Here is a 72,089-nt window from a genome sequence, read left to right as displayed (position 1 = left end):
AAAGTTCTCCAAACTTCTGGATCTTCTTCCAGATGTTCTTTTAAGGTCCTTTTGAGGTCCACAGCTCACCCCAAGGTTCCAGAAGCTCTGAGATGCTCATTGAGGGTGTGGACTACAACTCCCAGAATGCACCAGGTGCAAACTCCTTTTTGGCCACTGGACAGTGTTCAGCTGGTCAGTGTCTTCAGGAGTTGGTGCAGGGGACTCTGGTTAGCATGTTTTCACCTGTAGCAAACAACAGGGAGGAGTCCCTCCTTGAACCAGTTGAAGCCAGGCAAAGTCCTTCTTGTAGTGAAGCCTAAGTGTGCAGCTGGCACAGTCCTCCAGAGTGCAGTGTCCTATGCAGGTCAGGGGTCCAGCAGGGCAGTTCTTCTTCTCCTGTAGTTCTTCCTGGTAGGGATCTGAGGTGTGGGTGCAGGTCTGCCAGTTTTATCCTTGCTCCTGGGTGAAAAATAGGGGTGGTCCTGGTTCTCCAGTCAGGTGAAGGGTCCTTCCCCTTGTGATGACCACTTCCTGGGAGGTGTGGCAAAAATCAATCCCAGGGAGCAACATTCCTCAGAAATCCATCATGGCTGAAAATTATTTTTGGAGGTTACATCTGGCTGAGTCCACCCACTGGTGTGGCTAAAAATCCTAACCACACCACTCTCCTGCCCTCTCTTAATCTAATCAAGGGGGCACCTAATTGCCTATGTTTGCAGGATGTGAGGGAGGTGCTGGGTTGCTCCAAATGTCCTTCCCTGCCTTTGAAGACCAGTCAGGCAGCCCTCCCCCTTCCTGCTTCCCCATTTGCTGAGGGAAGATCTCCTCCCCCAGGCACATCTCTTTGTGTTGTCCAGGCCACTTCACACCTCACCAAGGCAGCCTGGACAGGCAGCCAGAGGCTGGCCAGTCAGAACAAGGCAGCAAAACACTGCAGGGCTGCAGGTGGCAACTTTTCAGGTAACGTTTAAAACTCTTTACCTGAACAAGTTATATTAAATCCAACCATTGTAAGTTGTGGGATTTAGTATAAGAATTAATTTGATACTAAACTTGAGGTATCTGTCACTTAAGGGGCATTTATAAATTAAAATAAAGTCTCCCCATTCTAGCCTATGGAGGCCATTCACTACAATGAGGGAAAAACAAATTTGGCTGTTTTACCTAACCAGGGCTTATTAAACTATGTTTATAAGGTCCCTGCTTAGAGTTACATGGAACCCTAGAAGCACATATGGCACACCTTAGGGGTGACTTATATGTAAAAATAAGGTAGTTTAAGACTTTGGAAGTACTTTTAATTCCACAGTCGAATTTGATTGTAACTTTAATTTAAAAGCAGCCAGCAAGGCCGGCCTGCCTTTAAAATGACACTGGGCACCTCAGTAGTGCATCTATGGGTGCACTACCTACGCTGGGGTCCCTAAACCTACATGCCCTACCATATACTAGGGACTTATAGATAGGTTAATATTGCCAATTATAATTAGTCTAATTTACGTATCCACTTTACACAGAGCACTGGCCATGGGATTGGTAAGCATTACCCAGGACACAGCCAAGAGTCAGTAACCACCAGTATCTGTCCAAAAAGTTTGGGGGTGACCAGGGAAAAAAGGAGGACTTTCCTACAGTTTACTTCTTCCTCAATTATTGTCACTGTAGTTGCTTCTTTTCTTTTTGCTTGCGACGTCGGCCACTTATCTCCTTTCAATAGACCTTTCAATAATGCTCTTTTCAGTGTCAGACTTGCAATTTCTCCTTGTTCTTCAGGATTTTCTCTTGACGGATCTGCAACTGATTCAAGAGGAGTCAGACCACATTGGCTTTGATCCGCCTCAACTCCTCGGGGTCTGTCATTTGCTCTGTTTATCTCTCAAGACCGCCTGCTTCTGGGAGAGCCCTCTGGCTAGACTCTCCTGTTGCCTCAGTTGAGGTGTTTCACTTTCACTTTCCTGTGGGTCTTCTCCTTCGTCTCTCACAGGAGTGGCTAAACCGCTCTCAGTTTGCTCAGACTCAGTCTCAGTTTCTCCTTCTCCCCTCTCCAGCTCTGGAGTGTTTCTGGTACTCTCAACAACTCCTCTTCGTTGTCTAATGGACACAGTACCCTCCTCGTATGGCTTGCGTGAATCCAGTACCGAATTCCAGCACACTTAACAGCTGTGGTAATGATCAGCACTACCTTGTAAGGACCCTTCCACAGAGGCTCCATACACATCTTTGTCACATGCTTTCTGATCACAACTCAATCACCTGCTCTCAGGTTGTGTCCTTGATCTTGAGATGGTTGTAGTGTGGTAGCTTCCATCTGATGAGAGAAAGAGCAAACCACATCAGCCAGACCTTTGCAGTAGTCCAACACCATATCATCTGTTATGTTCACAAGGGCATTTGCAGGAACCGCTGACAACCTCATTGCTCTGCCCATGAGGATCTCATGAGGTGACAAGCCTGTTTTCCTGTCTGGTGTGTTCCTTATTGTCATCAGAACTAACAGCAGTGCGTCAGGCCATTTCAGATTCGTGGATTCACACATTTTCGCCATTCTTGATTTCAAAGTACCATTCATCTGTTCCACAAGTCCTGAGGCATCAGGGCGGTAGCTACAATACAACTTCTGCTCATTGTTTAAAGCTGAACATAGTAATTTGATTATCTCATTGTTGAAGTGACTTCCCCTATCTGATTCTAAGGAGACCGGAAACCCAAACCGTGGTATCAGTTCCCTAAGCAGTAACTTCACTACTATAAGGCTGTCATTTGTTCGTGTAGGATAAGCTTCAATCCAATGACTAAAGATTCAGACAATCACCACACATATCTCAATCCTCCACATACAGGCATCTCAATAAAATCCATCTGCATTCTGCTGAATGGACCTCCTGCTTTTCCAATGTGGCTCAAATTGACCACTGTCCTTTTGCCCACGTTCATCTGTTGGCAAATTATGCAACAATGGCAAACTGCTTCGGCAACCTGTCTAAACTTTGTATTGAACCAATTCTGTTTGAACGTTTGAATCATAGCATCCCTCCCAATATGTGCTTGACCATGATAATATCTCGCCATCTGAGTCAACAAACTATTTGGCAACACCAACTGTCCCTCTTCTGAAACCCATAGTTCATAGTTCATGCGTTGGACACATTTCAATTTAATCCATGTCTTTTTTTCTTCCCTGTCAACATTATCCTGCAATGCTTTCAATTCTTCTAGGGTATCTACAACATGTACTGCGTAACTTGGACACCCCTCGTCTTCATCAGATAACAGTTCCCATTTATCTTTGAACTATATACAGTTCAGTGCGCGAAACCTTGCGACTTGATCCGCATATCCATTTCCCATAGACACAAAGGGGGTTATTACAACTTTGGAGGTGGTGTTAATCCGTCCCAAAAGTGACAGTAAAGTGACGGATATACCACCAGCCGTATTACGAGTCCATTATATCCTATGGAACTCATAATACGGCTGGTGGTATATCCGTCACTTTACCGTCACTTTTGGGACGGATTAACACCTCCTCCAAAGTTGTAATAACCCCCAAAATCTTGTGATTTCAGACGTGCACTGCATTTTACCACAGCAATCTTTTTCGGCATTTGAATAGCCTGTAACAATTCATGAATTCTCTCACCATTTCTGACTGGTGAACCCGAAGAGGTCAGGAAACCTCTTTGTGACCACAGCTGGCCAAAATTATGGACTATTCTAAATCCATACCAGCTGTCCATATAGATGGTAAGTTTGAGCTGTGCAGAAACATGGCATGCTCTAATAAGGGCTACCAGTTCCGCCACTTGCGCAGAATATATTCCTCAAACCCAAGATGCTTCAAGTATCCCAGAAATTTTGCACAAAGCATATCCTGCTCTCAGTATTCGTGTGTTATCTCTTAAACAGGAACCATCAACAAAAATAATTTGGTCATTTTCTTCCAATCGGGAATCTAGATCTAGAATCTTGTGCATAAATTAGTTACTTCAAGACAATCATGTTCAACTTCTTCCAATTTGTCAATTTCAACATGCTCTTTTGAGTGTAAGGTTGCTGGGTTAAGCACTGTACAGCTTTTCAGTGACACATTTAGAGACCCCAGAATTTGAGTCTTGTAACGAGTCAATCTAGCCCTTATGAGGTACTGCATTTTGGTTCTGCTGAGTAAAACTTCAATGGAGTGAGGAACCGTTATGGTTAGAGCATGTCCCATCACTATGCTCTCACTCTGAGTGAGGCTCAACCCAGCCACGGCTACTGTGCGCAAACAGCCTGGTAAAGCTGCTGCAACTGGGTCCAAAATAGCTGGAAAATATGCTACTGGGCGGTTTACACCACCATGTACTTGAGTCAAGACAGACAATGAACATGCATCACTTTCATGACATAACAACGTGAAGGGTTTTGTGTAATTAGGCATTCCCAAAGCCAGGGCTTTGCACAGACTCTCTCTCAATTCAGAAAATGCTTTCATACATGCTTGATCTAACACTAAGGGATCAGTAACCTCTTTGTGAGTCAGCTTCCGCAATGGCTTCAAAATGTCTAAAAAGTTGGGAATCCACTGGCGACAATAGCTCACCATTCCTAAAAACATTATGACGTCCCTCTGTGTGGCTAGGGGATTCATTTGCAACAGGCCAATACAGTGTGTGTACCTGGACCATTGCGGTATCCTTCAACCTGCATACAAATACATCCTAGTCGCTGTAGATTCTTGTTCTAGATTTTTGTGGGTATGGCCTCAGTGGTTGGCTGATGCTCGGACTGTTATAAAGGACTTGTTGATCTTTATCGGTACATAGAAGGTTGCAGCATTCCATTAGCACTAGGGCCCTGCCTTTGCCTCTAAGACATTCAGGGACACCATGGGGATGATGGGAGTTGAACTCCATTACTCCTCACCATACCAATCTGAGGGAAATTCGGTCGTGGAGAGGACGAATCGAGATCTAAAGCAGTCCTTAACAGCCAGAGTATTAGGTTCAGGCGGCAGTTGGCTTCATCACCTGCCAAGAAGGTCCTTGGTGGGACGCCCTCCCTACGAGGTTCTCTTTGGGATACCTATGTGTGTCCCAGATCTTGATGGCCCAGGTATGGTGGCAGTAGACACAGCATTTGACATAAATGAACATCTCACTGTCTTACAGGAGCTTCAGCAATTCCATGATGATAATTCATCCGCCAGTGCTGCCACTTTAGGAATAACGGATTTGCCAACAACTTTTATTGGCTGGATTTCTAAAGTTGGGGATCTGGTTTGTGAGAAGATTGCTGTGAAGAAGGAATGTGGCCCATCCTACAGAACACCGGTCCCAGTCCTGGGAATGCAAGGTACCAGAATTGTCATCTTACTACCGCTGCCAGGCTCCAAAGCTAACAGATTCATTTCCATTGACAACATCAAACTTCACCACGTGGCCGATCCTGCAAAGTAGAGCCAGGGGTCCCTTGGATAATTTCCAGTCCCCTCTCACTACCCAACAGGACATACCTCTTCAAAGAAGATACAACAACACTTCTGACTACACAAGCATGTCCAATGATGCTACAAATACCTCCCCGACCATGAGGAGGGCGTAAAATGAGTACTTGCCGATTCCTGTTACCACTTCAACAACATCACCTTTACAAGATGTTGCTGTCTTCTATTCCAACACAACACAGTCTGACGATATCATCTACTATGAGCCTCCACATGAAGTGGATCCATCCACCGGTAAGGTACCTGCTCCTGCTTTTGCAGATACTGCTTCTGGTTTCTTCATCAATGTTGATGACTTTTCTCCAACTTCATCCACTCCTGTGATTGAAAATGTTTCAAAAATGCGTAAGCTGTATATATGCCTTAAAAACAACTATTTGATCTATCCATGGAACTATCTGTGGTTATTTCTGAAATTGCTTGCATTTTTCCTATGGATGGGTTTTGTGACTGTTTTCTTCTTGCTTATGAATGGTCATTACCTTCCTGAACGCTCCTATGTTGAGCCTGTGGATGAAGTCTTAACTCCATATAATTCCTCACCTTAGGTCCGAAGAGACTTGTCCCTTGTGAACATTTCAGCTGTACCAATTCCTGATGGGATTGTGTGTAATAAAGTTCCATTCGATATATACGGGCCTACTGAGGCCATTCAGATTCCTTTTGTCCTCAAAATTTCTATGACTGATGTAATTACACCTGGTGTTTTATCTGATGATTGGGATGTCCATACAGTTGATTCTATGTTAACTGAAATGAAGGGCTATTCGGTATTTGAAAATGATGATGTGTACACCAACACAAAGAATTACGGGGAAATGTTCTGCTATAACAACTGGGGACATTACTACCTGCACTGTGCAACTAGACATAGATCGGTATTTAATTACACACAGTGGTAACACTGTTCAACTCCTCCTGTAGGGAGCCCAAAACATTATGTGGATAAATGTACTTATTTTTTCTGGGCATGACACAAAAAATGAAGAGTTATATTATTTCAAATTACCACCTTCAAAAATTAGGAAAATTTTGCTAACTCATAAAAAGTTACTTTACTCATATTCCTTTGTTTCCAGTCTTGCAGTTAAGGTTATGAATACTGGAAGAACACTATTGATGTAAAAAGTGTATGGAGAACACAAGATTGGCAAATACAGGGTGGGGAAGCTTTATTTAGAGCGTGCCTTATTCCTGTGCAAATGATCTTTTTAAATGACACTGTTTAACAGGCATCCTGTCTGGGGTTAGCAAAAATGAAGGAAATGAGTGCGCCCAGTATCCCCACACCAGCCATATTTAATAACTGGCAATCCTTCCTGAATGTCACTGAGGAAGAACTAGATACAAAGGTTCAGGCCGGTTCCTATAACTCTTCGCTTTCCAGTCCCGGCGGGTGGTTAGTATGGCCAATAAATACAAATGGATGTCTGGCATGTTTTGTGAATTCTTCAGGGGATTTCAAAATTAGCCGGCGAGACCCTCGCTTTGTCTCGCGTCAACACACAGGTATAGATACAACATACAGTGTGGGTAATCTGATAGAGAGTTCTAGTTGCAGATTCCTTACCTTAGAATTTCCCCTAGGCGTCAGACTGGATCCGGAGATTTTTCTTAGAGCAATACCCTTGCGCGTTGGTATGTAGCGTCGGTCGACTCCGCGGGCGTCGTAGTCGCTGTGATGTGGTCGGGAGTAGTACATAGATGCCGCATTTACGCAGTGACATCAGCTCTTTTCTTTCCGTGCCGCGCGCTGATCCAGAGAGAGCTACCCTGGTCTCTTTTTGACCGACTTTGACCTTTTTGTCGAGTTTTCGTGAGATATTTGGTGTATCGAAGATGTCCCTGAAGACCGGTTTCAAGCCGTGCGAGGACCGTTACCGCATGATGTCAGTGACGAATCCGCTTCGGATTTCTTTGTTGTATCTGGAGCGCAACATCGACCCGAAGTCGTGCTCCGAGTGCCGGGCCATGCAACCGAAGGCCTTGAGGGAGCGGTCCCTCAAGCTCATTGCTGCCTGGCACTCGACTCCGCGTAAGTCCCAGTCTCGATCGAGAGGAAGGTCTTGAGACCGTTTGCAGAGCCATCACCACTCGTCGTCTTTGAAATCTTCGGGTGCAGGTGAGAAAAAGAAGAAGTCCAAGAGGCCCCATCACTCTCTGACTTTGCCCCGACGCTCGGCTGACGCAACGCAGGAAGAGCGTTGACGCACAAGGCCTCCATCCTCGGAGCCTGCATCTGGGTCCGCTCCGCGCTTGCCTGAGTTTCCCGCGCTGGAGGCTTCGGCTCCAACCACTGAGGTCGCTCACGGATCCACACCGGCACCGGTCGCACCATTGGGACCTTCCCCGACACCCGGTTGATTGTCGATGCTTCCGACGTCGGTAGAGCCCACTATCGATGTTGATTCGATCCTTATCCCCGACGACTCAGAGTTGGAGTGGCATCCGCTGCCGCCGCCGCCACCTTTTTCTTCGATGGGGCCTATTCGCCCCAGGTCGAATTCAGACCTTTTTTCCCATGGGTACGAATTCGGGGAGGGATTGGAGGGGTCCCTGGACCCTTATGAATACCAGAATGACCCATCTTTGGACTGGGCTCAGGAATTGGGTGACACCAGTGGTCTGGATACTTCTCCAGATGCTGGCATGCTGTCTCCTCCTATGGCTATGGCGGAGGGAGCAATTTATGGTATGGTGGTCAGTAGGGCAGCTGAGGTCCTTGGCTTTGAGCTTCCTGATGCAGAGGTCAGGTCCAATCTCTTGACAGAGGTGCTTCAGCCAGGGGCTTCCATGTCCGAACCCCTTTTGCCATTCAATGAAGCCCTCACCGATGTCCTTTTGGGTACTTGGTCAAAACCCAACACAGGGGCTCCTGTGAATAGGACTATCGCACACCGCCACCGGCCCGCTCTGAACGACCCTAAATTCCTGTCCCAACACCCCACGCCTAAGAGTCTTGTCATCCAGGCTTCCTCTTCTTCAGGCGCATTCCCTTCCGCACCCCCGGATAGGGAATCAAAAACGCTGGAACAATTTGGTAAGAAGTTGTTTTCTTCCTCCAGTCTCGTGCTGCGATCTGTGAACACAGCATTCCTTTTGGGCTGCTATACCTGCTCTTTGTTGGATACATTTGCGCAAGTCCAGCGGCAGATACCGGAGGAGGCCTGTGCTATAGTCTCCCAAGTTGTGAACGATGGGAGAGATGCGGCAAAGTTCACAATCGGTTGTGGTCTGAACATGACCGACTCTCGGTTCCTATGATGGTGGCCTTGAGACGCCACGCCTGGTTGTGTACTTCTGGTTTTTCTGGGGATGTCCAACGGTCCCTCATGGACATGCCCTTTGATGGCTCCCATCTCTTTAGAGACAAAGCAGACTCTGCCTTGGAGAGATTAAAGGATTCCCGGGCTACGGCTCGGTCCCTTGGTCTTTCCTCTGCCCCTCATCCCCCGCAGTCTGCTTTTTGCCCCTTTCGTGGCCACGGAAGGAGCTCCCCGTCATGTCCTCCACCCAGCCACTGTGCCACCCATGCTGCCCAGCCTCTGCGTGACCGGACATGCGGAATCCCACATGGGTGTGGGACAGGGAACCAGAGGTCTGCCCAGTCCACCTCTGCCCCCACTGCAGCCTCCAAACCCTCCTAGTCCGTCCCCTCACTCCCATCCAGTTGGCGGCAGGATTAGTCATCACCTGCCCCACTGGGAATCCATCACTACGGACCGGTGGGTTTTGCAGATCTTTTGAAAGGGCAACTCCCTCCCTTTCGAATCTGCTCCACCAGCCATGCCTCCATCATTCAGTCACCTTCCAGAGGATCGTTTGGCACTTCTCTGCCAGGAAGTCGCAGCTTTCTGGGCCAAGGGAGCTATAGAGAAGGTCCCTGTGCCCGTTGTGGTTGTTATTCCCGCTACTTTCTGATGCCGAAAAAGGACAAGGGCTAATGTCCTATACTAGACCTTTGGGACCTAAACTACTTCCCCAAGACGGAGAAATTCAAAATGCTCACCCTGGCTCAGGTTCTGTCTGCCTTAGACCCAGGAGACTAGATGGTAGCGTTGGACTTGCAGGACGCTTATTTCCACCTTCTCATCCTGCCTGCCCACAGACGTTACCTACAATTTGTGGTAGGTCATGAGCACTTTCAGTTTACCTGGTAGGTCATGAGCACTTTCAGTTTACCGTGTTTCCCTTCGCCCTTACCAGCGCCCCTCGGGTGTTTCCAAAATTGTTGGCAGTGGTTGCAGCTCATCTGCGCAGGCTAGGGGTATCCGTCTTCCCCTACCTCGATGACTGGCCGTTGAAGGCGGACTCGCCCCAGAAAGTCGTCTCCCACCTTCAGACTACGGCAAACCTCCTGCACACACTGGGTTCACTATAAACATGCCGAAGTCACACCTGACTCCCTCTCAGATGTTATCCTTCATCTGAGCCATTCAGGACACACCATTTTTGTGCTTAGCCTCCCGAAAAGCGAGTCCAAGACATTCAGGCTGTGATTCTGATCCTTCAGCCTCTGTCTTGGGTTTCAGTGGGACTGACTCTGAGGCTGCTGGGCCTCATGGGCTCCTGCATCCTGCTAGTAACACATGCCAGATGGCATATGCGGGCTCTGCAGTGGGACTTGAAGTTCCAGTGGGCGCAGCATCAGGGAAATCTCTCCAACATGGTCCAGATCTCGGAGGGGACTGCGAAAGACCTACAGTGGTGGCTTTCAAATCCGCATTGGGTCCACAGCAGATCCCTCTCTCTTCCCCAACCAGATCTATTTACAGCCACATGGGAGAGGCGGAGATCAGAGGCCTCTGGTCTCCGGTGGAGTCTGGGCTCCATATCAATCTTCTGGAGCTCCCGGCGATCAGGCTTGCGTTGAAAGCATTTCTTCCCTCTCTAAGGGAAAGTAGTGCAGGTGTTCACGGACAATACTACCACCATGTGCTACTGCAACAAACAGGGCGGAGTAGGGTCCTGGACCCTTTGTCAGGTGGCACTATGCTTCTGGACATGGCTGGAACCTGAGGGCATCACCCTGGTGGTTTAACATCTGGCGGGTTCTCTCAACGCCAGAGTGGACGAACTCAGCCGTAGATGCACAGCCGATCATGAATGGGGTCTCCACCCGGAGTTGGTGCAAGACCTCTTTCAGCAGTGGGGAGAGCCTTGGTTAGATCTGTTAGCCTCTGCAGAAAATGCGTAATGTCAGCTGTTTTGCGTGTTGATGTTTTCAAGGCGGCACTCAATCGGAGATGCTTTTCGTCTCTAGTGGAACTCCGGCCTCCTTTATGCCTTTCCGCCTATACCACTTCTGCCCAGAGTTCTCAAGAAGATTAGGAACGACCGGGCCCAAGTCATCATGGTGGCTCCAGACTGGGCACAGAGAGCCTGGTATTCAGAGCTACTGAGCATTTCCATCGATCCTCCACTCAGACTGCCTCTACGGGCGGATCTTCTGTCGCAGCAACAGGGGACGGTACTTCACCTGAACCTGTCCAACCTCTGCCTTCATACATGGAGATTGAGCAGTGACAGTTGACAACTTTTGATCTTCCACCCGAAGTCTGCAATGTTGTCTTGGCAGCCAGGCGTCCTTCCACCAAAACTGTATTCGCATGTCGTTGGAATAAATTTGTGGCGTCGTGCACCAACAAATCTGTTGATCCCCTCTCTGACCCTCTATCCAAGGTTTTTCTGTTCATTCTTTCTTTGGCCCAGTGGGGCTCTGCTTTGGGCACCCTTAAAGGGTATTTATCTGCCATTTCGGCCTTCCTTAGGTTACCTGATCAGCCCTCACTTTTTAAATCTACTATTGTTAGTAGATTCCTAAAAGGCCTCACCCATTTATTTCCTCCCACTCCATTTATCATGCCTCAGTGGGACCTCAATCTTGTCCTTACTTATTTAATGTAGACTCCCTTTGAGCCGATGCACAATTGTCCCTTACGGCTCCTCACCTTCAAAACTGTAATAGTCCAAACTAGAATATGTCTCTACCAGATATTTCATTACCGAAGGTAAGTAACTTGTACAACTGTGCCAACAGTGGATACAGACTAACACGTTAGGTGCAGTTAAGGAACATCTTAACACTTTTTCTCAAGATATAGACTTACAGGACTCCTTGTTAGGTCCAATAAAGCCACACTCTAAAAGATTAATCTAAAATTTAACATTTTGAAAAGGCTTTAGCTTTTGTCGAGAATGGCATGAACACTCTGCCCGACAGGAGTTTTTCCCTAATGAACATAGGTGGTCATTACAACCCTGGCGGTCGGTGTTAAAGCGGCGGTAAGACCGCCAACAGGCCGGCAATAAAAAATGTGCAATTACGACCGTGGCGGAAACCGCCAACAAAGACAGCCACTTTAACACTCCGACCGCCACAGCTGTACAAACAAACAGCGCTGCGGTCACCGCCAACAGACAGGCGGGAGACAATGTACCGCCCACACTATTATGACAGGCCAATCTGCCACCTTTTCCGGGGCAGATTCACCGCGTATAAAAATACAGCGGAAACAGGAATTCCAAAGGAAAAACACTCACCTCTACACACCCCATGAGGAAGGAGGACGCCATGGACCCGGAACTCCAAATTCTCCCTGAAATAGTCTTCCTGCTCCTCTACCAGGAGCACGAACGCCGGCGGCGAAGACCACAGTGAGTACTGCACCTATGACACAGGGGAGGGAAAAAACAGGGACACGCAACACACAACACCCCCACCCTCACTCACCACAACACACTAATGCATATCAATACATCACAGTTACACCCCCCAAACTCCCCCAGAAGAATGCAAATACAATAGAAAATGAGTGTAACCATTGTAATATATTAAAAGCAAGTAGGCAGAAACATATATATATACACACCATGTACAAAATATACACCAAGCATAGAAGTCCAGGTAGTGCTCTAATAAAGTCCGTGAAACACTGGGACCACACGGTATGGGCGCGGCCCACACAAGATCCCCGACCATGACGGAGAGAACACTGCAGGGGCATCAGAGAGCAACTAAACAGGCACCTCAGGGGGAGGGAAAGGGGGGGCACCTCAGCCGCTTGAGTGCACAACACCAAATCCACGAGGGGGCCACATGCCCACTATTACATCCTGGGGAGTGCAAAGCCACAGTCTCACAAGTCTCTACAGTGGGTGGTTTGCCCACTGTTCAATCCTGGGGAGTGCAAAGCCACCGTCTCACAAGTCTCTCCAGTGGGTGGGTTGCCCACTGTTACATCCTGGGGAGTGCAAAGCCACAGTCTCACAAGTCTCTCCAGTGGGTGGTGTGCCCACTGTTCAATCCTGGGGAGTGCAAATCCACAGGACAGAGGTAGTGGATGACAGTCTCCACTGGTACTGGAGGGGGCATGGTGCCCAGACTGCATCATTCACCCTGTGACGGACTCAGTTGCTTCAGTGCCCTTGCCGCTCATGGGCCAGCGGTGCTTGAGATGGCGGAGCCCTGTTCAGCGGTACTTGAGACGGCGGTGCCCTGTTCAGCGGTGCTTGAGATGGCGGTGCCCTGTGCAGCGGTGCTTGAGTCTCCAATGCAGGGACTTGTGCTGGCGGTCCTGCCCTGGGCAGCTGGGCTTGTGCTGGCGGTCCTGTCCTGGGCAGCTGGGCTTGTGCTGGCGGTCCTGTCCTGGGCAGGTGGGCTCGTGCTGGCGGTCCTGTCCTGGGCAGCTGGGCTTGTGCTGGAGGTCCTGTCCTGGGCAGCTGGGCTTGTGATGGCGGTCCTGTCCTGGGCAGGTGGGCTTGTGCTGGTGGTCCAGTCCTGGGCCGCTGGGCCGCTGGGCTTGTACTGGCGGTCCTGTCCTGGGCAGGTGGGCTTGTGCTGGCGGTCCTGTCCTGGGCAGCTGGGCTTGTGCTGGCGGTCCTGTCCTGGGCAGCTGGGCTTGTGCTGGCGGTCCTGTCCTGGGCAGGTGGGCTTGTGCTGGCGGTCCTGTCCTGGGCAGGTGGGCTTGTGCTGGCGGTCCTGTCCTGGGCAGCTGGGCTGGTGTTGGAGGTGGCCTCCTGGGTAGCTGGGATGATGGCGATCTTCTCCGCCGTGCTGCTCTTCCCAGACTTTCCTGGTTTCTTGTGGCCCTTCCCCACCTTGGAGGGTGTCACAGCTGAGTCTACACTCCCACCGGGACCCCTGGGAGCGGCTTTGGTGGCTGGAGTCTTCCCCCTCTCCCGCCGGGCACTGGCCAACTTCTGATACTTCACAGGGGGGTGCTGTCTGTGCTGTGGCTCTGTGCCACACTGGCTGCCCTGGTGGCCGGTTCACTCCAGATTCCGGTGACTACAGGCACCACTGGTCCCGGAGATGTTGTGGCTGAGGTGCTAGTTCGAGACCTAGGAGACGGACGGGGTGGGGGAGGTGTGGGAAAGAGGTCAAGGTTGGACAGGAAAAGTTTTTTTGACACACTGGGACGGGTAGCTGGAGGGGGTTTGGGAGTGGAGGAAGAGGTGGTGGTTGTAGGAGGTGTTCGTTTGCTGACTTTGGGTGAAGGTGCATGCGCTGGAGGCTGTTGTGAGGTGGATGGCTGTTGGGTGGGTGTGTGCCTGCGTTTGTGTATCTTGGGAGGGGGCGTCACAGACACACTGGGAGAGGACACAGGGGACATGTGAATGGTATTGGGGGTGGTGACTGCACGTGAGTGGGGTGTGGTGATGGGTGTGCTGGAGAGGGACGTAGTGGCTGTAGAGGTGGTGCATGCAGGTGTGAGTGTAGACGAGACTGGGAGGGAGGATGGAGACGAGGAGGAGGGGGACACAGTGGAGGCAGTGGATGTTGGTGTGTCTGCATGTGTGTGATGCTTGCATGAGTGCCTGTGAGATGTGTGGTGGTTATGTTTGCCTGAGCTTCCCTTGTGTGTTGACGTGTGTTCATGCTGGTCTGCAGGTGTGCTTGGGATAGGCTGAGGTACAGGGGTTTGGGTATGGGTGGAGGAAGTTGGAGGGGGGAGGCTAGACACAGGGACAATGGCTGCCATCAGTGCTGAGGCCAGAGTCTGAAAAGCTCGCTGAAGGGCCGCCTGACCAGAATGAATGCCCTCCAGGAATGCATTTGTTTGTTGCAACTGCCTCTCTACACCCTGGATGGCATTCAAAATGGTAGACTGCCCAACAGTGAGGGACCTGAGGAGGTCAATGGCCTCCTCACTGAGGGCATCAGGGGTGACTGGGGCAGGGGCTGAGGTGCCTGGGGCGAAGGTGATGCCCACGGTCCCGGGTGAGCGGGCACGGGGCAAAGGCTGAGGGGCTGCTGGGAGGGCGGTGCTGGAAGGGGGGGTGGCGGCTGTACCTGTAGATGGGGGGGCACAGATGTTGCCGCCACAACAAGGGAGCTCCCATCAGAGGACGAGTCCGTGTTACTGGTCTCAGCTCCTGTCCCCGCCTTGGAGCTCCCCTCACCCTCCGTCCCACTGGTGAAGTCCAAGTCCGTAGTGTGGCCCTCCATGGCCATGTGGGATGCAGCCCCCTGGTGCTCCGGTGCCACTGCTCCTCCGCCTGATGATGCTAATGCACACAAGAACAGGGAGACCACAAAAAGGGGGGGACCACAGAAGAAAGACATGTTCAGTGCATGCATTACGCTACCGTTGGCGGACACGACAGACACAGAAGCCCCCTGCACTACGCTGCGCTCTTGGGCTCCACTGTTCAATTCCTGGGAAATGCCCTACAAGGCTATGGACGACATCTGCACACATACATGACACAGGGGCATGACTAGGTGTACTTGGCACTCTACAGAGGTAGGGTGGGGTGCCACATGGCCTGCCTTACGGAGGGACCTTGCCTATGGAACTCGCCCTGGCCTGGGGAAACCCACAGCCCACCTCCCCCACCCAGACCCCTCCACTGTGCGCAAAGTCAGCAGAATGAGAGTGTACTCACCCCCTTGTGTCTGCTGTGATGCCCTCAAGCGCCCATCCAACTCCGGGTAGGCCACCGCCAGGATCCTGAACATCAGGGGGGTCATGGTGCGATGGGCACCACTCCCACGTTGGGAGGCCATCCCCAGCTGAGCCTCCGCCGTCTTCTTGCTCCAGCGGCGAATGTCCTCCCATTTTTTCCGGCAGTGGGTGCTCCGTCTGTGGTAGACCCCCAGGGTCCGGACATCCTTGGCAATGGCACGCCAAATATGTTTTTTCTGGTGGGCGCTGACCTACATGAATTGTACAGGGGGAAGAGTAAGTTATTACTAACTGCACCGTCAAAGTGATTGGCCCCCATCCCTACCCTTGCCATGTGGCACATGCATTCACCGTCGTTTCATGCACGCCGCACTCTCCCCCCTTCCTTCTTACAACCAGCCCTCTCCACACAGGCATAGCCCATACAGCATGCTCCCAGTGTACTTACCTGTTTGTCTGGAGGACCGTAGAGTAGCGTGTACTGGGGGAGGACCCCATCCACGAGTTTCTCCAACTCCTCCGATGTGAAGGCAGGGGCCCTTTCCCCAGACACTCGAGCCATTGTCTCTTCCAGACCGAGGTCACAGCAGCACTTGCAGTGTAGGCCCTCTCCTGTCGAAGATCGGGTATCGAGTGATTGAACAGATAGAAAATGGCGGTCACGTCCACGGCGGTGCGGACCGTCACCGTCGGCGTACATCGTCATTGGCTCCTGGGACCCATAGGGTCCAATGCTAACCAATGCAGCATTGCGCCACGGTCTTCGACCGCCTACCGCGACGGTGTACAATGCCAGCGCAGTTACCTCACATCCCATTGTCCCACTTTAGAGGTCAGGCAGCCGCCATTTCAGGGGCCCACATGGATTAATTTTCAACTGCGTCACACATACCTAGGCCTAGACTCAACACACATACAGGCCACCTTTTGTGTATGAATGGTGTTCTGTGTAAACTGTGGGTACGTACCTCTGAGTTGTTTGACTCTGTGCTCGCTGTTGTCCTTCATAGGCACCGTCCCTTGGGACATGTGAGGAGATGGCAGCATCCTCCGGTGTACCGACCGTTGGTGGACCTGTCAACAATGTAGGAGTGACATGTGATTATCACATACAGGCTTGACCGTGCCACAATCCAGAAACTGTGTACCCAGTTGGAGCCAGACCTGATGTCAGCAATCCGCAATCCCACAGGAATCCCCCCTCAAGTGCAGGTGCTGTCAGTGCTCTATTTCCTTGCAAGTGGGTCATTTCAAACAACAGTGGCCATAGCATCAGGGATGTCCCAGCCTATGTTTTCCAAAAGAGTGTTGTCTGCCCTTCTGAAACACATGCAGAGCTACGTCGTTTTCCCTCAGGTGGAGGATTTGCCTACAGTGAAAGGTGATTTCTATGCCCTGGGACATATCCCCAACATCATAGGTGCCATTGATGGGACCCATGTGGCTTTGGTCCCCCCCCACAGGAGTGAACAGGTGTACAGAAACATGAAGAGTTATCATTCAATGAATGTACAGATGGTATGTTTGGCCGACCAGTACATCTCCCATGTGAATGCCATGTTCCCTGGCTCAGTGCATGACGCCTACATCCTGCGGAATAGCAGCATCCCTTATGTAATGGGGAAACTCCAGAGGCACCGTGTGTGGCTATTAGGTGAGCACCTGGGAGCAAGACAGTGGGAATGGTTGTCTGGGTCTGGGGATATCCCTACAGGTTAGTGTGTGTCTAACAGTTGTCCGTCGCCATTTGCAGGTGACTGTGGTTATCCCAACCTGTCATGGCTACTGACCCCAGTGAGGAATCCCAGGACAAGGGCAGAGGAACGCTACAATGAGGCCCATGGGCGAACTAGGAGGGTGATCGAGTGGACCTTCGGCCTCCTGAAGGCCAGGTTCCGGTGCCTCCATATGACAGGTGGATCCCTATTCTACTCACCAAAGAAGGTGTGCCAGATCATCGTGGCTTGCTGTATGCTTCACAACTTGGCTTTGCGACAACAGGTGCCTTTTCTGCAGGAGGATGGTTCTGATGGTGGTGTTGTTGCAGCTGTGGAGCCTGTGGACAGTGAAGACGAGGAAGCAGAGGAAGAAGACATGAACAACAGGGACTCAGTGATCCAGCAATATTTCCAGTGAGACACAGGTAAGAGCACAGACCTGCCTACTACATGTACTTTAACACTACTACCTCTCTACTGTCTGTCCTTTTCACCCAATGTGTTGGCACTGAGGTGTCACTTTCCCTTATGATTTCACAGATGTGGGTCCCACTGTGTGACATCAGCTTAGATTCCTCATGGACTAGAGCTGTGTGACATAGGTATGTTGACATTACAATTGTAAGAGCATTTTGTCACTGTAATTGCTAATACACTATTTCGAAATCACAGACAGACTCCAGATTGTTTTGTGCTTTAAGTGTGTTTATTTAAGTGCTCAATATTGGAGGGGGTAATGATGAGGGGTGATGGCGGAGGAATGTCCATGGCAGAGTCCAGTCTATTAGTTTCACAGGTGCATTGCCCATATGGGTATAGGAAGTGGAGCTGGGGCAGTTTAAGTATGGACAGGGTGACAAAGTGGGACAGTAGGATGACAATCAGGGTGGTCTCATTTCTTGGCGGGGGTCTTGGCATCATGCTCTGTCTTTGTCCTGGATCTCAGGGACCGTTTGCGGGGTGGTTCTCCCTCTGCAGGGGGTGGGGTGCTGGTGATGTGGTCCTGTGGCGGGGCGTCCTGTCCACTAGCGCCGGCGGAGGTGGTGGGCAGTTCATCGTCCATGCTAGTGTCAGGGGCCCCTTGTAGTGCCACTGTGTCCCTCCTGGTGTTCACGAGTTCCTTCAGCACCCCTACAATGGTGCCCAGGGTGGAGCTGATGGTTCTGAGTTCCTCCCTGAAGCCCATATACTGTTCCTCCTGCAGGCGCTGGGTCTCCTGAAACTTGGCCAGTACTGTTGCCATCGTCTCCTAGGAGTGGTGGTAGGCTCCCATGATGGAGGAGAGGGCCTCGTGGAGAGTGGGTTCCCTTGGCCTGCCCGCCCCCTGTCGCACAGCAGCCCTAATAGTTCCCCTGTGTTCCTGGGCCTCCGTCCCCTGGACCGTGTGCCCACTGCCACTGCCCCCAGGTCCCTGTTGTTGTTGGGGTGGTGGGTTAGCCTGGGTTCCCTGTAGTGGTGGACACACTTCTGATTGACGTGTCCTGGGGACGGAGGTATGGGCCCGCTGGGTGGGTGCTGTGCTGGTGTTTCCAGAGGGGGGAAGCTCTGTAGTGGCCTGTGACTGTGCCAGGGGAACCGACTGTCCAGAGGTCCCCGATGGGCCGGGCTGGTCATCTAGATCCAGTTGGACAGAGGTGCTGTCATCACTGTGGGCCTCTTCTGTTGGTGGTGTGGACATGTGTGGACCCTCCTGTCCAGTGACGTTGGGTAGGGGTCCTGCAGGGGTATAAAAGGATGGTTATTACATCTGTGTGTGGCATGGTGTGCAATGGGTGGGTGACCGTGTACCCCAGTGCTTGCATTCCTGTGTGGGACCTTGTGTGATGATGGTTTAGGGGGTTGTATGGGTATGTGCAGTGGGCATGCTTTGGTGATGGGTGTCCATGCTTTGCAGGGCTTGGTGTTAGGATGTGTGGTTTGTGATGTAGGGACATTTGTGAGGAGTTAGAGTGATGGGGGTGAGGGTGGGGGTATGTGCTGGCATGCTGGTAGGTGGGGGATGTAATCGTTAAGATTTTACTTACCAGAGTACATTCCTCCACCTACTCCTGCGAGGCTCTCAGGATGCAGAATTGCCAGGACCTGCTCCTCCCATGTTGTTAGTTGTTGGGGAGGAGGTGGGGGTCCGCCGCCAGTCCGCTGAACCGCCAGGTGGTGTCTTGAGACCACGGAACGCACCTTCCCCCGTAGGTCGTTCCACCTCTTCCTGATGTCGTCCCGATTTCTTGGGTGCTGTCCCACTGCGTTGACCCTGTCCACTTTTCTTCGCCATGGCTCCATCTTCCTAGCTATGGAGGTGTGCTGAACCTGTGATCCGAATAGCTGTGGCTCTACCCGGACGATTTCCTCCACCATGACCCTGAGTTCCTCCTCCGAGAACCTGGGGTGTCTTTGCAGTGCCATGGGGTGGTGTAGGTGATGTGTGGGGTGGAGTGTGTGGTGATAAGTGTGTTGATATGTAGTGGTGTGTTGTGTGAGGTGCGTGGAAGTTCTGTGGGTGATGGTGTTGTGTGCTTGTGGATGCTGTTGTTCTTGCTGGTGCTGTCTCTCTCTGGCCTTCTTTCGGAATTTTTTGTTATAGGGGTTTGTGGGTGATGTGGGTGTGTGTTTTATATTGTATTGGGTGTGTGGGAGTGGTGTGTGTATGTGTATCAGGTGTGTGTATTTGGAATTGTCCAATGTGGCTGTGTTTTGTAAATGTGTGTGTATTTTGAGCGCGGCGGTGTGTACCGCCAATGTAATACCGCGGTTGAAAGACCGCCGCGTGGATTCGTGTGTCGTGATAGTGTGGGCATATTTCTGTTGGCGTGACGGTGGAGGTTTTGTTTTCGCCAGTTTATCACTGACCTTTGGTGTGGCGGACTTGTGTGGGTGTCTACATTTTGGCGGATTCCGAACTGTCGGTCATAATAGCTGTGGCGGAATTCCGCGGCGGTGTGTCGGCGGTCTTCTGCATGGCGGTAAGCGTCTTTTACCACCAATGTTGTAATGAGGGCCATAGTGTCGTCTGCAATTGATATTAGTCAGACAGACTATGACATAGGCAGCTGTGTTCAATCATGCAATTAGGTTGGACATTACAAACTCTGAAAAGCGGCTGTGTTCCATGGAAGTATATTTACGGTGGTGACTTGTTTGATGCTTTAATTTATCCATGGAACTACAGACAATGGCTAAAAGAGAAGCGGGTTTCACCATGCTTCACATAGAAAAGTTAGAGAAGTTGCCTTTTACATTTGCAGAAAGTCCATCAACAGTATGGCTCCTGCATGGCATTATGAATCTGCCCATTTCCACTTTTCATTTTTTGAAATGCCTGAAACATCTTGCCATGGGCAGATACGAGCGGCTAGGCGATATATTAAAAAGAAGAGTGGAAGTTGCCCTTACAATATATATGTTTGAATGGCGAAACAGAGGTCTTCCTTAGTGGAAGCGAATGCGAGACTACTGTTAGTCATTCAATGATCTGCAAACAGGTGTCCCTTCATGGCCTTTGCAATGTGGGGGTCGCAAACTTGTCCTGTTTTCTGAACTGTACCCTGGTCCCCATTGATTCAACCAGCATTTCATGTACTTTCAAATGGAAGTTATGTGGAGCTGAGCAACCAAAGCAGTTGCAGTATGCGACCAGGAATTGCCTACGCAATTTCAGTTTCTAAGGTTGTTACGTGTTGTGGACATGTTTTATTCCTCACCACACGAGAGATAAGAGTAGCAGAAATGTGGCCTCACATTGATACTACTAATGCAGATTAGGACAAGCTGAGAAGACTAAAGGCGCTACTGTTTCAAAAACAAGTTGCGTTGACATCGGCCACAGAGATGTATGCTCTCCAGACAGCAAGATAATCAGCTGAGATACAATCCCTATTAAATACCAACTTCCCCAAGCATTTTTGGAGAGCTGGTATCCAGAATTTTCAATGCTTTGAGCACTACGGGGATTACCCATTTCTTTAAGGCTGTTGGGTCTGGATTCATGTTCATCTTCCAGACTGTCTTCGGAGTCATTCTTTCAGCCATCCATTCACCCCTTTCAAATGTGTTTGACGGCTTTCCTGTAACTTTGGCATTAATAGGCAAAATACTACTGCTATTGGTTCTGATTCGCAGTGGTTGTGCCTTTCCAGCTAAACAAAGTAATGGAGCCACTACCACCAGCCAAGCTCTGCCATGAACGCATGGTTAGGTTCTTTAATGCTCCGTTGCAGGAAGAGTTGGAGCATGTCTGGTTATTGCCATTCAGGCCAGTCTTTCGCTGCGTGTGGTGCCTCTTCGAATATTTGCCTACAGTGTGGCTTGCTGTTATTTAGTGCCTCCTGTGGACCAAGAACTGCTGATGTTCACGATGAGGGCTCATTCATGGTCGTGCACCTTGCGGCTGATTCATGAGGCCATTTATGAGCCGCCCTTGGTGAATGATCTGGCTCTTTTTGGGGCTGTGGAGAGTACCTCCCTTGCAGGAGGTCCTGCACAAGAGACTGACACACACTACTGCTTTGTGGATCCATCTGCCTATCCTGTCATCGAGCTAACATCTGACGATGTGGTCTCCTCTTTGAGGACTTTTCCATTTAATGGCCTCGAAGACTCTCTTCAGGATCATGACTATTGTTAAATAGATTTGATGATTGGCTTATCTTACCAAATTCCAAGATTGTCTTTTTACTTTGGCCTGCTGTACTTGTCATGGTCAACATTATATCTCAAATATTCTGTGCTATACACAGGAACCGCTATACCAATAGTGACAGGAACAGATATCGCATTTGGAGCATTTGGAACCAGGGAACATTGTAGAAATAATGAAGAATTTTGAGCATAAAAAAGTTTACAAACTGAAACTTCAATTATTATCAAAGAAGCAGACAAAGGTGGAAATGTGGTGTTTATGGATTTTGTTGATTATGATAACGACATGATTAGACAGCTGAGGCAGGATATTTTAATGTGAGGCTGTCTTAGTCAGGACTAAAGGAGTTCTTCCTATCACTCCCTAGGTCAGGGGCACAGGGACTTTGTTTGGAGTATATGGAGTAGGTACTGCCAAAGAATGTGTTGTTCCCCAGATAAATGAATGGGTATTGCATTTAGAACTGGGGTACATTGAAGAAATAACAATAAGAAAGTATTTTGAGCATTAAACAGTTTGAAAGCTCATACCTCCATTATTATCAAACAAGCACACAAAGCTGGACATGTGGTGGTTATGGATTTTGTAGTTTATGATGAGGACGTGATTAGACAGCTGAGTGATGTAGACAATTATGCATCTGTTGATAAAGGGGTCCTCACAATATCTAAGGCCCAGCTCTAAATGAAGCAGAAAAGATACCATAAAACATGTTTACTGATAGACGATGAGTATTGGTATTTAAATACCAATGTAGAACATTCTAGACTACCCATTATTTATTTCCAAAAAATCATAAAAAAGGTAAAATTCCATCTGCGTGACCAAATATTTCAGGGATTGGGTCCCATACTGAAAGAGTGTCAGAATACATAGACATATTTAGCCCCTTTGGTTACAACACTCCCATCTTATGTTTGTGATACCAAAGATTTACTGAATCAAATTACTGAAATCCCATGGGAAACTGACTACCTATTGGCCATTATGGATGTTACAATTTTATATACAAGCATTGGCCACAGCAAAGGTTTGAAAGCAGTGAAGGCTTTTGATATACTAAATCAGCAAGTTACCTACAACACAAGATGCTGTTGGAGTTTGTTTTGGAAACCAATTTATTTTTATATGGAGATGTACTCTTTCATCAAAGACACAGGACAGTGATGGGATCCAGGTTTGCCTCCTCCAAAGCAAACCGTTTTGTGGGTTTGTAGAGGAAGCAGCACACCTTGTCCAGCCCCATGCATCTCCCAGATAGGAGTATTTACTGCAGCAGATATACAGACAATATTTTAATGATTTGGAAAGGAACCTATTATGAACTCCTAAATTATCATGCATATCTGAATAAAAATGATTTTAAGGTCCATTTAAGTTAAGTTTCTAATCAAATAAGGAAATAGTTGTATTTCTAGGCAGTGAACTATATGTAAAGGCCAATCTGCTATTGTTACATATGAAGAGGAAGTTTACATCAATGAGTATGATTTTGCATGCTGATTCACACATTTGGGGAATTTCTTCGTGCAAAGAGAAATTGCAGTCTTGAGTCAGAGCACAAGAAAGAGGAAGGTATCATAGTGAATAGATTTCTTGAAAGAGTGTATACATTTAATATAGTCGAGAAGGCTAAAAATATAGCCAATGGTTTGGCTAGATCTGACTTACTTATGATGAGGAGAAAACTTGAGAGGGAACAACATATAGAAGATCTAAGGTTCATAATGATGTTCAGTATAGACAATGACTTTGTGTTTAAGAGCTTAGCAAAATATTGGCTACTTTTGAAAGTTGATCAATAATTGAGGAAAACTTTAACTGACAAACCATGTATTATAAACACAAGGTCTCCTACCCTAAAGCCAAATCTGAGTCCCAGTGATACCGCTAAATACAAAGATCGGATTAAGAAAACTGAAGGAGATAATCAAGGGCTTCCAATTTTTCTAGTGGGATGCCATAAGTGTGATTGATGCAATTGCTGCAAGTATGTTATGGATGGTACTAAAACATTTACTGACAGTGACATCAGGTAGATGTAGGAAATTAAAGGTTTTATGAATTGCAACACTATATCATGCCTTTATTTGATTATATGTAGCTGTGGTTCAAAGTATATGGGCTCTACAGCAAGAAATGTGGAGGAACTTTGGAGGGAACAGTTGAGAGCCATGAAAAATAAGGATGTATGGTATCCGATTGTAGCCCATTTGAAGGAGAAACATACACTTGGTACAGAGATATTAGTCACGTTCATAGGACTTGAACAAAGTAAAACTCAAATTGAGAGGTGAAGACTTTGAACATGTATTGAGAATGAGGGAAACCTTCTTGATTGATAAACTAAAAACAGTACAAAAGGCTTTAAATGTTGACAAGGAATCTTTACCTTGTTATTATGTGAGTAAATATCACAGGACTGTGACAATGTCAATGAATGTTCAAATAAGCTTGTTATAACACGGAGGCAGTGCTGTAACAAATTGTAATCATAAAGATTTAGCATAGTCATATGGTTAGATGGCCTCCAAAGATGAGGTAATGTGTTCGAGACTATGTGGGGGAAGTGAAGTTTTGTACTAATTGAAAATCCTTTTCAATTGGAAGAATCATATTTTTACTCTTATTATTATTCAGGTAGGCATTTTATTTATAACAAAACAGTGACTGTTCCCTGTATTAGAAAAAGAACAGTATTTTTTTGAGAATCAAATGGAGAAGGTAGAATAGTTTTTCTACTTCTGAGTTAAACTGCGTGGTGAGATTTGGGTGGGATTCTATGTAGTATGAAGGACATGGTCAATATGGCGCTGCGTTTAACGGACAACAGACTAGCACAAAGTTTATTGATTTTTAAACTGAAGGTCTTTAAAGCTTTAAAGCAATCATTTTTTTTACTTTTATGGTGAGGTTGGACAATACTTTATGTTTATCATTCTTTAGATTCCATTCACACGGGAAGAAGCAAAATTAATTTGAAAGAAAGGAAGATAGCATTCAAATACTTTTTAATCTTATAACTTGGAATTGGTGAGTCTTAATCGTTAATGAAATTGTTTCAAACTAGGGGAAATCTAATCAAATGGAGGTAAGAAATATTGTATTAATAATGTGTGACAAGGATTGCTTTCAGTTGAATGAGTTCACATGAAAATTGGCAAAGAGAATACTTATGCTGTTTAATATTCACCCTAAATGGGCAAGGGGTTTCACACAATTGGAGCAGACAATGTTTCTGTTGCTAGAGGATTGTATTTGGAGTCTATGTAGAATTGCATTAGAAACAGAGATATTATGAATAGGAGGGTTATATTTTTATTGACGCTGGGGTTCCAAACATGATATGATTGTTGTTTTTAATTTCATTCCATTTTATCGATTTAGAATCTTTCCATCTCTGAAATTTAATTAGATTTACAGAGTGGAGCTATGATAAACTGGGTATGAAGATGTTTGGCGATTTAAAATGCATCACTTGATTTTGTTCATGATGCTAAAGTGTCCCTGCTCATAACTGATTGTGTGAAAGACTGAACGCAAATTATACTCTCGGTACATTTGATTGTTATGAAGAAATAAGATGATGACATATATAGTTTCTGTGTTCTACATTTTTTGCAGTGGCGATTTTGCAATGAGGGTTTGTGTTTCTTTGTTTAAACATGTGTTGGCTATATTTGTGTTAAATCAAGCTGTACTTGTGTCAAATCTTGGAAATGTCCTCATGAGATGACATGATGAAGAATTTTATATCTGAAAATAAAGAAATCATTTGGAGTGGAACTTTTATGTGAAAATGACTCTTTTTTGGTATTTCTATACATTGCTTCCTGGACGACTCAATGATTTGGCAATGCACCACTGGGGTAGTGGTGCAGGAGGAGTCAAGGTGCTGGGGTGCTTTCCTTACTTACCCAACAAATGGTCTACCAGATGCAACAGTAGAGGCTCCATCATCCCAGCAGCAGCTCGCTACACCTGTAGAGGCTCAGTCATCCCAGCAGCAGCTCACCCACAAAATGTGGTGCTTGCCACCACTTCCTTTCATAAGTCTTTTCTTCCAAGTACGGACACTTTTTCAGGAACTACATTAGGGAAAATGAAACAGTGATGGCAGGACCGCAGTGCTATGAAGTCAAAGTGGGCCTGCCCACCCTTATTTTTTTTCCAAAGACAGACCTCTAATGAGGATTCAATCTTAGCAAAAACTAATGTTCTCCATACAGCTTGTATATTTTTCTTTCAGAGACCACCATGGTTGACATGGTACTTTCAGATAGGAAAGACACTAGTGGCGGCTGGTGAACTTCAAAAGTGGTAGGGCGTGATCTTTGGCATGAAGTCCAGTGAGCAAACCTGGCTTCTCAGTAGGTTCAGGGATGGCTCACTTAGTCCCACTCTGACTCCCTCTGCCTCATTCTCTCTCTGACTCTCTGACTTAGTCTCAATCATTCTCAGTTAGCCTAACTCAGTTAACTCAGTCTCACTCAATCTCATTCATTCTCACTCACTCTCACTCAGTCAATCTCATTCCGACTCACTTATCACTCAATCTTATTCTGACACTGTTAGAAATGGGGTCTTTGGTTGGCAGTCAGGTTACCCCCTGTCCAAGCAAGGACCCTTACTCTAGTTAGGGTAAAAGAGAATCACCCTCAGCTAATCCCCGCTCAACCCCTTGGTAGCTTGGCAGGAGCAGGCAGGCTTAACTTCAGAATGCTGGGTGTAAAGTATTTGTAGAAACACACACAGTAACTCAATGAAAACACTCCAAAATGACACAACACAGCTTTATAAAAATAGAAAATATTTATCTAAACAAAACAAGACCAAAACGACAAAAATCCACAATACACAAGTCAATTTATCAATTAAAAACCAAAAAGAGTCTTCATGTAATTTTAAACACACACTAACGCTGTTAGCGTGAAAATGTACCTGGGGTGTGTCAAAAATAACCCCGCACGGGTGAGTGTGCATCAAAAAGGGCTTGTGATGCGATGATTTCACTCATGAGCGAGACATTGTGTTGTTTCTCCTTTAGTCGGGTCAGCATGCGTCGTTTCTTCTCTCCACAGGAGAGCGATGCGTCGATCCAGTCAGCACTCTCTGGTCCGGGCAGGCCTTGCGTTGTTTTTACATGCCCAGCGGTGTTTGCGTCAGAAATTCAGCTGCATGATGGTCCAAAAACCACGCAGCGTGGGTTGCAATCTCACCAGCCTCCATCAGTGATGCTGCGCGTTGTTTTCCCAGCTCCGGTGTTGATCTTCCGGTCGTGTTGCAGGCGAGCACCGATTTTCAGCCGCAAACTGGCGGTGCATCGTTTTTTCAGCCGCAGATCGGAGTCGCGTCGGTCCTTTCCCCGCACGGCAGTCTGTGCGAGGATTTCTCACTCTTGGGCTGCCAACTTCTCCTTTCAGGGTCCAAGGAAGTGGATGGGCACCACTTGGCAGAGTAGGAGTCTCAGCAAAGGCTCCAGGTGTTGGCAGAGAAAAGTCTTTGCTGTCCCTGAGACTTCAATAACAGGAGGCAAGCTCTAAATCTTCTAAATCAAGCCCTTGGAGAGTTCTTCACAAAAAGGAAGGCAACACCTTCTTGCACAGGTAGAAGCAGCAACTGCAGGATAGCTCCACAAAGCACAGACACAGGCAGGGCAGCTCTTCTTCCTCAGCTCTTCAGCTCCTCTCCAGGCAGAGGTTCCTCTTGGTTTCCAGAAGTGTTCTAAAGTCTGTGGTTTTGGGTGCCCCTTCTTATACCTATTTCCCCCTTTGAAGTAGGCCTACTTCAAAGCAAAGTCTCTCTTGTTTGTGAAATCCTACCTTGCCCATGCCAGGCCCCAGACACTCACCAGGGGGTTGGAGAATGCATTGTGTGAGGGCAGGCACAACCCTTTCAGGTGTGAGTGACCACTCCTCCCCACCCTCCTAGCACAGATGGCTCATCAGAAAAAGCAGACTACACCCCAACTCCCTTTGTGTCACTGTCTAGTGAGAGGTGCAACCAGTCCAACTGTCAAACTGACCCAGACAGGGAATCCACAAACAAGCAGTCACAGAAATGGTATAAGCAAGAAAAGTGGCATTTTCAAACACACAATCTTAAAATCAACTTCACTAAAAGATGTATTTTTAAATTGTGAGCCCAGAGACCCCAAACTCCACATGTCTATCCGCTCCCAAAGGGAATCTTTAAATTTAAAGGTAGCCCCCATGTCAACCTATGAGAGGGACAGGCCTTGCAACAGTGAAAAATGAATTTAGCAATATTTCACTGTCAGGACATATAAAACACATTACTATGGTGGTCATTCTGACCCTGGCGGTCTTTGACCGCCAGGGCGGAGGACCGCGGGAGCACCGCCGACAGGCCGGCGGTGCTCCAATGGGGATTCCGACCGCGGCGGTAAAGCCGCGGTCGGACCGGCACCACTGGCGGGGTCCCGCCAGTGTACCGCGGCCCCATTGAATCCTCCGCGGCGGCGCAGCTTGCTGCACCGCCGCGGGGATTCCCACCCCCCCTACCGCCATCCAGATCCCGGCGGTCGGACCGCCGAGATCCGGATGGCGGTAGGGGGGTTCGCGGGGCCCCTGGGGGCCCCTGCAGTGCCCATGCCACTGGCATGGGCATTGCAGGGGCCCCCGTAAGAGGGCCCCTACATGTATTTCACTGTCTGCTGCGCAGACAGTGAAATACGCGACGGGTGCAACTGCACCCGTCGCACAGCTTCCACTCCGCCGGCTCGATTCCGAGCCGGCTTCATCGTGGAAGCCTCTTTCCCGCTGGGCTGGCTGGCGGTCTGAAGGCGACCGCCCGCCAGCCCAGCGGGAAAGTCAGAATTACCGCCGCGGTCTTTCGACCGCGGAACGGTAACCTGACGGCGGGACTTTGGCGGGCGGCCTCCGCCGCCCGCCAAGGTCAGAATGAGGGCCTATATGTCCTACCATAACCATACACTGCACCTTGCCTTTGGGGCTACCTAGGGCCTACCCTAGGGGTGTCTTACATGTAAGAAAAGGGCAGGTTTAGGCCTGGCAAGTGGGTACACTTGCCAGGTCGCATTTACAGTTAGAAACTGCACACACAGACACTACAGTGGCAGGTCTGAGACATGATTACAGAGCTACTTATGTGGGTGGCACATCCAGTGCTGCAGGCCCACTAGTAGCATGTGAGTTACAGACCCTGGGGACCTCTAGTGCACTGTACTAGGGACATGCTAGTAAATCAAATATGCTAATCATGGATGAACCAATTACATACACATTTTGTATAGGAGCACTTGCACTTTAGCACTGGTTAGCAGTTGTAAAGTGCCCAGAGTAACAAAAACAGCAAAACCAGAGTCTGGCACACATCAACAACCTGGGAAACAGAGGCAAAAAGTTAACGGAGACCACGCCAAGGATGAAAAGTCTAACAGACGCACTCTGTCTCACTCATCCTCAGACTCATTCATTCTCAGACACTCATTCAGACTATGACTCACTCAGTCTCATTCATTCACACTCAGTCTCCTCAGCTCATTCATTTTCACTCATTCTCAGTAAATCAGTCTTACTCTGATTCGTTCAATCTCACTGATTCACCTAGTAACTCCCAATCATTCTCATTCCTATTCAGTCCCCCTCTTTCAGAATCACTCTGGCAAAATCAGTCTCATTGATTCTCACTCTTTCTCACTCATTCTGACTCACTCAATCTTACACTCACTGTCATTCATTCACACTCACACTCACTCTTCTTATCACTCATTGACGTCCTCCACTGATTCTCTCACTTTCACTCACACACGCACACACACAATCACACACATGCACACACTCAAACACACATGCACAACCATCTCTTTTGCAGCAAAACAAAGAAATATATTTGCTGTAATCAGGCATTCCCAGAGGTAGGGCTGGGCACTGACTTCCCAAGAGCTCAAAGGAGTCTTTCATGCATGTGTCATCAAATGGCAGCGGACCTGACAGCTCCTTGTGTGTCAATTTCAGTAAAGGCTTTGACAAAAGGGAAAATTTCAGAATCCAGTGGAGGCAGTAGCCACCCATTCCAAAAAACATTCTGACATCTCTCTGCATCACTGGTGGGTTCACCTGCAAGATTACTGAAATTCTCTCTTGAGACACCTTCCTTGCACCCTTCTCATGTGGTGACCTAAGTATTTCACTCCTTTTTTACAATACTGCAACTTTGCTGGGGAAACTTTAAGTCCATTTTCTCCTAAATGATTTTACCGGGTGATTGTATTACTCCTACAGGCTTCACGTGTGTTTGATGCAACCATCAAATTATCAATGTACTGCGCCAAAACTGAATGAAAAGGCATTTTAATGGACTCCAAATTCCTTTGCAAAATCTGAATAAAAATTGAAGGTGCTTCTGTATACCCTTGAAGCATACAACACCATGAAAAACATGGCTTTTGAATTTAAAAGTGAATAAAAATTGACTATCCTTATGGAAGGGAATGGAAAAAAATGCTTGGCACAAATCAAGTGACTGTAAACCATTCAGCTTCACAAGGAATCTAGAATAAAATCACTGCTGGATTTGATACCACAGGACAACATGAAATGACAATCTTGTTTACTTTTCTCAAATCCTGAACTACGCAGTATTTACCATAGGGATTCTGCAATCCTAAAATAGGGGAATTCCATGGGCTTCCTAGGATTTCCTTTAGAACACCTTGTTCAATGAAGTTTTCAATTACGGTAGTTATTCCAGCAATTACTTCTGGACTCATGTTATAAGGCAGTATCCTCTGATACACAGTGTTTGGCTTCACTGTAATTTTAACTAGCTCAACTCAACTCCTCTTATGAGTCCTATCTCTTTTCCTGAAAAATCCCAAACTTTCACCATAACTGTCCCTTGCAATTCCTTGGGTAAATCATTAACTGTCATCATTGGGAACAATGAAATGAGAGGGTACAATTCTTCAATTCTTCAGGGAATTTCTTCATCACTATTTGTCTGGATGGCTATCCCCTTGTGAGTGCAGCTAATAGAACAATTTAGCTTCCACAATAGATCATGACCAAACAAGCTCACAGGACCTTAATCGAAAACCACAAATTGGTGCCGGTCCTCGAATGACTAATTTGACTGGTATGTGTTCTGTTATTGGGTTAGTTAACTGCTGATTTTCTACTCCTACCTCCTGAATTATTTTTCCTGACAAGGGCACATTTGGGACTTCTGCGGTTCTAACAGTGGAAGTTGTAACTCAAGTGTCAACCAGCAATGAAACATCATCTCCCATATCATTGGGATTTACATAGGGACCTTGTTGATCTAATTCTAAGGTTGCTGCGAACATGCAATCCTCATCATCAGAACTGTCACTTTTAAATGTTTCATTGCTCAAATCAATTAAGGGAATTGTGTTACCAACTGATTTACATTTGAATTTGCTCTCTGATTCATGCTTTGCTGAGGAACAATCACTTGCAGCTGTGCTTTCAGGGCTTGTGAAACTTGCATTTGTTGAGAGACTTGAATCTGTTGTGGATCCTGCATCTACTGCGGGACCTGCATCTGCATTAATCCTGTAGGAACAGCTACACTTTGGACTCTTGGTCTTTGGATTCTCTGAACTTGAACCTGATCACTACCAACAATCTGAGCAACATCACCATTCTGCACCAAATTATTCACATTTTTATAAGGGCACTCTCGTCTCCAGTGTCCGAAGATGCTGCATGAATGACATGGCTGCATTTTCTTCATTGACTGCACATCAATCACATTACCACTCTGATCTATCCGAACACCGCGTCCTCCACCTCTAAATTGAGGCATGTTGTTAACCTGCTGTTTCACGCCTTGCATTCCACTAGTGTTTACCATCATCTGCGGGCTCTGATTTCCTGTCTGAGCAGATTTTATTTCCATCACCATTAGTTACTCCTTTAGATTTTTCTGTTTCAATTCAATTTCATCACTGCAGTACCTTGCATACTGTTGTACCTTTTCAATTGGTTTGTTCTGCCAACAAATCAAATGCTGCTGAATCATTGTACTAACCTTGGGCTTCCATCCTTGCACAAATCTAAAAACAAAATGAATCATATCTTCCGGCTCAATAGTTTTAGAACCATTTGCTGTTTGCATCAATCTCCAAAAATTAGCATGAATCAAGGCCTTTGTTTCCTGTGCTGTCCTGTCAATTTTTTTGCCACTCAATATCTTTTGGAAATTCAATCACCTTATAGCACCCTGTCATCACCTCTTCAGATGGCACACCTGTTACTGGAACTCTCGGCGGTTCACGATTTGGCCAATCAGCACTCCAAGTGCACTCAACCCACAAATCAACTGGAACCACAATGTCAAACAATGTGTTCAAATCCTCCTACAGGCATTTTGAAAGCTTCACAGACCATTCTGTCTACTTGTGGCACTCCACTGGCTTCTGTCTCAATCCCGGGTAATCATTAGTGAATGACAGTCTCCATGGGACATGTACATAACCTCCACTTCAAATTTCCCTCATTGGTAACATTCTTACATTATCATCAGCTTGATTTGCTCCAGCCAGAGACACATTCTGCTTTGCTTTCTTCTGATCTCTTTTCTTTGCCCATGTGCCTTCCCATTTACCTAATGCACCCCATGTTTGAATGTATGTGATTTACTCCTTTATAGGCATTTTCATTCCGGTTGATCTCATATTTGCTATGGCTTTGGTACTGAACTCTAATTTGTAACTTCATTTTAAGGTTTTGGATTTTCCTGAATCTACTTCATATTTATTGGACAGTTCTGCTAACTTGTGATAAGTTCAGTCCTGCACACTGTGTAACATCTTTGCACATGAATCACAGTTCGTCCTCTGTGCATGTTTCCAATTGCTTCGTCTCTAGCATTCCCATAATTAATTTAATTCTAATTTCAATCTTGCCACATTCACTGTTCTGCCCTTTTCTGGTGTCTCTTCTGTTCCAACGTTACCATTTGTTCTACCTGTTGCTCCCTTTGGGCTCAAATTGTCTAGCCACTCAGTGAACTGCTGGGCTGAATAATGTTCAAACTAATATTATCTACTTGTGACATATTTTATGGGGTACTGCAATGTACACCTGTAATCTGATCTGATGTGGGTATGTCAGAGAGTGGAGTTCCCTGAGGACACCTCACATCAAAAACTGGCCCTGCTTGATTTAACATCTGGTTTGGTTCTACAATTCGTGTAGGGGTCGAAGTTGAGGCACAAAAGCTATTCTCTCCATTTCTGAATTGTTTAAATATACTGATCTCTGCATAACAGTTGGTGACATCCCTGCAGATACTGGGGTTTCATGAACTGCTGAAACATTCACAGTCTGGGCATTATTTCCAGGGTTACCTGAAGCATACAATGGAATAATTGGACCTATAGTAAGAGGAACTGTTATTGCATCGGGTCTTGTCAAATTTTTCTCATTCTGCGGAATTGTCATTCCAGCACTTAGACCTGTTAAAGAAGTACTGAAAGTCTGTCCTGTTTGCACTGGTGTATACATAGACATAGTCTGATTCTGATTGAAATTCTGCCCATGTGTAGTCACATTAGGTGTAGACACCATCTGATTCACAGTAGATTTTGGCACTACCTGATTCATAACTGGGCTGTGATCACAGTCAGAACTGGTAGATAAACCATGGGCACTTGTGTCACTGAATTCGCAGGTGTACTTTGAAATACCTGAATCGGGCTCTGTGTAGCTGGAGCTGCAGGCACATTTGGGGCTACATTCTGCACAGTTTACTCATTTAAATGACACAGTGGGGGACAATTGATTAAAAGCTGATTTATGAACTCATCTTCTGAATCACCTTCATATGTGAATGTCTTTTTACCCTCATCTGCTGTCTGTTCTGCCTTAGCCTTAACTGTCTGCTCCCATCATCTTCCTCTGTGATAGCTGGAAACATTCTCACTCCATCTAATATCTCAGCTCTCCATTATTTCCTGTTCTGCATCCTATCTAGCTTCCGTTAATGTTTTAACTGCTTTCTTCATTCTACTCTCAAATTTTGCTGTTATTTTCTGTCTTGCAACAAGTTTCCAAATAGCAAGATCTTCAAATTGAGCGGGTCTTTGAGGAGGCGTTAATTCTCACAATACTGTTCTCAAATGTTCTAATATATTAAAATTACAAGTTCCATAACAAGGAAAAGCTAATGAAACTTCCCTTGCACCATTGTTTAACCGATGCATGCTGAAACTCCTTTCGCCTAAGACACTTTGCATGCTGGTGTTCCTTTGGGTGCCACCTGTTCACCTTCTCTAATTGGAATAAACACTTCTCCTCTCAGCACACTTCTTGAAGCTTGGATAAATTTAATTTTCACACAAATTCAATTAATCACAATGATTTTCAATGAAACCAGGAAGTAAAGTCAATCCCACAATCCTTTTCGCAATCCTTTCTCAACCAATAGCCACATTGTACTGTCCACCAATACCAGTGTGGCTTTCTCACTAACACACCTATACCAGCACTGTGCAAATGACATCACATTCACTTCACTCAGCAACTGCAGTCACTTCACAGTTGTCTCTCACACAATTATTCACACATACACTAAATGCAAAATATTGCGAGCAAGATCAAAAACCAAAAGCCTGTCTGCACGCTACGGGTAGGGCTCAAACACTTTGAAAGCTGTACGGCTTACACATCCAACTGTGGCTTTCACAATTACACAACAAGTGAAACTAGACCAGCAATTCTCACCCTGATTGATACAGATCCTCCCTGTGCACTCAGGATCCACCTAATACCAACCAACAACTCACATGAACTTAAGGAAAACTAATGGCACTGTCAATAGTACCGCATGACATGCACCTCAATGCAGACCATAAATTAACCAAGTGTCATCTACACTTGTGCATTACTTCAGGGTCTTAGGCCTCGATGGACCCATCAACAACAACCACAACCACGGACAATTCTTGAGCAGAAAGCATCACAACCACTTTGAGTATGATGACTCAACAAAACACTTCACAGCATCACACTTCACTGTAATTTTCAAGCAAATAGCATTGAAAGCACAAATCCCTACTTATACTTATACAACACGACACTTGTAGACACAATGCTGGAATTTCATCAACCTCTCAAACTAACCGTAGAACGAACTATAAAGTGGGCACATTTTGGACTGGGCAATAGCATGCCTAATAATGAACAAAATATGGGAACCCCTCTAATGGGACGTAACCCATAACTCTGTCATCAAAACTGTGAATTCTAATTCCATAACATTAATCTAAAATGTGGTTCCCCCTCTTATGGGACAGAACCGTCACTCTGCTACCAAACTGTTAACGCTTTATTCATCCTTCACAGGAATCAAATGCTTCACCGAGGTCGATGGAACTTTTGACCCAGAAAAAGTGGGGTGAACCATCATAAAGTTACATTAACACAACCCCAAACAAATTAGACACCATGACCAATGTGGCCATGGAAGAAGACTCCAATCAATGAAAAAGTTTCAATATTTATAACCACAAAGCTAATGTCATGAATACTGTGTACAACATTAAATTGTAAAGATAAATCAATACCATTGGTTGCCCAAAACTGAGAAACAAATTTAATCTAATTAGCATCAACACAATTAAGCATTCAAGAAGAATACATAACGTTAAATAAATGATTTGTAACAAAGAAACATATCTCAATGTAGACTGTATCAACATTAGTTCATTTTAACAGAATATGCAACCTTGGGTTGGGCATAGGTTGTCCCTACAGCTAACCAAATTAGGACAAGCATGTGTGGGCGGGCTAACACATTCGGGCAAAATACAAAAGAAGACAAAAATAATTTGGCAAAATATATCTAGGGCTTTAGATTACTAACTAGAAAAATAAAAAGAGTGAGTTTCTGCTTGCAAGCTTCTATTCTATAAAAAGGAAACATGTCCAGGGAAGTGACAATTAGCAGGGAGATATATCTTTCCTAGGGTCAGCATTCAAGGATTCTTCATCAGCAAAGCTTGTAGATCAGCAGCAAAGCCCATTAGAAGCATCATCAGGGAAGTGCAGAACATGAGCTGCACAGAGAACAGCAGGGACAAGAGCCAAGGAAAGACTGACTCAAACGTACAAAGTATAGTAAAGCACACAATTAGTTCTGATTTGTCAGTTCAGTGGCCTCACATCTCACAAAAGAGCCATCATCCAATCAAAATTCAAGAAAATGTCAGGTTGCAACAATTTTCTCAGGTGTGGTCTGGGCTTGTCTCCTCTTTCTGTGTGAATCCAAACAGTTCAGTAATAATTCATTTTTACTTGTAACAATCCAGTTTCTTCCCAGAGTGTACAATGGGTTTCAAGTTGTGTCCCTAGGCCTAAATGTTCCAAAACCAAGGTCATTCAACTACAAGTCTCTGTATAATTGAACAAATAATCTATTACTATTTACAAAGCATCTCATAAAAAGAAAATGTCATTTTAGAGCGTACAATGATTCATCACTTTTACATGACTGCCAATACAAATTCTACAGACCTAGTTATTCTAATACAAGAAATATAATGCATTAATATATTTGTTAATAAAACACACATAGGCACTCATCATGACATTGGCGGTAAATGCCGCCTACCACCACGGCGACGGCCGCCAACATACCGTCGCTACCAGCTGCCCACCCGCATTATGACCATAGCCGGAATTGCGCCAGAAGGCTGTCGGAATTCCGTTGGTCATGGCGGTGGACGACGGTAAGGTGGCTTTGCTGCCAGCAGCAGCGCCACACCACCTACCGTATCATGTTCCATGATACGACCTGGCGGTGTTTTGCTTGCGACGCTGCAGCTGGCAGCAGCACTGTGTCCTGTCTCCTACCGGAAGACCCCCTGCAAGCAGGTAAGTCGGGTTATCCGACAGGAGAGGGGGTGGTGGGTGGTGTGTGCGTGTGTATGTGTGGGGTCTGTCATTGTATGCGTGCATGCGAGTGTGAGTCGCTTGGAATGCATACGTGAATGACTGAATGTGAGTGTACGTGTATGTTGTGTGTTGTGAATGCGTGCGTGCGACAATGTATGTTAGTGTGTGTTGGGGTGTGTGGGTATGTATGTGTGCATGCATGGGTGAACGTGTATATGAGTGTGTATGTGTGCGCCTGTAGGTGTGTAAATGTGCGGGGGTGGGAGAGGGAGGGTAAAGGGGGGAAAGACTCTGGGGAGGGGGGCAGGGGAGACCCCTACCAGTGACAGGGAAGGAATTCCCTGGCACTAATAGTGCCTACCGTCATGGTTTTTGTGGCAGTACAATTTTCACAAAAACCATGGCGGTAGGTGGGGTCATAATCCCGAGGGTGGGATTGTGACGGCCGCCTGCCTGGAGACTGAATTCTCCAGCCCAGCGGCCGTTACCACCCTGGCAGACAGAGTGGTACATTGGCGGTTTGGCTTGAGCCAAACCCCCAATGTCATAATTTGGGGAAAGGTACCACCAGCCTGTTGACAGTACCTTTCCCCAAATTACCGCTGTCCGCCAGAGTCGTAATGACCCCCATAATGTGCAAACTTGTAAATTTAGCATTAATAATATTTCAGCAAAAAGAAGAAAACATTTCATTATGAATTGCAAACTTGTGTAGGCATCACATTAACTATGACAGAGAAGTGCATTTATTTTTTATGTGCATGTCTATTTAAACTCATAAATTAACCATTAACCCATTCGCTGCCAGGCCTTTTACCCCTCAGGTGCCAGGACTTTTCTTGCCTATTTGGGGCAGGTCGGCCCCAGCCCCTCATAACTTTTTGCCTACATAAGCTACCCATGCCAAGTTTGCATCCTTTTTTTCCAACATCCTGGGGACTCTAGAGGTACCCAGAGTTTGCGGGTTCTACTGGAGGAGAAATTAGGCAAAATACAGCAATTGTTGTTTTTTTTTTTAATGGCAAAAAAGGGCTGCAGTAGAAAGCTTATGTTTTTTCCCTGAAAATGGCACCAACAAATGGTTTGCAGTGCTAAAATCACCATCTTCTCAGCTTTCAGCAACAGGTAGACTTGAATCAGAAAACCACATTTTTCAACACAATTGTGGCATTTTACTGGGGCATACTCAATCTTTACTATTTTTTAAGCTTTCAAACTCCTTCCAGTTAGTGTTAGAAATGGGTGTGGAACCAATGCTGTATCCCAGGCAGCTAAACATTTCTGAAAAGTAGAAAAAATTCTGAATTCAGCAAGGGGTCATTTGTGTAGATCCTTCAAGGTTTTCCTACAGAACAGTAACAGCTAACATAAAGACATATTGAAACTGAGGTGAAAAAAAAAGAGCCATTTCTGTTCACGTTTTCTTCTATAACTTTTTCCAGCTATGGCAGATTTTTTAAAGCAATATACTGTTACATCTGCTGGACTCTTCTGGTTGTGGGGATATATAGGACTTTTTGGTTCACCAAGAACCCTAGGTGCCCAGAGCCAATAAATGAGCTGCACCTTGCAATGGGTTTTTATCGTATACCGGGTATACAGCAATTCATTTGGTGAAATATAAAAAGTGAAAAATATGTATCACGAAAACCTTTGTATTTCCAAAATGGGCACAAGATAAGGTGTGGTGAAGCAGTGGTTATTTGCACATCTCTGAATTCTGGGGTCCCCATACTAGCATGTGAATTACAGGGCATTTCCCAAATAGACGTCTTTTTTACACACTGTCTTGCATTTGGAAGGAAAGACAAGGGGCAATAACACGTGTTCTTCTATTCTGTGTTCCCACAAGTCTCCTGATGAACACGGTACCTCACTTGTGTGGGTAGGCGTAATGCCCACGACAGGAAACGCAACATGGACACATCACATTTTTACATTGAAATCTGACGTGTTTTTTGCAAAATGTCTAGCTGTGGATTTTGGCCTCTAGCTCAGCCGGCACCTAGAGAAACCTACCAAACCTGTGCATTTTTTAAAACTAGACACCTACGGGAATCCAGGATGGGGTGACCTGTGGGGCTCTCACCAGGTTCTGTTACACAGAATCCTTTGCAAACCTCCAAATTTTGCAAAAATATACTTTTTCCTCATATTTTGATGATATAAAGTTCTGGAATCTGAGAGGAGACACAAATTTCCTTCCACCCAGCATTACCCCAAGTCTCCCAATAAAAATGGTACCTCACTTGTGTGGGTAGGCTTAGTGCCCGCAACAGGAAATGCCCCAAACACAGAGTGGACACATCACATTTTCCCAAAGAAAACTGACCTATTTTTTGCAAAGTGCCTAGCTGTGGATTTTGGCCTCTAGCTCAGCCAGAACCTATGGAAACCTAGCAAACCCATATATTTTTTTAACCTATACACCTAGGGAAATTCAGAATGTGGTGACTTGTGGGGCCTCACAAGTTTCTGTTACCCAGAATCCTTTGCAAACCTCAACATTTGGCACAAAAAATACTTTTTCCTCACATTTCGGTGATAGAAAGTTCTGGAATCTGAGGGGAGCCACACATTTCTTTCCACCCAGCATTCCCCCAAGTCTCTGAATACAAATGGTACCTCACTTGTGTTGGTAGGTCTAGTGCCCGCGACAGGAAACGCCACAAAACGCAACATGTACACATCAAATATTTACATTGACAACTGACATGTTTTTTTGGAAAGTGCCTGGCTGTGGATTTTGGTCTCTAGCTCAGTGGGCACCTAGGAAAACCTACCAAACCTGTGCATTTGTGAAAACTAGACAGCTAGGGGAACCCAGGATGGGGTAACTTGTGGCGCTCTCACGAGGTTCTGTTACCCAGAATCCTTTGCAAACCTCAAACATTTACAAAAAAAATGTTTTCCTCACATTTCAGTGATAGAACGTTCTGGAATCTGAGAGGAGCCACAAAGTTCCTTCCACTCAGCATTCCCCCAAGTCTTCTGATAAAAATGGTAGCTCACTTGTGTGGGTAGGCCTAGTGCCTGCGACAGGAAATGCCCCAAAACACAACATGGACACATCACATTTTCACAAAGAAAACTGACCTGTTTTTTGCAAAGTGCCTAGCTGTGGATTTTTGTCTCTAGCTCACCCGGTACCTAGGAAAACCTATCAAACCTGGACATTTCTGAAAACTAGACACCTAGGGAAATCCAGGATGGGGTGACCTGTGGGGCTCTCACCAGGTTCTGTTACCCAGAATCCTTAGCAAACCTCAAAATGTGGCAAAAAACACTTTTTCCTCACATTTCGGTGCTGCAAGGTTCTGGAATCTGAGGGGAACCACAAACTTCCTTCCACCCAGCATTTCCCCAGGTCTCCCGATACAAATGGTACCTCACTTGTGTGGTTAGGTCTAGTGCCCATGACCGGAAATGCCCCAAAAAACTATGTGGACACATCAAAATTATCAAATACAAAACTACCAGTTTTTGCAGGGGCTCAGCAGCCATCTAGGGAAACCTACCAAACCCAGACATTTCTGAAAACTAGACACCCAAAGGAGTTCCAGGAGGTGTGACTTGTGTGGATCCCCCAGTGCTTTCTTACCCAGAATCCTAGGTAAACCTCAAATTTAGCTAAAAAATCTATTTTTTTCCACATTTCTCTGTGGGCTTACTGCACGGGTACAACTTTCTTACCACCCAATGTTCCCTTCAGTCTCCTGATAAAAATGATACCTTACCCGCGTAGGTGGGCCAAGTGCCTGTGACAAGGAAGAGCCAAAAACATGTCGAAACTGAGGGGGAACCAAAGCGGGTCCAAATGGGCAGTTTGAAAAAAAAAAACGTTTTTAGGTTCACAAGTGGGGCAGAATTTTTATTGGTATATATGTGACAATGGTGGGTGGTAGGAATTTTGTGGATTCCTGCAGATTCTGAAAGGTACCACCACAAATGGAAAAATGTGTGAGTTCAAGCACAGTTGGAGATTTGCAGGGCAACCTAAGAAAATGGTGCGGGGTGCATGTGAAGCACACCACCCTGGATTCACTCAGATGTTCAGTTTTCAGATGTGTCTAGGTCTCATAGATTTTTCTACATGTGTCAGAGTCACCAGATCCTCGGGGTCTGCGCACGTTCCCAACACGTCCACCACTGAACAGCTCCAAGACTCTGATAGATAAATCACAGAGGCTAACAGAGTTCAAGAGGCGAAGAGGGGATTAGGAAGGGAAACAGCTGGGAAGGAGACCTGTAGTAAGAAAAAGGTTAGAACACACAATATGAAAATTATATCTGCTGAAATCAATACTAGACTATGATTCTAAGCATAGTCATTCTGAAAACATGAACAATCTAAGAATTAAGTTTAAAATGACTAAGTTTCAAGATGGCTGGATACCTGTAAGGGAATCAAGATGGATTAAATGAAAACTTTCTTATTCAAGTACTTTCCTTTACATGAGAATCAGAAAAACGTTCTGACTAAATTTTAAACCAGTCATATAAATCCCTTTTTGAGAATGCATATTAGGACCATACAATATTGCATCTAGACACTCTGATCTTCTGTGTATTCTTAAAATGTTTCAACACAAATTGCGCATATTGTAGATTGATATATATATATATATATATATATATATATATATATATATATATATATATATATATATATATATATAGTAAACACCATAAAAGGATTGTGCACCATGAATAACACAATATGGATTCAGGAAAAACAAATCACATAACTTGTCAACTTGAATATTACATGATAAATATCTTAGAATAGTGGCATACAATAAACAACATGAATTAAACTAGAGGAGAGAATCGTGTGTCTTGCCGATTCGTAAACCACGATGTAAATGCCAAGAAATAACAGCTCACAATGAATAACAAGATCAAAGTACAATGAAACGAATCGCGCGTCTTGCCGATTCTTAAGCCACCATGTAAATGTCAAGAAATGGTAGCGCGCAATGAACAACAAAGTTAAAACACCATAAAACGAATCGCGCGTCTTGCCGGTTCTTAAGCCACCATGTAAATGTCAAGAAATGGTAGCGCGCAATAATTAACAAGATTAAATTATCATGAAACGAATCGCGTGTCTTGCTGATTAGCAAGTCACCCTGCAAATGTCACAAACACTCACACCATATTTCACACGCGCAAAGTACTCTGTCAAATCATAAAAGAATTAGGCCCAAGAACATGAGAGTTCTCGATAACGGCGTTGGGAGGCCAGCCCAACCGCCGTCTTACCGCCCAGAACAAGGATCTCCAAATGAAGAATGAAAGTCAGATGTCTGGAAGATCAAATAGGCCACCGGGACAGGAGCTCAGGAAGTAGCTGCTGCTCTGCACCGGGACCTCTGAATAGTGAGCACCTGGAGCTGGGCTGGCTCCTTTTTATAGAGTCTTGGCCCAGCCCACAACCACACCCAGGCATGTTGCAGGGAAAGTCTCTAGAAGGCCCTGGAAAGGGACCACACCCTAACACACTCTGAAAGCCTGCAGCAATACATTGCAAATGAACAGAATTTGTAAGCACATTAAAAATAAGTCTTCAGGATTGAACTCTGCAATGCAAAATGTTAAACAACAACATATCAGCACAATGCATAAATTACGTTGTTTTGAGAGTGCTGGGTTTTTGCATTCTAGTCGCCAATAGAGCACGCACTGCCCTGGTGTTGACAGTACTCCCCTCTCCCAGACACGCTCTAGGGCCTGGTTTGACTGGATTAAGACGATGAAAGCGTCTCACAAGTACTGGAGCATGAACATCAGATGCGAAAACCCATGAGTTACTTTCAGGACCATAACCTTTCCATGAGATTAAGTACCATAGATTACGCCCTCGTAGTTTAGAATCCAACACTTTCTTAACTTCATATTCTTCTTCTCCCTGTACTAGAACAGGAGCTGGATGAGGGTGGACCTTTTGGACTGCCCTTTTCAATAGAGAAGTGTGGAACACTGGATGAATCCGTAAGGATCTGGGCAATTGTAGTTTATAGGTTACTGGATTGATTTGCTGAAGAACAGTGTAAGGACCTATACATTTGGGATTAAACATGTACTTCTTCTTGAAGTCTATATGTTTTGTGGAAAGCCACACTTTGTCACCTGGTTGATATTGCGGTCCCTCACAATGTTTCTTGTCATAATGCCTTTTGTATTTTTGTTTGGCTTTTTCTAAATGCTGTTGAATCCGTTTCTGGGTTTGATGCAAATGCTGAATGGTTTCTGACACAGCTGGAGTAAGAGAACTTTCTTGAGGAATTGTGATGGGCAGGGTGACAGGATGATAGCCAAATAAACCAAAAAAGGGTGTAACGCCAATAGAAGAGTGGAATGAGTTATTGTAAGCTAACTCAGCTAACCAGAGCATAGATGTCCAAGAATGAAGTGCCTTTTCAGCGTAAGCACGTAGGTATTGTTTCAAAGTCTGATTTAGTCTCTCCGTTTGACCATCTGTTTGAGGATGGTGACTAGTAGATAGCGTAGATGTCACTTGGAGTGTTTTACACCATGTCTTCCAGAAATTGGAGGCAAATTGCGACCCCCGATCGGAGAGGATAACTTTTGGCAGTCCATGATAACGAACCACTCTGTTCAGTAAAATAGTTGCCAGTTCACTAGAAGTGGGCAATTTTTTACAGGCAATGAAATGTCCATATTTCGTGAGACTATCTACTACCACCAGAATTACTGAATGCTGTTGAACCACTGGCAGACCGGTATTAAAGTCTAAAGAAATGTGCTCCCATGGACGACTTGGGGTTGGAAGTGGATGTAACAACCCTTTTGGTTTTGAATGACTTGTTTTAATGCGAGCACAAACTTAGCAGTTGTTTACCATTGCTTTTACATCTTTTGTTAGGGTAGGCCACCAAAAATAGCATTGGATCAGTTCAAGAGTTTTAGGAGTACCTGGGTGACCTGCCGTCGGTATAACATGCAACCAATGAAACACTATCTTGCGAAGTTTGGTAGTGGGTACAAACAAACGAGCGTCATGAAAGGGTAGTCCTTGCTTGATTGACCTTTTGGGATCTGCTTGGGCCCATGTTTGCCATTTTTCAACAGTGAAAGAGTTGCGAATTTCTTCAAAGAAATCTTCAGTTTTTATGATACATAGAACCTTGTCAGGAGCAATGATAGCTCTGGAGGCTTGAAATGCAGGCAACGTGGTAGACTCTTGACGGGACAAGGCATCAGCTTTACGATTATCTTTACCAGGCCGGAAGGTTACTACAAAATCAAATTCGGCAAAAAACAGCATCCAGCGTAATTGCAGAGGGGTCAAAAGTCTGGCGGAACTCATGAATTGAAGATTACGATGATCAGTATATACTGTGACAGTGTATTTGGCACCCAACAAATGATGTCTCCATTCTTTAAAGGCGTCACGAATCGCCAGAAGCTCTTTTTCAGCAATGACATAGTTCTGTTCGGCTTCGTTCAACTTCCAAGACATATAAGCTACAGGATGAACTTGACCAGTGTCTTTATTTCGTTGTGATAAGACGGCTCCTATTGCTACATCTGAAGCATCAGCTTCTACTATGAAAGGTCGATTCGCATCAGCATGAGTCAAGACTGGGGCAGTGAAGAAAGCTTTCTTCAAAGTCGAGAAGGCTTGATCAGCTTCTGGGGACCATACAAACTTTTCTTTCTTTCTTAGTAGCTTAGTGATTGGAGCCACTGTCTGGGAGAAATGATTTATGAATCTCCGGTAAAAATTTGCAAACCCCAGGAAACATTGTACATCACGAACAGTCTTTGGGATGGGCCAATCAGATACGGCTTTTACTTTCTTTTCTGCCATCACCATACCTTGAGGGGTAAGAATAACCCCTAAAAACCCAACTGTGGTAACATGAAACTCACACTTGGTTAGTTTGCAATATAAATGGTGCTTTCAAAGGGATGCCCGAATTTTCTTGACATGTTGGACATGTTCGTTTTCATTGTCAGAGTAGATCAAAATGTCATCGATGTAGACTATGGCAATTATGTCGAGGCACTCTCTAAGAACGTCATTCAAGAAAAATGTAAATGCTGCTGGAGCATTACACAGACCAAAAGGCATGACGGTGTATTAAAAAAGGCCACATCTTGTCTTGAACGCTGTTTTCCATTTGTCACCCTCTCTCATTCTGACCAAATGATAAGCACCTCGAAGGTCAAGCTTCGTGTAGATTTTTGCTCTCTTTACTTGTTCCAATAAAACCGGAATTAGGGGTAAAGGATATTTATTCTTGATGGTGACTTTGTTCAAACCCCTATAGTCGTTGCAAGTTTGAAGTTCTCCATTAGCTTTTGGAACAAAAAACAAAGGCGAAGCTGCAGGAGACTTAGAGGGGCGAATGAAGCCATTCTCCAAAAATTGATCTAGGTATTTTCGTAAATGTTGATTTTCATGTTCTGACAGGGCAAATACACGACAGTTGGGAAGTATCGCACCTGGGGCTAGATCAATTTGACAGTCATAAGATCTATGAGGAGGTAGAGTCTCCTTTCTCATCAAATACATCTTTGTAAGATGAATATTGTTTGGGCAGCTGAATTTCTTTCTCCGCTGCAGTAGCTATGTAGGAGTTACAAACTTTTGGTACTTGAATCTTTTGGAGACATTGTTCGTTACATAGCGCAGATGAGAACACGATTTTTCGTTCTGCCCAATTGATCTCTGGATTGTGATGAGTCAACCATGGCAAGCCTAGGATAATCCCATATTGGGGAGCATAGATCACGTCAAGAATGATTTTCTCTTTATGTTTCTTTCTTTGATTCTTATCTTCACAAATCATCGACAAGGGGATAGATAGTCTGAAGAGTTACTGGACCTCCAGTCAAGAGTTTTCCATTGACTGCCTGGATGATTTCTGGGGTCTTCTTTTCAATACATGGGATCCCCCATGCACGAACCAATTGGATATCAACAAAGTTCCCAGTAGCCCCAGAATCGACTGGAGCCTTTTTGAAATAGATCTTTTTCTTGACCTGAACTCTTTTTTCCAGTTTAAGATGTCTAGATTGTGAAGGGTCCACGGTGACACCCAAGAGCAACCCTTCTCTGCATCTTGGGTGTTTTAGTTTTCCAACTCGACTCGTGCATTGGCTGCTACCTTCTGAATTGGACCTTGCTTGTTCTTTGGTTTGATTGGACAATCTTTGGCAAAATGACCCTTTTGCCCACAATAAAGACATTGTCCATTTTTTCTGCATAGGTCCTTTTCATCTTTGGTCAAAGGTCTTCTGATGGTTCCAATTTCCATCGGTTCCGGCGTTCTCGCTTTCGGAGTTCTTGAGTATTTGTTATCATGAACATGCCATGAATATTTTTCAATCTTATTGCGCGTTCCTTTACGTTCTGCTAAACGATGATCAAGCCTCAAGACAAGGTTTATTAATTCTTGACAATCTGTAGGTTGTGGGTCGAATTGCGCTAAGATATCTTTTAGTTCCTCTTTGAGTCCTTTGTAAAACAAGACCGCTTGTTTTTCTTCAGGCCAGGATGTCTCGGCAACCAGCCGGTTAAAGTTGGCTAAATACGACACTAGGTCTTGATTCCCTTGGCGTAAATCTAATAATTCACGATCTGCTGACTGTGTTACAGTTCTACGATCAAAAACTCTCTCAAACTCACGAACAAAATTTCTCCAGTTGTACAACAAGGGACTATTTTTACGCACAAGAGGAATTGCCCAAGTAGCTGCATCCCCAGCCAAATATGATAACAAGAAAGCTACTTTGGACTGGGCATCGGGGAAAGTATGTGGTCTGCAGGTGAAGTGTAGTCCCACTTGAACCAGGAAAGATTGCGCTTTCAAAGGGTCACCTGAGAAACGTTCTGGGGGAGCTAAAGGAATTGCAGAGGGAACATTTAGGGAAATGTTTGTCGGATTACTTCCAGAAGCCTGAGAAGAAGTACCTGGCCAGGACACACCTGTGGGACTTTGTTCCTTCTTCTCTACCTTATCTTGCAACTGAGTCACTCTCTGAGCTAAGCTAGTTGACAATTCTTTGGATGATACCACCTCTGCCTGGAGCTGGGTGATAGCCTTGACTAACTCGTCCAGCGTGGCCATGCTGAGAACATACACAAACCAGGAGGATAATAATTTGTGGGCTCACTATTCTGTCAGAGTCACCAGATCCTCGGGGTCTGCGCACGTTCCCAACACGTCCACCACTGAACAGCTCCAAGACTCTGATAGATAAATCACAAAGGCTAAAAGAGTTCAAGAGGGGAAGAGGGGATTAGGAAGGGAAACAGCTGGGAAGGAGACCTGTAGTAAGAAAAAGGTTAGAACACACAATATGAAAATTATATCTCTTGAAATCAATACTAGACTATAATTCTAAGCCTAGTCATTCTGAAAACATGAACAATCTAAGAATTAAGTTTAAAATGACTAAGTTTCAAGATGGCCGGATACCTGTAAGGGAATCAAGATGGATTAAATGAAAACTTTCTTATTCAAGTACTTTCCTTTACATGAAAATCAGAAAAACGTTCTGACTAAATTTTAAACCAGTCATATAAATCCTTTTTTGAGAATGCATACTAGGCCTATACAATATTGCATCTAGACACTCTGATCTTCTGTGTGCTCTTAAAATGTTTCAACACAAATTGCGCATACTGTAGATTTATATATATATATATATATATATATATATATATATATAGTAAACACCATAAAAGGATTGTGCACCATGAATAACACAATATGGATTCAGGAAAAACAAATCACATAACTTGTCAACTCGAATATTACATGATAAATATCTTAGAATAGTGGCATACAATAAACAACATGAATTAAACTTGAGGAGAGAATCGTGTGTCTTGCCGATTCGTAAACCACGATGTAAATGCCAAGAAATAACAGTTCACAATGAATAACAAGATCAAAGTACAATGAAACGAATCGCGTGTCTTTTGCCGATTCTTAAGCCACCATGTAAATGTCAAGAAATGGTAGCGCGCAATGAACAACAATGTTAAAACACCATAAAGCGAATCACGCGTCTTGCCGATTCTTAAGCCACCATGTAAATGTCAAGAAATGGTAGCGCGCAATGAACAACAAAGTTAGAACACCATAAAACGAATCACGCATCTTGCTGATTCTTAAGCCACCATGTAAATGTCAAGAAATGGTAGCGCGCACTAATTAACAAGATTAAATTATCATGAAACGAACTGCGCGTCTTGCCGATTCGCAAGTCACCCTGCAAATGTCACAAACACTCACACGCATATTTCACACGTGCAAAGTACTCTGTCAAATCATAAAAGAATTAGGCCCAAGAACATGAGAGTTCTCGATAACGGCATTGGGAGGCCAGCCCAACCACCGTCTTACCGCCCAGAACAAGGATCTCCAAATGAAGAATGAAAGTCAGATGTCTGGAAGATCAAATAGGCCACCGGGACAGGAGCTCAGGAAGTAGCTGCTGCTCTGCACCGGGACCTCTGAATAGTGAGCACCTGGAGCTGGGCGGGCTCCTTTTTATAGAGTCTTGGCCCAGCCCACAACCACACCCAGGCATGTTGCAGGGAAAGTCTCTAGAAGGCCCTGGAAAGGGACCACACCCTAACACACTCTGAAAGCCTGCAGCAATACATTGCAAATGAACAGCATTTGTAAGCACATTAAAAATAAGTCTTCAGGATTGTACTCTGCAATGCAAAAGGTTAAACAACAACATATCAGCACAATGCATAAATTACGTTGTTTTGAGAGTGCTGGGTTTTTGCATTCTAGTCGCCAATAGAGCGCGCACTGCCCTGGTGTTGACAACATGCCAGCGTTCCAAAGTCCAAAAAGTGCAGCCCTCATCATTCCAAGTGGGACGATTTTGAGAGTTAGCCAAGCTCTCATGGCCCAAACGTAAAACCAAAACCCCAAATAATCAAATATCCTCTTGCTTGCCGTTGGGATAAGATCTTTTATTGTGCGGGGATAACTGAAAGACTGTTACCCCCTTCAGTTGTGGTGGGGGCATCACCATGCCCATACTGGTTGGTAGCCACCACCACACAATTTTTTTATTTTTTATTCCCTGGCATCTAGTAGGCTTTCTGCCCCCCTTGAGGAGTGGATCGGGGTAATTGCCCCATCTGCCCACCAGTGAGCAGAACAACTTTGTCCCCATTTATTTGGGTTGGGGGTATGGCCATATCCCCACCCTCTTTCTTTAAAAAAAATCTTCCCTGGTGTCTGATGGGCTTTCTGCCCCCTTTGGTAGCAGATGGGCCTTACAAAAATAGGACAATCCGCCCCCCAGGGAGGCAGAAATGGCCAACAGTAATGTGCCCCCATGGTAATGACCCTTGCCCAAGGGGCTGTCCCCCCAAACAAAACACACACACACCAATGCCCGGTGCCTAAGTGGTTTCTGCCGGCCGGGGGCAGATCAGCCTGATAAAAATAGGCCGATCTGCCCCCACGGGGGGCAGAAAGGCCTAAAATAAATGTGCTCCCCAGGGGAAGGACCCTTGCCTAAGGGTCACTCCCTTTGTGTGAAATTGGAACAGCAAAAAGAAAATCCCTGGTGTCTAGTGGTTTCTGCCCCCCTTGGATGCAGATTTGCCTAAGAAAAATAGGCCGATCTGCCCCCACGGAGGGCAGAAATGGCCTAAAATAAATTTGCCCCCCTGGGGAGCGACCCCTGCCAAAGTGGTCGCTCCCCTTGTGTGACACTGACCTAAAAATAAAATTCCTGGTATCTAGTGGCTTCTGCCCCCCTTGGGGGCAGGTTAGTCTAGGAAAAATAGGCCAATCTGTCTACAAGGGGGGCAGAAATGGCCAAAAAGACAATTTGCCCCCAGGGGAGCGACCCTTGCCTAAGGGGTCACTCCCCACATATGTAAAAAACTAAAAGAAAAATAAGAATTATCCCTGATGTCTAGTGAGTTCTGCCTCCCCTGGGGGCAGATCGGCCTAATTAAAATAGTGGGGCAGAAAAGGCCTAATAAAAAAATGCCCCACTTGGGGAGCGGAGCTTGCCAAAGGGGGCGCTCTCCTTATACATAAATAAATATAAACATAAATCCCTGGTGTCTAGTGGGCATTTCTGCAGCCCGAGCGCTTTACGATCAGGCTGCAGAGATGCTCAATGAGACATGAAAGGAAATAAAAGGCCTTTTCTTTCCTTTCATGTCTCTGTGCCATCCCTATCCCCGATCGGAAGAGAAATGCTTTGCATTTCTCTTCGAAGTGTGATGGGGGCAGCCTCTGATTAGGTCAGCGTGCGATTGCGCACTGACGTCATCAGATATCACTGGGGAGGGGAAGCGGGGGGTCGGGGAGAGAGGAAGGGATTGCCCTTCCATCCTTGCCCATGAGGGGAACGCTAGCGCATCCCCAAAGGCCGGGTGCAGGACGAGCTGGTCTCGTCCTCGGCACACGGTAACCGTGGCTGAGGGCGAGACTAGCTCGTCCCAGGCACTAGAGGGGTTAAAGAATAAAAATCGTTTTCATACTACCAATTAATCTAGAGTCTAAAATATACTTTGACATTATTTAAATCATATTATCAAATTGTTAGATCCAGTAGGCACAATGGTGACCAACACACATGAGAACATGAGCACTTTTAAAATAAATGTCAGTGCATCTTTTCTACGTTAAGCTATTAGTCATGAAACCTTCTGCTGACGTTTGAGTCACTAAAAGTATTACTAAAATTTACGCTGCAACACACATACTCACTGTTTCCTATCACTCATTGACTTCTTCCACTAATTCACTTTCACTCACACACACACACACAACCCCCCCTTGTACATACTCTCTCTCACACACTCTTATCCACACACAAACACACTTACTCATATGCAAAGCACACAACATTTAAAAGCCTTAAAGGCTTTTTATTACTTTGCTGCAGGTCCAATTTAGACTTGCAGATTTTAGTTTTTAGACTCTTCTCTTTAGCCCTACCATTTCCCAGCTCTGTGACACGATGGAAAAGGGTGGGGTGGCAGGCTGATGGGTGTGTAGCCACAGTCACTGCAGGGCTTAAGCCTGCAGCACTCATGTCTACTTTTAGTTGGGATGCTTAGTACATCAAAAATGGAGGAGGCACGGAGATGTGGTATGGGCCTAAGGCCAGGGACGGGATTGATTTAGCCGTTGTGATATCTCACTGAAGGCTGGTGCAGGTGCCTTTGCATGTCTGTACCAGCCATGAGAGACTTGCCAGACTGAAGGAGGTTAGCATTTTTTATCATACCATGAGTGAATAATAGATATCATAAAAACAAACTGTCCAGAGAACAAAGGCCACTAATCTTATTAAGAGGATGCACCACAGGACTACCAGAGTGACTCCAGGGGCTATTTGGCTCACCTCTTGAGTGAGCTACAGGGACATTACAAGCTCCAGGCTCCTTGAATCCTGCACCTGGCCTTTGTCTGGAATGAGTCCAGACCCCCACCAAGTGGTACCTCACCAGTGCTGTACACTTGAAAATAGTGCTAAAGGTGCTTCTCTAGCCAAAACCTGAAATTTGGGACATAAAAACATGTTCACCAACAAGTGGCCTGAGAACCCACAGGAGACAGGGACCTACCTGCTCAGTGGTCCACCAAAGGTGTTCAGCTGGACCTCTGAGCAATGACATCCGGCCTCATGGAGCTCTCAATGGCTACAGCCTGCACTTTCCTCCTGCTGGAGATTTTCAACTTCCAAAAAAGTGACAAAGTCTGAATGTAGAAATCCTCACTGTCATGCCATCCAGCGGCTCCCCAACAACAACTTTTCCTTGGATACAGCTGGCATCTTTTCCCACTGAAGTTTACCTTCTCAGAAACTTTACCTTGAAATTTCTTCTAAGTCGGAAAGTAAGCTGCGGCAGAGCCCAACATTTGACTTTGCCTTGATCTCAGGCAACCAGATACCCTTTAGTTGGCACTTTGATCTTTTAGGTGATATTTTTCACTACAAATTATTAAAAATTCATAATGCTGATTCTACTGATGAGTTTCATTTGTTTTGGTGTCATTTTATTTATTCATATTTACTCTATGTTTCTAAGTTGGTTTGGGATTTTTCTGGTGTTTTGTTTTCACTTTATTACTGTTTGTGTGCTGCATAATTACTTAACACATTGTGTGTAAGATCAGCCTGGCTGCTTTTGTGCCAAGATACCCGAGGGTTAATCACAGGATAATTTAGTGACTTTTGTGGTTCACCATGATAGGGATTGTGGTTGTTGCTTGAGAAGTGCTTGAACTCCCTTCAACCAAAAACCTCAATTTCCTACACCATGCCTGCCTCTGCAGCCTGGGTATGAAGTTTTAAAACTGCCTAATTTAACCTGACAAAAAAAACCTTTTCCCAGACCCAAATCTTCCTTTTTAATGCCTATAGGTCTCCTCAAAGTTAGGGCCTAAATCCCCCACATGGCAGGGTGCATAATATATAAAAAGTAGGACATGTATATTCTATGTCTACATGTCCTGGCAGTAAAAAACATCCAAAGTCATTTTTCACTGTGATGAGGTTGGCCCTCTCACTTGAAAGCACTGGGTTATATTATAACATCTTTTAATGCCTAACTTCAGTTTGGGAGTAACTAGAACAATGATTCAAGGACTCAATGATACAAATTTTAAATTCAACTTAATGGTCAAGTCAGATTATATATGTCTGTTTTTGACAATGACACTTTTCGAAAGTTGTCATTTTTCTACCTTAGCCAAATGCGCTTTTCTGTCTGTGTTTATTGGTGCCTATGAACTGTTTGATTGGGTGTGATGTGGCTCCCAAAACTGAGACAAAAAGGTTGGCCTTCCCCTGATAGAATGGCCATCTGGGCTTACCCAGGAACTTATTTAACTTCGAAGGATGCCTCCCCCCTATTGTCCTGCTAGCCAGCTTGGCACAGTTCCAGGTGAGAGAAGACCTGCCCCCAAAATCAGTTTTTTGAATGACCACAAGAGAGGGTTTGCCCATTGTCATGGCCACACCTCTGAGAGGACACAGGGAACTCTGCACAGGGGAATACAGTTTCTGCCATGTTGGTTTTAGGTAGAGAGAGGCACTGTGGAATAGTTTACAGTTAAACACGCAGAAGGTGCTGCAAGAGTAGGTAGGCTTACCTCTGGAAGCTTTTACCCCATTGGATAGAGTGTGACCAGGAATTTCACGCACCCACAGATTGGCACTGGGCAAAAATGTGGCACCACGAGTGGCCTCCTGAGAACACTGTTCAACCTGTGGCAGACAGAAGAAGTGCACCTGCTGTTGTGACCTCAAGGTATGGAGCTGCTCCCACTTGTACCCAAGACAAAGAAGTGGACTCCAAGTGTCAGTTAGCTGACCTCTGTTAATCCACAGGCACACAGAAGCTGAAGGAAGCCCACTTTCCTGAGGAGCCCAGCTGACCAGCTCCAACTGGACCGGTCCTCATGGCTTCTACTGGAGTAAGTCCTGAAACCTAAGTGGTGTCCTTAAGGTCTTGGAGTCCTTAGTTAAGTGTCAAATTGTACTCCTCCTGCCCAACTACAAACTCTCAGACTTAGACTTAGAATTTTTTTTTCAACTTTTTCTCTGGAAAACCTGCAAAAAATGAGGACCGTTGTTGAGCCAAAACTGTGAACTTCAAATTACCAGTCTGAATCAACTTGCTGGTCTGCCCTGTGGGAGGAGATCTGACTTCTAGAAAAGTTTCTAAGTCCGAGCATAGGGAGCTTCACTGAGAGCAACACTCAACCGAAGTTTAAAGACTTTGAGATTTCTAGGGCACAAATGCCGGGCTTCATCTAATCCAAGCTTTCCTGCCTTCATTGCTGACTGCACCAGGACCCCGGTCCCTTTCAACCCACCTTCATTGAACCTTGACTCCGATCCAGCTTGCTGCTGGTCTGGTAGATGACCCGTCAACAACCACCTTTTCTCCGGAAACATTTCTAAGTCAAAAGGTGACTCTGCCTGGGACCTACCTGAGCCTCATATGAGACTCACGCTCCATCGTGGTCAGCCTCAAACGTTACTCTTGTCCTGGTGTAGCGAAACCAGTTGCCCAAGGTCCCCTTATTTTATATTATTTTGTTTTGGTGTCATTCTACTCTATGCCTTAGCTACCAGGGGTTGAGGTCATGAAATTCTAGTACCATACCCGTTACAGGAGGCACATTTTTTCCAGTTCGAAAGAGACAGGGCATTCAAAATAAAGAAGGCTGTCAGCGAGGCAAAGCCCATTTGTATTTTGTGCATAAATGTTTCAGATGGGATTTGTACATCTGAATTGTTAAAAATATCTGCAGCCTGAATGGCAGAAAGAAGCTCTCAATAGGTACAATCAGTAAAAATTGCCTTTGAGGATACATGAAATAAATAAACACAGAAAGCGTAGCTGTGGATTCAGTCGTCTTGACGTGCATCTTTGAAATCATACTCATTTGAAATCACACTATTTGAGTGTAGTTTTTATCTTAGTTGCCGTGTGTGGCCTTTTCTGTTTGGTGTAATGGCAAATTTATGCAAAGCACATTCTGCACAACAGGACATTGCAGGGTGCAAAATGTATCAATAAATATGAGAGCGAAAGAGGTTCTGACCAATGTTATTGGTAGCCTAGTGTCAACAGAAATCACTGCTTGTTATCCAGTAGTAAGAAAGAGGAATTGAAATAAAGGATTGTTAGTGGCTGGCAGTATCCAGAGGACTAGGGAGTCTGTTACTGTGATTGCTAAGACTATATTATTAGCTCATGCTAACCGTTTCGTGAAGTTCTGCCCCTATCATTTGGCTTAGCAGGAATGAAAAGTACCCCGCAGAGCCAAACAACGAGAGCGTCGGTATCTCGCCAAACAGCTGCCTTGTGGTGCCCTTCCGGTGCAGTCTGCGCCTCAGCAACAACTGGGAGGTAGCACGATTTTGAGCTTGTGCTTGATTTAAGGGCGGCTTAGATTTCACAGATCAGCATGTGTTGAGGAACCTGAAGCACAAAATTTCTCTTGCAGCCAAATGTGCTGGAGATTACAATAGAATATGCTTCATCTCACAAAGCATGACAACAAATGAGATGCTATACTATTGTTACTATGTCTATTAGGTTTAGTATTTGTATGTAGCATCAACACACAAAGGCCATCATTTAGGTCCAGGTTTACAATGTCCTTGCGCCCCTTACCGCCATATCTGCAGCAAATTTTTTGCTGCAAATATGACGCTAACTGTGCATTGCCATATTTACAAGGTGGTGCAAACTAGGTTTGCGCCACCTTGTAAACTCTTTGCGCCACATCATGCATATTATCTGTATGATGTATGCAAAGGAGGAATTCCCTCGTTAGAGGGTTGCTAAAAATGGCGCAATGGAATCTACACGATTCCATTGTGCCGTTTCTAGCGTCATTTTTAATGCCTGCTTAAAGCAAGAATTAAAATTAGGCTCCCGTTGATTTCTATGGGCCTCTTGACCCTACTATGGATTAGTGTACATTTTTTTAGGATAATCCAGTATAGCGTTTCAATAGTTTAAAAAAATGATGGTATTACCCCTAACATGCGCCATGGTGTGCCGTATTGTAAATATGGTGCTACCAGGGTGGCGTTAGGTGGCACAAGGGGGGGCGCAAGAAAGATGGTGCATCACTAGTGATGCACCACTTTCTTGTAAATATGGCCCTTAAAGTTTGGCAGACAGAGGACTCTGCCACAAAATTGATGGAGTACCTGTCTGCCAGTCTGCTCACTCTATTTAGAGTTGGTGGACTGTCATATTTCTGCCAGCAGTGCCACCACAGCGATGCATGACTGACATATGACTGAAGCATAAGTGCTTGAGTGAGTACACCCTAGATGTGCTGAGTTATTTTTTCTGTTCAAAACCACCAGGAAAAGCCTGTCAGTCTGGAACAGGAGCAGGAACAGGAGAAATACCTCCACAACCTGGGAGAAAACTACTACAGTATGAAGGTCATTATTTTTTGTATTACTAAACAAACTCCCAACTATCAGCAAATGTCCAGTGCCATCAGAAGAGCCACGGTGGTGGTGGCTCCTCTAAGAGTGTAGAGATCGCCAACAGGAGGCAGAGATCTCTAAATATAGGAGTCCACCCACCAAACTCTAAATGCCACCAAAGTACCTCAACTATAAAGCAGTGAATCATGGCCTATGTTGGACACCCATGCTTAAGCTGCTGCTTGCTTAACTTTTTGTCCCTGCACTATTATCTTGATGACATGCTACTGATTTCCCATTGAACGTGACAGCCTATTTGCCGTTAGTAAGCTTCTTCATAAAATCCTATCTCCACTTTTCTCCTGGTGTGTTTTGAGCACTGCTTGTCTAGTCACTTAAGTAATTTGCCCACACCAAAATACACCATTTTATGTTCTTTCATTGTTTTGTATAGTTCATTTGCTTATGGTTTAGGGAAAATGAGTCTTCACCTACTACCTGTTTTCGTGAATAAGTTTGTGACTTGTGTACTCAGCGTTTTTTTGCCTTTTTATCTAGTTATCTTCTAAGTACAAATGTGATCCCTTGTTCCCAAAATGTATTCGTGAAGATTTTTCCGCTATTCGAAAATATGCATGAGTAAATGATGTGTTCATGTAAATTTTCACAATCAAATTTTTCTGCACAGGGAACATATTATCCCTCAAGAATGATAACTTCTATAGTACCAGCATAAACTATTTGGGTGTTCCATTCTTTTTATTAAATCACAAAAGAGAGTACGGGGTTCTGGCAACAATAAGTAGATTGCTAGTGTGCCAGTTGCGACACTAGACCAATCTTGTACCTTGACTAAAGGTGAAATGTGGATGGAATGTGGGGTGGTATGAGGTCTGTAGAGGGGGATTTCCTTTACGGACTAGGTGGTCTCACACACTATATAGTGTCATGCTTCATCATATGACCACCTAGCCCCACCCAGGTAGGACAATACCACCTGGGCGGACTCAACCTCACTGTTAAAAGAACAGGAGGGAGTGCATAAATTAATTTGATTTCTGGAAAAAAGGGATCCAGCTGTGCTATGGGAATAAAAACACCTACTCAGATACCCGGGTGAGTTTAATAGAAGGTTCTGTGTGGTGTGATTAAAAGAAGTGGGGAACCAGTGTGAGAGCAATGACTCACAAAGTCACCTATCTAAAAGAAGTAGCCGACATGTTTCTGCCCTTATGATTGAGCTATGGAGGGTCTCTGGGCATTCATCAGGGCATTGGATCCCTGTTGCAAATGCTTATTACGCGCTGCAGAAATAATCGCAGTAGGAAAAAAGGGGGGAGGAAGGGCCTACCTTAACCAAGGGAATACCTGGGGAGGACCTACAATGAATAAAATAACAAAAACAGACCAAAATTGACGGTGAGAAGATAATCCACAGCAAACCACAACACACGTGACAAATTTCATGCAGAACACAAGGGTACTGGTTGCAATTACAAATAACGGTCGCAGCAATGCTGGCTATGCAAGGCGAACGGTAGGTTAGGGCAGACAATTCCTTACCCTAACAATGGAGGCTACTAGCCTCTGGTATCCTGGAGAGGGAGCGTCCCCTTATAGTCAGACTCTAGGGTTAGGAGGAAAAGAGCAGAAGGGGAGAACAGAGATGAAAAAAATAGTACAGGGGTGGTTAAGAAATAGAACAGGGTGAAAAGACTGTAGACATCTGAGAAGGAGGTCACTGGAGAGGGGAGAAAAAGGAGGGGAGAAAAAGGGAAAAACGGGGGAGGGGGCAGAGAGGGCGGGGGAGAGAACAAAGGAAGGAAGGGGGAAGGAAGAGAAGAAAAAAAGAAGAAAGAAAACAAGAGAAAAAGAAAGAAAACAGGAGAAAAAGGAGAGGAGAGAAAAAGGGGGAAAAAGGAAAGAGAAAAGAAGATAAGGGAGAAGGGAGGCTTCTTATCTGTGTTTCCAATGTTGGCCAACTCACTGCATCAAAGGTGGGCGCTTTCTGTGCGCCTATACCGACCTCTCCTTCAGGACCGCTTGGGTAAAGTGGCCTGATAGTCGGTGACTGATATAGTGGTCTTAATAGGGTAAAATTACTTGCAGCTGCCGGCAATCACCGCCGCAGCCTGGGGGCCGGAAGTCTTGCGAGCTGATTACGTTTCTGTGAGCCAAAGAGGACTATGGCCGACCCGGAAATGTCGGGGGCCGGAAATGGCCAATAGTGCAAGTGGGCGCCCGTGGGTGGCGCTGCCCTCACGAGCTGATCCTTCTCCGGTCGCCGGAGCCGCTGTGGTCGGCGGCCGCGGCTGATGGAGATCCCTTGTTTGGGCGGATACGCCCACCTGCAAGTGCTGTAGGGAAACGTGCTTCCCGGCAGCTCTGCGGGCTACCTACACTCGTGGCGCTGGGTGTACTGCCATTTGATAAGTTTTGTTTTGACCAATGACTTTGTGTTTCACCACTGCGCATATTAGTTGCTCAATGTTCACCAGTAGCACATGGTATGTTTTGTTCAGTTTAGCCGCCTATGGGCTTTGACATTGCATTACCCATTACATTCTGTATTCTGCCTATTGGCTTTGACATGCTGTATCCAGTCTAGCCGCCTATTGGCTTTGACATTGCATTCCTATTGGCTTTGACATGATGTATTCAATTTAGCTGCCTATTGACTTTGACATGCTATTAGATATTCTGCCTATGGGCTTTGACATGATATTATACATTGTATTTTATATTCAGCTTAACTGCCTATTGGCTTTGACATGATATTATATATTGCATTTTGTATTCAGCTTAACTGCCTATTGGCTTTGACATGATATTATACATTGCATTTTATATTCAGCTCAGCTGCCTATGGGCTTTGACATGATATTCCTATTGGCTTTGACATGACACTAGACATTGCATTTGATATTTAGGTTAGCTGCCTATTGCCTTTAACATGACATTGCATTTGATATCTAGGTTAGCTGCCTATTGCCTTTAACGTGGAGTTAGACATTGCAGTTGAGAATCCAAGCTGTATTTTTCCAAGCTGTGTTTTTGCACAAGAGAACCAAGATGTTTTTCTCACAGTAGACTAGACATGATAAGAGAGAGTACATGGGTGTTGTTTTTTCTTTGCTTGAGCTTGGGAACAGGAGTAGTCTTGGAGACCTGGCCAGTCTCCAAAAGGCTTGCTCAGTTTCCCAGGTCTGAGAGGAGGGGGCACACCTTTGTAACGAATGTAACAGGCTGCAGAGGGTCAGATTCGAATCTGCCGGACCTCGTGCTGGAGCTTGGCGCCAGCTGCCAGCAATCCCGTGTGGGTAGATGAATCTCTTTCTCGCGGCTGACAGGGGTCATCAGCTTGCAGACCTTAGAAAGATGAAGCTGTAGATAGTTCCCACACGGTGAAGTATTTGTTTTGCTTTGCATTCAATATCTTATAAATATAACCTGCTGTGTATATTGCAAACTGATATATTTTGCTTGATTAACGCGGACTTGAAAGCTACTAATTCGTCATACATAAAAATTGTGGTTGGGGAAGAATTAACAACAATAAAAGTCTTCTTCGACCTCACAAGTGCATTTCTAGTGTGTTATGTTAGTGCTTAGAAACTAAATAAGAGGAAAGCATTACAATTGGTACCAGGAGTCGTGGGGTCGGTCATTAAGAGGTGATTAAGAGGGTGTTGACGAGTTGGTAGATTTCTAAGTGCACACTTTAAAAGTGTAATTGTTTTTTTGTTGTTTGGAGAATTACAGAAATTGTTTTCTGTTTGGGGAATTACAGAAGCACTGCAGACCATGTCTGAAAATGCATGTGTAGCTAAAATGCCTGATAGTGTTTTGAGAAATAATTTCCGTTGTACATATGTAGAAAAAGTGTCTTTTGGAAGTAATGATGACAGAAAGGTCTGGATACCTTTATCTGCTTACAGAGAAATGCAGGAGAAATGTGGGAAGTTGGAACATGAAAATAGGAATTTACGTGAGCAAATTAGCCCGACTGAAAGTTATAAAAGGGCTGTTTTTGAAGAATCTTTCTTGTCCCATTCCAGTAATGAGGGGGTTAAGACAGCTCCGAGCTGCACTGAGTTTTCGTGTGAGCCAGGGTTTTTGGCAGCCAAAATGCATTCCTTAACTGATAACAGGGACGAGAGAGACCAGAATGTGATTTACGAGTTACCGTTGCAAAATGCACAAGTAAAACCAAAGATTTTAGAGAAAGAGCCGACTTTCATTAGCTTGTTTGATTTTTGGAAAAAGAATAGCCCTCATTTGAGTGAAATCCTAACACTTTTGTATATGGTCACTGTGAAAAATGATATGCAGCTGCGCGCTTGTGATTTGGCAAATGAAATAATGCAGACTTTAGGTTTCTGCGCAGTGCAAGAAGGAAATACTTATGTACATGTAACTCAAGAACAAGGAAAGAAAATAGTGCCCCTAGCTAGAATCATACAATGGATCTGGTATGTGCAAGACAGGGCTAGAGTACCACAGATAAAAGAGTTACCAATGAAGTTGAATGCACCATTTGAATTCGTGTCCACTGAAGATAAAAAGTATGTTTGTTTTACTAATGATTCATTGACTGAAATGTTGTTTTCTGGCACCGTAGAAGGAACAGCGTTGTATAAAGTGTGTCAGATTTTAAAGCAAGAGCTACGTGAGATGTGTCATTTTTACGCTGATTTTTGGTTCATTGCTAATGTTTTAGCACCTAACTGGTTCAATTACCTTGCAGATGTTAATGAGAAAAATTCAGAGAGAGAAGTGTTCACCCAGAATTCTGCCTTAGTGGGGATGGCTAAGTGGGTGCCCCAGAAATGTGAACAGCTGAGAGAAAAAGCCACTTACAGGTGGGCAGAGATGAGAGGGATGCACATTCCCCTAGATTTGATAAAAACTGTGCAGCACGCACAAAAGCAATCTGTCATGCAAGCAGTCACAGAGCAGTTGGGGAGAGGAAAGTTACCAGGACAGAAATGGCAAATTGATCAGGTTTTAGGGAGAGTGATTGCTGCAAATTACCAAGGAAAAATCGAAATTATGCTGATACCTAGAAAATAATCTGATTCATTCATACAAATTGGAGACAGAATGGCCCAAATTGACAAAAATGCAGTGAATGGAGGTTTGTTAAAGAAGGAGTCTGCCCCAGCCCTTCTGACAGTGCAAGAAAAGGGAAGCTGTGGCGCAGCAGATAAAAACCTCAGTGCTCATGTGTGGGCTGAAGCCCCAAGTGATCCTCCAGAACCTGCAGAAAATATAACAAAGGGCCCCAAAAACGTCCTGCTGATTATAAAACAGGGAAAGAAAGAGGAAGGGTGCAGTTTAAATGAAAAATGTTATTTGCAAGAAAAGTCATACTTGTTTCTTTTGCAGATCCTACCACGTTTCGCCACTGTCCCTGAGTGTGCTGTGTGGTCCCCTTTCCAGTGTGTGCATGTGGGGTCGGGGAAGGGTCCGAATCCCCAACCTGAACCTGGCTGAGTAAAGTGCCAGCACCATGGATCCATTTTGCGCAAACTGCGCCTTCAGTTCAAGTTCAACTTGTTTGATTGCATTCTTCCACTGGAACTAAGCTGTGTTTTTTTTTTTTTTTTTTTCCCTTCTCGTATGGAACTCTGACTTTTGCTTACCTTCCAGAAAAACTTTCAGTTGGACCGTGCACCTTTACATGAGCAGAACTCATGCCACATCAAATTGCTAACACTGTTGAATTAGAGACTCACTCAGAGTATAAAAAATTGCCCAGTCTTTTCTGTATAGATGTATCTGATGTGAAAGGTTATGAAATCAATGTGTTAATTCACTTCTATTGCTTTACAGGGATTGTTTTGATCATTCAAATGTGGCTTGCTGATAATGTTTTTTTTGTGCTGATGTTTTTTTTTGTTTTTGTTTGAAACAGGAGATATGTGAAACAAAAATTCATTGGTCAAAGGGCGGAATGTACTGCCATTTGATAAGTTTTGTTTTGACCAATGACTTTGTGTTTCACCACTGCGCATATTAGTTGCTCAATGTTCACCAGTAGCACATGGTATGTTTTGTTCAGTTTAGCCGCCTATGGGCTTTGACATTGCATTAGCCATTACATTCTGTATTCTGCCTATTGGCTTTGACATGCTGTATCCAGTCTAGCCGCCTATTTGCTTTGACATTGCATTCCTATTGGCTTTGACATGATGTATTCAATTTAGCTGCCTATTGACTTTGACATGCTATTAGATATTCTGCCTATGGGCTTTGACATGATATTATACATTGTATTTTATATTCAGCTTAACTGCCTATTGGTTTTGACATGATATTATATATTGCATTTTGTATTCAGCTTAACTGCCTATTGGCTTTGACATGATATTATAAATTGCATTTTATATTCAGCTCAGCTGCCTATGGGCTTTGACATGATATTCCTATTGGCTTTGACATGACACTAGACATTGCATTTGATATTTAGGTTAGCTGCCTATTGCCTTTAACATGACATTGCATTTGATATCTAGGTTAGCTGCCTATTGCCTTTAACGTGGAGTTAGACATTGCAGTTGAGAATCCAAGCTGTATTTTTCCAAGCTGTGTTTTTGCACAAGAGAACCAAGATGTTTTTCTCACAGTAGACTAGACATGATAAGAGAGAGTACATGGGTGTTGTTTTTTCTTCGCTTGAGCTTGGGAACAGGAGTAGTCTTGGAGACCTGGCCAGTCTCCAAAAGGCTTGCTCAGTTTCCCAGGTCTGAGAGGAGGGGGCACACCTTTGTAACGAATGTAACAGGCTGCAGAGGGTCAGATTCGAATCTGCCGGACCTCGTGCTGGAGCTTGGCGCCAGCTGCCAGCAATCCCGTGTGGGTAGATGAATCTCTTTCTCGCGGCTGACAGGGGTCATCAGCTTGCAGACCTTAGAAAGATGAAGCTGTAGATAGTTCCCACACGGTGAAGTATTTGTTTTGCTTTGCATTCAATATCTTATAAATATAACCTGCTGTGTATATTGCAAACTGATATATTTTGTTTGATTAACGCGGACTTGAAAGCTACTAATTCGTCATACATAAAAATTGTGGTTGGGGAAGAATTAACAACAATAAAAGTCTTCTTCGACCTCACAAGTGCATTTCTAGTGTGTTATGTTAGTGCTTAGAAACTAAATAAGAGGAAAGCATTACAATTGGTACCAGGAGTCGTGCGGTCGGTCATTAAGAGGTGATTAAGAGGGTGTTGACGAGTTGGTAGATTTCTAAGTGCACACTTTAAAAGTGTAATTGTTTTTTTGTTGTTTGGAGAATTACAGAAATTGTTTTCTGTTTGGGGAATTACAGAAGCACTGCAGACCATGTCTGAAAATGCATGTGTAGCTAAAATGCCTGATAGTGTTTTGAGAAATAATTTCCGTTGTACATATGTAGAAAAAGTGTCTTTTGGAAGTAATGATGACAGAAAGGTCTGGATACCTTTATCTGCTTACAGAGAAATGCAGGAGAAATGTAGGAAGTTGGAACATGAAAATAGGAATTTACGTGAGCAAATTAGCCCGACTGAAAGTTATAAAAGGGCTGTTTTTGAAGAATCTTTCTTGTCCCATTCCAGTAATGAGGGGGTTAAGACAGCTCCGAGCTGCACTGAGTTTTCGTGTGAGCCAGGGTTTTTGGCAGCCAAAATGCATTCCTTAACTGATAACACGGACGAGAGAGACCAGAATGTGATTTACGAGTTACCGTTGCAAAATGCACAAGTAAAACCAAAGATTTTAGAGAAAGAGCCGACTTTCATTAGCTTGTTTGATTTTTGGAAAAAGAATAGCCCTCATTTGAGTGAAATCCTAACACTTTTGTATATGGTCACTGTGAAAAATGATATGCAGCTGCGCGCTTGTGATTTGGCAAATGAAATAATGCAGACTTTAGGTTTCTGCGCAGTGCAAGAAGGAAATACTTATGTACATGTAACTCAAGAACAAGGAAAGAAAATAGTGCCCCTAGCTAGAATCATACAATGGATCTGGTATTTGCAAGACAGGGCTAGAGTACCACAGATAAAAGAGTTACCAATGAAGTTGAATGCACCATTTGAATTCGTGTCCACTGAAGATAAAAAGTATGTTTGTTTTACTAATGATTCATTGACTGAAATGTTGTTTTCTGGCACTGTAGAAGGAACAGCGTTGTATAAAGTGTGTCAGATTTTAAAGCAAGAGCTACGTGAGATGTGTCATTTTTACGCTGATTTTTGGTTCATTGCTAATGTTTTAGCACCTAACTGGTTCAATTACCTTGCAGATGTTAATGAGAAAAATTCAGAGAGAGAAGTGTTCACCCAGAATTCTGCCTTAGTGGGGATGGCTAAGTGGGTGCCCCAGAAATGTGAACAGCTGAGAGAAAAAGCCACTTACAGGTGGGCAGAGATGAGAGGGATGCACATTCCCCTAGATTTGATCAAAACTGTGCAGCACGCACAAAAGCAATCTGTCATGCAAGCAGTCACAGAGCAGTTGGGGAGAGGAAAGTTACCAGGACAGAAATGGCAAATTGATCAGGTTTTAGGGAGAGTGATTGCTGCAAATTACCAAGGAAAAATCGAAATTATGCTGATACCTAGAAAATAATCTGATTCATTCATACAAATTGGAGACAGAATGGCCCAAATTGACAAAAGTGCAGTGAATGGAGGTTTGTTAAAGAAGGAGTCTGCCTCTGCCCTTCTGACAGTGCAAGAAAAGGGAAGCTGTGGCGCAGCAGATAAAAACCTCAGTGCTCATGTGTGGGCTGAAGCCCCAAGTGATCCTCCAGAACCTGCAGAAAATATAACAAAGGGCCCCAAAAACGTCCTGCTGATTATAAAACAGGGAAAGAAAGAGGAAGGGTGAAGTTTAAATGAAAAAGTTTATTTGCAAGAAAAGTCATACTTGTTTCTTTTGCAGATCCTACCACGTTTCGCCACTGTCCCTGAGTGTGCTGTGTGGTCCCCTTTCCAGTGTGTGCATGTGGGGTCGGGGAAGGGTCCGAATCCCCAACCTGAACCTGGCTGAGTAAAGTGCCAGCACCATGTATCCATTTTGCGCAAACTGCGCCTTCAGTTCAAGTTCAACTTGTTTGATTGCATTCTTCCACTGGAACTAAGCTGTGTTTTTTTTTTTTTTTTTTCCCTTCTCGTATGGAACTCTGACTTTTGCTTACCTTCCAGAAAAACTTTCAGGTGGACCGTGCACCTTTACATGAGCAGAACTCATGCCACATCAAATTGCTAACACTGTTGAATTAGAGACTCACTCAGAGTATAAAAAATTGCCCAGTCTTTTCTGTATAGATGTATCTGATGTGAAAGGTTATGAAATCAATGTGTTAATTCACTTCTATTGCTTTACAGGGATTGTTTTGATCATTCAAATGTGGCTTGCTGATAATGTTTTTTTTGTGCTGATGTTTTTTTTTGTTTTTGTTTGAAACAGGAGATATGTGAAACAAAAATTCATTGGTCAAAGGGCGGAATGTACTGCCATTTGATAAGTTTTGTTTTGACCAATGACTTTGTGTTTCACCACTGCGCATATTAGTTGCTCAATGTTCACCAGTAGCACATGGTATGTTTTGTTCAGTTTAGCCGCCTATGGGCTTTGACATTGCATTAGCCATTACATTCTGTATTCTGCCTATTGGCTTTTACATGCTGTATCCAGTCTAGCCGCCTATTGGCTTTGACATTGCATTCCTATTGGCTTTGACATGATGTATTCAATTTAGCTGCCTATTGACTTTGACATGCTATTAGATATTCTGCCTATGGGCTTTGACATGATATTATACATTGTATTTTATATTCAGCTTAACTGCCTATTGGCTTTGACATGATATTATATATTGCATTTTGTATTCAGCTTAACTGCCTATTGGCTTTGACATGATATTATAAATTGCATTTTATATTCAGCTCAGCTGCCTATGGGCTTTGACATGATATTCCTATTGGCTTTGACATGACACTAGACATTGCATTTGATATTTAGGTTAGCTGCCTATTGCCTTTAACATGACATTGCATTTGATATCTAGGTTAGCTGCCTATTGCCTTTAACGTGGAGTTAGACATTGCAGTTGAGAATCCAAGCTGTATTTTTCCAAGCTGTGTTTTTGCACAAGAGAACCAAGATGTTTTTCTCACAGTAGACTAGACATGATAAGAGAGAGTACATGGGTGTTGTTTTTTCTTCGCTTGAGCTTGGGAACAGGAGTAGTCTTGGAGACCTGGCCAGTCTCCAAAAGGCTTGCTCAGTTTCCCAGGTCTGAGAGGAGGGGGCACACCTTTGTAACGAATGTAACAGGCTGCAGAGGGTCAGATTCGAATCTGCCGGACCTCATGCTGGAGCTTTGCGCCAGCTGCCAGCAATCCCGTGTGGGTAGATGAATCTCTTTCTCGCGGCTGACAGGGGTCATCAGCTTGCAGACCTTAGAAAGATGAAGCTGTAGATAGTTCCCACACGGTGAAGTATTTGTTTTGCTTTGCATTCAATATCTTATAAATATAACCTGCTGTGTATATTGCAAACTGATATATTTTGTTTGATTAACGCGGACTTGAAAGCTACTAATTCGTCATACATAAAAATTGTGGTTGGGGAAGAATTAACAACAATAAAAGTCTTCTTTGACCTCACAAGTGCATTTCTAGTGTGTTATGTTAGTGCTTAGAAACTAAATAAGAGGAAAGCACTACACTGGGAAACGGCGAGCGATGCTGCCATGGTTTCGGGTGGCCGAAACGAGGAGTACGGGCGGGGTGGAAGGAACAGGGGGGAAAAAAGAAAGGAAGGACAACAGGGGGGGGGAGAAGAAAAGAGGGAGGGGGAGGGAAAAGGGGAAAAAAGGGGGAAGAAAGGGAAGCGAAGAGGGGAAAGGAGGAAAAAAAGAGGGGGGGAAAAGGGTGTTGGGTAAGTTGGAGAGAGGGGGAATACTCAAGAAAAGGAAGGAAACAAAACGAAAAAAGGAAAGAAACAAAGATAATGATAATATTAATGATAAAAATGAAACAAAAATTGATAGAAGTTATAATAAAGGGGGGAAGAATCTACATAATATAATAGATAAAAGCAAGAGGGGGAGGCAAGCAAAGGAGGGTGGGAAAAAGGGGGAAAGAAACGGAGAAGGAAGGAGAAAGAGGGGAAGCAGAGAGGGGGGATAAGGGATAGAGATGGAGTGAGGAGGAGAAAAGAGCAGAGGGGGAGGAAGCAGAAGAAAGAGAGGAGAGGAAGAGAGGGAAAGAAGTGTGAAGGGAAGGGGAAGAAAAGAGGGGATCAAGGGGAGACCGAGGGTCGAAGAAGGGGAGGGAAGAAAAGTTGAGGGGGTAAGAAGGTGTGAGGGACAGGAGAGTGAAAGAAGGTGAGGAAAGTGAGAAAAGGAAGTGAAAGAAGAACAGAGTTAAGAGGAGAAGGAAAAAGGGGGAGCAAGGCCAGAGAAGGGGGAAAAAAGGGGGGGAAAACCTAAGAGGGTTCTACTTATGAAGAGAGAACTAAGGTATCTCGTCATTTAATCCAACCGTGTCGGTGTGCAATCTCCAAATCCAGCGTTGCTCTGCCCTAAATAGTTTTTCGGACATGTTAGGGGTCGAAGGAGAGAAATGTTCCAGGACCGTCCAAGACATGTCATCTGGGGAGTGGTTTCTTTGTAGGAAATGGCTATTGAGCTTCGTTGCGTCTCGTTTGCACCTAATCGTGCTTCTATGTTCACAAATTCTGGTGCTAACCTTCCTCGTAGTCATACCCACATATTTAAGTAAGCAAGGGCATTTGATTAAGTAAACTACGTTTTTGCTATTACAATTTGTAAATGATTTTTGCACCCATGGGGTTTTGAGGTCAAGATCGATGGTGGTAGGTCTATGGGTAAAAGGGCAAACGCTGCAGTTGCCGCATGGGTGATGACCTGCGGGGGCCATTTGCCAAAGTGTAGTCTGTGTGGAACCTCGCTTCTCCTTTGGTCTAGTGTGGACCACCATGTCCCGTATATTGATTGCTCTCTTATACGCGTGTAATGGTGGTTCAAAGGGTAAGCCACCTGATGTCAACATTTTCCAATTCTCCCTTATAATCTTCTGGATTTCATTGGATAGGGGATTGAAGGTGGTGACACATACGATCTTGTCCAGACTTGGTTTCTGTGCTCGAGGCTGTAGCAACTGGTCTCTGTTATTGTTGCGTGCCCGTTTTTGTGCCCTATTAACCAGATGTGGGGGATAATCCTTGGTGTGTAGTTTGGTAGATAGTTTGTCTGCATGTTTGCGGTAATCGGTGACGGATGAGCAGTTTCGTCTTAACCGTAGGAACTGCCCGACCGGGAGGTTATCTCTTAGGGCTCATGGGTGGAAGCTCTGGTATTGTAGTAAATTGTTGCAGTCTGTCGGTTTATAGTAAACTTCAGTAGCTAACCCGCCGTCTTGTTCATAAATGAGTAGATCGAGGAAAGGCCGGTCGGGCAGTTCCTACAGTTAAGACGAAACTGCTCATCCATCACTGATTACCGCAAACATGCAGACAAACTATCTACCAAACTACACACCAAAGATTATCCCCCACATCTGGTTAATAGGGCACAAAAACGGGCACGCAACAATAACAGAGACCAGTTGCTACAGCCTCGAGCACAGAAACCAAGTCTGGACAAGATCGTATGTGTCACCACCTTCAATCCCCTATCCAATGAAATCCAGAAGATTATAAGGGAGAATTGGAAAATGTTGACATCAGGTGGCTTACCCTTTGAACCACCATTACACGCGTATAAGAGAGCAATCAATATACGGGACATGGTGGTCCACACTAGACCAAAGGAGAAGCGAGGTTCCACACAGACTACACTTTGGCAAATGGCCCCCCCCGCAGGTCATCACCCATGCGGCAACTGCAGCGTTTGCCCTTTTACCCATAGATCTATCACCATCGATCTTGACCTCAAAACCCCATGGGTGCAAAAATCACTTACAAATTGTAATAGCAAAAACGTAGTTTACTTAATCAAATGCCCTTGCTTACTTAAATATGTGGGTATGACTACGAGGAAGGTTAGCACCAGAATTTGTGAACATAGAAGCACGATTAGGTGCAAACGAGACGCAACAAAGCTCACTAGCCATTTCCTACAAAGAAACCACTCCCCAGATGACATGTCTTGGACGGTCCTGGAACATTTCTCTCCTTCGACCCCTAACATGTCAGAAAAACTATTTAGGGCAGAGCAACGCTGGATTTGGAGATTGCACACCGACACGGTTGGATTAAATGACGAGATACCTTGGTTCTCTCTTCATAGGTAGAACCCTCTTAGGTTTCCCCCCCCCCTTTTTTTCCCCTTCTCTGGCCTTGCTCCCCCTTTTTCCTTCTCCTCTTAACTCTGTTCTTCTTTCACTTCCTTTTCTCACTTTCCTCACCTTCTTTCACTCTCCTGTCCCTCACACCTTCTTACCCCCTCACCTTTTCTTCCCTCCCCTTCTTCGACCCTCGGTCTCCCCTTGATCCCCTCTTTTCTTCCCCTTCCCTTCACACTTCTTTCCCTCTCTTCCTCTCCTCTCTTTCTTCTGCTTCCTCCCCCTCTGCTCTTTTCTCCTCCTCACTCCATCTCTATCCCTTATCCCCCCTCTCTGCTTCCCCTCTTTCTCCTTCCTTCTCCGTTTCTTTCCCCCTTTTTCCCACCCTCCTTTGCTTGCCTCCCCCTCTTGCTTTTATCTATTATATTATGTAGATTCTTCCCCCCTTTATTATAACTTCTAACAATTTTTGTGTAATTTTTTTCATTAATATTATCATTATCTTTGTTTCTTTCCTTTTTTCGTTTTGTTTCCTTCCTTTTCTTGAGTATTCCCCCTCTCTCCAACTTACCCAACACCCTTTCCCCCCCTCTTTTTTCCTCCTTTCCCCTCTTCGCTTCCCTTTCTTCCCCCTTTTTTCCCCTTCCCCCTCCCTCTTTTCTTCTCCCCCCCCCGTTGTCCTTCCTTCCTTTTTCCCCCCCCGTTCCTTCCACCCCGCCCGTACTCCTCGTTTCGGCCACCCGAAACCATGGCAGCCTCGCTCGCCGCTGGGAAACGTAGTTTCCCATCGCCACGAGTGTAGGTAGCCCGCAGAGCTGCCGGGAACCACGTTTCCCTACACACTTGTGGGTGGGTGTATCCGCCCAAACAAGGGATCTCCATCAGCCGCGGCCGCCGACCACGGCGGCTCCGGCGACCGGAGAAGGATCAGCTTGTGAGGGCAGCGCCACCCACGGGCGCCCCCTTGCACTATTGGCCATTTCCGGCCCCCGACGTTTCCGGGTCGGCCATAGTCCTCTTTGGCTCACAGAAACGTAATCAGCTCGCAAGACTTCCGGCCCCCGGGCCGCGGCGGTGATTGCCGGCAGCTGCAAGTAATTTTACCCTATTAAGACCACTATATCAGTCACCGACTATCAGGCCACTTTACCCAAGCGGTCCTGAAGGAGAGGTCGGTATAGGCGCACAGAAAGCGCCCACCTTTGATGCAGTGAGTTGGCCAACGTTGGAAACACAGATAAGAAGCCTCCCTTCTCCCTTCTCCCTTATCTTCTTTTCTCTTTCCTTTTACCCCCTTTTTCTCTCCTTTCCTTTTTCTCCTGTTTTCGTTCTTTTTCTCTTGTTTTCTTTCTTTTTTTTTCTTCTCTTTCTTCCCCCTTCCTTCCTTTGTTCTCTCCCCCTCCCTCTCTGCCCCCTCCCCCGTTTTTCCCTTTTTCTCCCCTCCTTTTTCTCCCCTCTCCAGTGACCTCCTTCTCAGATTTCTACAGTCTTTTCACCCTGTTCTATTTCTTGACCACCCCTGTACTATTTTTTTCATCTATGTTCTCCCCTTCTGCTCTTTTCCTCCTAACCGTAGAGTCTGACTATAAGGGGACGCTCCCTCTCCAGGATACCAGAGGCTAGTAGCCTCCATTGTTAGGGTAAGGAATTGTCTGCCCTAACCTACCGTTCACCTTGCATAGCCAGCATTGCTGCGACTGTTATTTGTAATTGCAACCAGTACCCTTGTGTTCTGCATGAAATTTGTCACGTGTGTTGTGGTTTGCTGTGGATTATCTTCTCACCGTCAATTTTGGTCTGTTTTTGTTATTTTATTCATTGTAGGTCCTCCCCAGGTATTCCCTTGGTTAAGGTAGGCCCTTCCTCCCCCCTTTTTTCCTACTGCGATTATTTCTGCAGCGCGTAATAAGCATTTGCATCAGGGATCCAGCGCCCTGATGAATGCCCAGAGACCCTCCATAGCTCAATCATAAGGGCAGAAACATGTCGGCTACTTCTTTTAGATAGGTGACCTTGTGAGTCATTGCTCTCACACCGGTTCCCCACTTCTTTTAATCACATCACACAGAACCTTCTATTAAACTCACCCGGGTATCTGAGTAGGTGTTTTTATTCCCATAGCACAGCTGGATCCCTTTTTTCCAGAAATCAAATTAATTTACGCACTCCCTCCTGTTCTTTTAACAGTGAGGTTGAGTCCGCCCAGGTGGTATTGTCCTACCTGGGTGGGGCTAGGTGGTCATATGATGAAGCATGACACTATATAGTGTGTGAGACCACCTAGTCCGTAAAGGAAATCCCCCTCTACAGACCTCATACCACCCCACATTCCATCCACATTTCACCTTTAGTCAAGGTACAAGATTGGTCTAGTGTCGCAACTGGCACACTAGCAATCTACATATAGTTGCCAGAACCCCGTACTCTCTTTTGTGATTTAGTATTATGTTTGGGGAGTCGAGTACGGCGTGTGTCCTTTCACGCTCCCATATACTCTCCCTTTGTGTATTGCCATTCTTTTTATTAACCTGGAATAATTACTCTTCCCTTTCACGTGAGAGAATGTTCATGCATTTCCTGCACGGGTATTACCTGCAAAATATTTTTGAAAACCCATAAGCATAGCAGTGTTGCGGTGTCCCCCTCCCCTAAAATGTAATTTACGATTTAGAATCTTTAATGTAATACAAACAGAGTCAATGGCTAGAATGATCCCTTCTATATCATGATTTTTTAATTTCACTTTACACAAATTTACGTCACAAACACGAAAACTGAGTTATTTTAACATGGCACAAAGGCTTTAGAGTAATCCCAGTGTGTTTTGTGCCTTTTTAAGGTCCCATGCCTTGAATCCTAAAGGACCTCCTAGTGAGGCATGCACATGATATGAAATGTAGTTTGCTTCTCTTTTTCAGGCAAGAGGTGCTACATATTTGCCACATAACTTGCCTTTCGTTGCCACAAAATGTAGTCTACTATGTCTAATTATAGTGGCCATGGAGGAAGTACTGTTGTTTGATTCTCTCAGCTCTCTTCTGGTCAGTGTTGAATAGGTTCAGTTGTTGCCACCATCTTCTAGGATGCATTCCCAATCCAGTCTGAAGGACTCTTGGCATTTATTAATGTATTTACGGTATTTATAAAGCGCAAACACTCATCCCCAAAGGTGTGTCACAGCAAAAGACTGTTGTAGGCCCTAG

Source organism: Pleurodeles waltl, chromosome 10 (assembly GCF_031143425.1).
Source record: "Pleurodeles waltl isolate 20211129_DDA chromosome 10, aPleWal1.hap1.20221129, whole genome shotgun sequence".
Lineage (NCBI taxonomy): Eukaryota > Metazoa > Chordata > Amphibia > Caudata > Salamandridae > Pleurodeles > Pleurodeles waltl.
Note: the sequence above shows the minus strand (reverse complement) of the source record.